Consider the following 60241-nt stretch of genomic DNA (forward strand, 5'->3'; position numbering starts at 1 on the left):
AATGCCGAGACCCCTCGGGCAGCCGCCCAAGATGAGCCCACTTTCCTTGTGGAGTGGGCCTTTACAGATTTAGGCTGTGGCAGGCCTGCCACAGAATGTGCAAGTTGGATTGTGCTACAGATCCAACGTGCAATCGTCTGTTTAGACGCAGGAGCACCCATCTTGTTGGGTGCATACAATATAAACAACGAGTCAGATTTTCTGACTCCAGCTGTCCTTGAAATATATATTTTTAATGCTCTGACAACGTCCAGTAACTTGGAGTCCTCCAAGTCGCTAGTAGCCGCAGGCACCACAATAGGCTGGTTCAAGTGAAAAGCCGAAACCACCTTAGGGAGAAAATGAGGACGTGTCCGCAGTTCTGCCCTGTCCGAATGGAAAATCAGATATGGGCTTTTGTATGATAAAGCCGCCAACTCTGAAACTCTCCTGGCTGAAGCCAGGGCCAATAGCATGGTTACCTTCCATGTAAGGTATTTTAAATCTACCGATTTTAGAGGCTCAAACCAATGAGATTTGAGAAAATTCAAAACTACGTTCAAATCCCACGGTGCCACTGGCGGCACTATTGGGGGTTGTATATGTAGTACACCTTTGACAAAAGTTTGTACTTCAGGCACTGATGCCAATTCCTTCTGGAAGAAGATTGATAAGGCCGAAATTTGAACTTTAATGGACCCCAATTTTAGGCCCATAGACAATCCTGCTTGCAGGAAATGTAAGAATCGACCCAATTGAAATTCTTCCGTTGGAGCCTTCTTGGCCTCACACCACGCAACATATTTTCGCCAAATGCGGTGATAATGTTGTACAGTCACTTCCTTTCTAGCCTTAATCAAGGTAGGAATAACTTCCTCTGGAATGCCCTTTTCTTTTAGAATCCGGCGTTCAACCGCCATGCCGTCAAACGCAGACGCGGTAAGTCTTGGAACATACAAGGTCCCTGCTGAAGCAGATCCCTTCTTAGAGGTAGAGGCCACGGATCCTCCGTGAGCATCTCTTGAAGTTCCGGATACCAAGTTCTTCTTGGCCAGTCCGGAGCCACCAGTATTGTTCTTACTCCTCTTTTCCGTATAATTCTCAGTACCTTTGGTATGAGAGGCAGAGGAGGGAACACATACACTGACTGGTACACCCACGGTGTTACCAGAGCGTCCACAGCTATTGCCTGAGGGTCTCTTGACCTGGCGCAATATCTGTCCAATTTTTTGTTGAGGCGAGACGCCATCATGTCCACCTTTGGTCTTTCCCAACGGTTCACAATCATGTGGAAGACTTCTGGATGAAGTCCCCACTCTCCCGGGTGAAGGTCGTGTCTGCTGAGGAAGTCTGCTTCCCAGTTGTCCACTCCCGGGATGAACACTGCTGACAGTGCTATGACATGATTCTCCGCCCAGCGCAGAATCCTTGCAGCTTCTGTCATTGCTCTTCTGCTTCTCGTGCCGCCTTGTCGGTTTACGTGGGCGACTGCCGTGATGTTGTCCGACTGGATCAACACCGGCTGACCCTGAAGCAGCGATTTTGCCAGGCTTAGAGCATTGTAGATCGCTCTTAGCTCCAGTATATTTATGTGAAGGGACGTCTCCAGGTTTGACCACACGCCCTGGAAGTTTCTTCCCTGTGTGACTGCTCCCCAGCCTCGTAGGCTGGCATCCGTAGTCACCAGGACCCAGTCCTGTATGCCGAATCTGCGGCCCTCTAACAGATGGGCACTCTGCAACCACCACAGGAGAGACAACCTTGTTCTTGGTGACAGTGTTATCCGCTGATGCATGTGCAGATGCGATCCGGACCATTTGTCCAGCAGATCCCACTGAAATGTCCGTGCATGGAATCTGCCGAATGGAATCGCTTCGTAAGAAGCCACCATCTTTCCCAGGACTCTTGTGCATTGATGTACTGACACAGTTCCTGGTTTTAGGAGGTTCCTGACAAGTTCGGATAACTCCCTTGCTTTCTCCTCCGGGAGAAACACCTTTTTCTGAACCGTGTCCAGAATCATTCCCAGGAACAGCAGACGAGTTGTCGGGGTCAATTGAGATTTTGGAAGATTCAGAATCCACCCGTGTTGCTGAAGCACTACCTGGGTTAGTGCTACACCGACTTCCAGCTGTTCTCTGGACTTTGCCCTTATCAGGAGATCGTCCAAGTAAGGGATAATTAATACGCCTTTTCTTCGTAGAAGAACCATCATTTCGGTCATTACCTTGGTAAAGACCCGAGGGGCCGTGGACAAACCAAACGGCAGCGTTTGAAACTGATAATGACAGTCTTGTATCACGAACCTGAGATACCCTTGGTGTGAGGGGTAAATTGGGACATGCAGATAAGCATCTTTTATGTCCAGGGACACCATGAAGTCCCCTTCTTCCAGATTTGCTATCACTGCTCTGAGTGACTCCATCTTGAACTTGAATTTCTGTATGTACAGGTTCAAGGATTTCAGGTTTAGAATAGGTCTTACCGAACCGTCCGGCTTCGGTACCACAAATAGTGTGGAATAATACCCCTTTCCCTGTTGTAGGAGGGGTACCTTGACTATCACCTGCTGAGAATACAGCTTGTGAATGGCTTCCAAAACCGACGTCCTTTCTGAGGGAGACGTTGGTAAAGCAGACTTTAGGAACCGGCGAGGGGGAGACCTTTCGAACTCCAACATGTAACCCTGAGATATTATCTGCAGGATCCATGGGTCCACTTGTGAGCGAGCCCACTGATTGCTGAAAATCTTGAGTCGACCCCCCACCGCTCCTGAGTCCGCTTGTAAAGCCCCAGCGTCATGCTGATGGCTTTGTAGAACCCGGGGCGGGCTTCTGGTCCTGGGCAGGGGCTGCTTGCTGCCCTCTCTTACCCTTTCCTCTGCCTCGCGGCAGATAAGACTGTCCTTTTGGTCGCTTGTTTTTATAGGAGCGAGAGGACTGCGGCTGAAAAGACGGTGTCTTTTTCTGTTGGGAGGGGGTCTGAGGTAAAAAAGTGGATTTGCCGGCAGTTGCCGTGGCCACCAGGTCCGAAAGACCGACCCCAAATAATTCCTCTCCTTTATATGGCAATACTTCCATATGCCTTTTGGAATCCGCATCACCTGACCACTGTCGCGTCCATAAACTTCTTCTGGCAGATATGGACATCGCGCTTACTCTTGATGCTAGAGTACAAATATCCCTCTGAGCATCTCGCATATAAAGAAAAGCATCCTTTAATTGCTCTAGAGTCAATAAAATACTGTCCCTATCCAGGGTATCAATATTTTCAGTCAGAGAATCCAACCACACTACCCCAGCACTGCACATCCAGGCTGAGGCTACTGCCGGTCGCAGTATAACACCAGTATGTGTGTATATACTCTTCAGTGTAGTTTCCAGCCTCCTATCTGCTGGATCCTTGAGGGCGGCCGTATCAGGAGACGGCAACGCCACTTGCTTTGATAAACGTGTGAGCGCCTTATCCACCCTAGGGGGTGTTTCCCAGCGCGCCCTAACCTCTGGTGGGAAAGGGTATAATGCCAATAACTTCTTGGAAATTAGCAGTTTTCTATCTGGGTTAACCCACGCTTCGTCACACACGTCATTCAATTCCTCTGATTCTGGAAAAGCTACAGGTAGTTTTTTCACCCCCCACATAATACCCCTTTTTGAGGTACCAGCAGTATCAGAGATCTGCAAAGCCTCCTTCATTGCCGTGATCATATAACGTGTGGCCCTATTGGAAAATACGTTTGTTTCTTCACCGTCGACACTAGATTCATCTGTGTCGGTACCCGTGTCGACTGACTGAGGTAAGGGACGTTTTACAGCCCCTGACGGTGTCTGAGACGCCTGAGCCGGTACTAACTGGTTTTCCGGCCGTCTCATTTCGTCAACTGACTTTTGTAATGTGCTAACATTATCACGTAATTCCATAACTAAAGCCATCCATTCCGGTGTCGACTCCCTAGGGGGTGACATCACCATTACCGGCAATTGCTCTGCCTCCACACCAACATCGTCCTCATACATGTCGACACACACGTACCGACACACAGCAGCCACACAGGGAATGCTCTAATCGAAGACAGGACCCTCTTAGCCCTTTGGGGAGACAGAGGGAGAGTTTGCCAGCACACACCAAAAGCGCTATAAATGTACATAAACAACCCTAGAAGGTGTTGTTTTTGATATAAGCGCTTTTAATATATCAATATCGCCAAATTATGCCCCCCTTCTCTTTGTTACCCTGTTTCTGTAGTGCAGTGCAGGGGAGAGTGCTGGGATCCTTCCTCACCAGCGGAGCTGAGCAGGAAAATGGCGCTGAGTGCTGAGGAGAATAAGCTCCGCCCCTTTTTCGGCGGGCTTTTCTCCCGGGTTTTAAGAAAACTGGCCTGGGTTAAATACATACATATAGCCTTAATGGCTATATGTGATGTATTTATTTTGCCACTAAAGGTATTTAATATTGCTGCCCAGGGCGCCCCCAGCAGCGCCCTGCACCCTCCGTGACTGAATCAGTGAGACGTGTAGCAACAATGGCGCACAGCTGCAGTGCTGTGCGCTACCTTCATGAAGACTGAGGAGTCTTCTGCCGCCTGCTTTCCGGACCTCCGTCTTCAGCGTCTGTAAGGGGGATCGGCGGCGCGGCTCCGGGACGAACCCCAGGAGGACCTGTGTTCCGACTCCCTCTGAAACTAAGTGTCCAGTAGCCTAAGACTCCAATCCATCCTGCACGCAGGTGAGTTGGAAATCTCTCCCCTAAGTCCCTCGATGCAGTGATCCTGTTGCCAGCAGGATTCACTGAGATTTAAACCTAAAAAAACTTTTTCTAAGCAGCTCTTTAGGAGAGCCACCTAGATTGCACCCTTCTCGGACGGGCACAAAAACCTAACTGAGGCTTGGAGGAGGGTCATAGGGGGAGGAGCCAGTACGCACCATGTGATCCTAAAAGCTTTATTTAGATGTGCCCTGTCTCCTGCGGAGCCCGCTATTCCCCATGGTCCTGACGGAGTCCCAGCATCCACTAGGACGTTAGAGAAATCTTAAGTCTAAGGGGGTCATTCCGACCCGTTCGCACACAGCGGTTCTTCGCTGCGGTGCGAACGGGTCGGAACTGCAGCTGCGCGGCGCCCGCGCGTCATTGCCCAGTGACGGCCTTCGCCAGGCAACGACGCCAGGACCGATGAAAGCGGTCGCAGGCGCGATCGCATGAAGATTGACAGCGGGAAGGAGGATCGGGGCGTCTACTCACCGTTTCTCGGGCGTGGTAAGGCAAATGCAGGCGTGTCCAGGCTTTTGGAGGGCGGATGTCTGAGGTCACAGCCGGGACCTTCATCGATGGATCCGTCGCACAGGGTAAGTAGCTACAGGGCTGGTCTTGTTTTGCAGGAAACTTTTTTAGCATAGCAGGGCTGCACAAGCGATCGCATCCCTGCTATGCTAAAATAAACTCCCCCATAGGCGGCGTCAGGCATCGCACGAGCAGCAAAAAGTTGATACGTGCGATCAACTCGAAATGCCACCTAAGTTAAGTCTAAGGAGGAGATGTATCAAAAGTCGGAGAGAGATAAAGAACAAACCAATCAGCTCCACACTGTCATTTTTCAGACACAGCGCAGCCCAGGACTTACTCTTCCAGTGCGATGAGAACGGGCTGATCAGGACCGGAGCTTACGTCAGACACCCTCCCTAAAAACACTTGGAAATGCCTGCGTTTTTACGGACACTCCCTAAAAATGGTCAGTTGCCACCCACAAACGGCCTCTTCCTGTCAATTTACTTGCGAACACCCGTGCGAATGGATCCTTCGGACCATACTGTCGCAGGGCGCCAAAGCCCGTTGCAGCCGTCCGACGCGCCGGCGCAGTGTGGTGCATACGCAGTTCGGATCTGATCGCCCGCACAGCAGATCAGATCTGAATGACCCCCTTTATTCCTCTCCACTTTATCTCTTTCTATCCTTTGATAAATACCCCCTAAGTCTAAATTATCATCAGGAAAATATAAGAATATTGTATTACACCGTATTTACACATAATACAAGCACTTCCCTGATTACAGAACGTTGATAAAGGTGCTTACACACTAAGCTTTTGCCCAGTGTGTATGCTGAGTGATGATGTGAACATTGCTGTCTGGAAAATCGCACAGTGCATACACCCTGAGCGATTTTCACCCGGCCCAGCGATTTTCACGGGGGGGGGGGGTGAACCACTTTCTACAGTAGGAGACTGTGGAAAGTGGATCACTCAGCCGGTAAAACAGGCCGACGGGCAGCGATGATGCGGGTGCGTGCATCAGCGCTCATCGCCCGACCATACACACTAGGAGATTTTGAGCTCAAAATCGCCTAGTGTGTATGCACCTTAAGTCTCAAGGCGCTGCGGACGGATTTTATATTACTATAAACACACTTCTTCTGATATCTGCTCATCTGTCACATTTCTTTGATAAAATGAGCCCCTTGCGAATTCCGGTTCACTAAGTGCACTCGTCTCTAAAGTCACGTTGGGCCAAGACTACCCATAAGACTATATCACACCTGTGCTACTCAGCTGTTTTAAGCAATATATTACTTTTTTCTGATTTATTTTAATGTTACAATATATATATATATATATATATATATATATATATATATAATAAGAATTTACTTACCGATAATTCTATTTCTCGGAGTCCGTAGTGGATGCTGGGGTTCCTGAAAGGACCATGGGGGAATAGCGGCTCCGCAGGAGACAGGGCACAAAAAGTAAAGCTTTTCCAGATCAGGTGGTGTGCACTGGCTCCTCCCCCTATGACCCTCCTCCAGACTCCAGTTAGGTACTGTGCCCGGACGAGCGTACACAATAAGGGAGGATTTTGAATCCCGGGTAAGACTCATACCAGCCACACCAATCACACCGTACAACTTGTGATCTAAACCCAGTTAACAGTATGATAACAGAGGAGCCTCTGAAAGATGGCTCCCTAAACAATAACCCGATTTAGTTAACAATAACTATGTACAAGTATTGCAGATAATCCGCACTTGGGATGGGCGCCCAGCATCCACTACGGACTCCGAGAAATAGAATTATCGGTAAGTAAATTCTTATTTTCTCTATCGTCCTAGTGGATGCTGGGGTTCCTGAAAGGACCATGGGGATTATACCAAAGCTCCCAAACGGGCGGGAGAGTGCGGATGACTCTGCAGCACCGAATGAGAGAACTCCAGGTCCTCTTTTGCCAGGGTATCAAATTTGTAGAATTTTACAAACGTGTTCTCCCCTGACCACGTAGCTGCTCGGCAGAGTTGTAATGCCGAGACCCCTCGGGCAGCCGCCCAAGATGAGCCCACCTTCCTTGTGGAATGGGCCTTAACAGATTTAGGCTGTGGCAGGCCTGCCACAGAATGTGCAAGTTGAATTGCGTTACAAATCCAACGAGCAATCGACTGCTTAGAAGCAGGCGCACCCAACTTGTTGGGTGCATACAGTATAAACAGCGAGTCAGATTTTCTGACTCCAGCCGTCCTTGAAATGTATATTTTTAAAGCTCTGACAACGTCCAACAACTTGGAGTCCTCCAAGTCGCTTGTAGCCGCAGGCACTACAATAGGCTGGTTCAGGTGAAACGCTGATACCACCTTAGGGAGAAAATGCGGACGCGTCCGCAGCTCTGCCCTATCCGAATGGAAAATTAAATAAGGGCTTTTATAAGATAAAGCCGCCAGTTCAGATACTCTCCTGGCGGAAGCCAGGGCCAGTAACATAGTCACTTTCCATGTGAGATATTTCAAATCCACATTTTTTAGTGGTTCAAACCAATGGGATTTGAGGAAATCTAAAACTACATTTAGATCCCACGGTGCCACCGGAGGCACCACAGGAGGCTGTATATGCAGTACTCCTTTGACAAAAGTCTGGACCTCAGGGACTGAGGCCAATTCTTTTTGGAAGAATATTGACAGGGCCGAAATTTGAACCTTAATAGATCCCAATTTGAGACCCATAGACAATCCTGATTGCAGGAAATGTAGGAAACGACCCAGTTGAAATTCCTCCGTCGGAGCACTCCGATCCTCGCACCACGCAACATATTTCCGCCAAATGCGGTGATAATGCTTCGCGGTGACTTCCTTTCTTGCCTTAATCAAGGTAGGAATGACTTCTTCTGGAATGCCTTTTCCTTTTAGGATCTGGCGTTCAACCGCCATGCCGTCAAACGCAGCCGCGGTAAGTCTTGAAAAAGGCAGGGACCCTGTTGAAGCAGGTCCCTTCTCAGAGGTAGAGGCCACGGATCGTCCGTGACCATCTCTTGAAGTTCCGGGTACCAAGACCTTCTTGGCCAATCCGGAGCCACTAGTATCATTCTTACTCCGCTTTGCCGTATGATTCTTAATACCTTTGGTATGAGAGGCAGAGGAGGAAACACATACACCGACTGGTACACCCAAGGTGTTACCAGCGCGTCCACAGCTATTGCCTGCGGATCTCTTGACCTGGCGCAATACCTGTCCAGTTTTTTGTTGAGGCGAGACGCCATCATGTCCACCATTGGTCTTTCCCAACGGTTTATTAGCATGTGGAAAACTTCTGGATGAAGTCCCCACTCTCCCGGGTGAAGATCGTGTCTGCTGAGGAAGTCTGCTTCCCAGTTGTCCACGCCCGGGATGAACACTGCTGACAGTGCTATCACGTGATTCTCCGCCCAGCGAAGGATCCTGGCAGCTTCTGCCATTGCACTCCTGCTTCTTGTGCCGCCCTGTCTGTTTACATGGGCGACTGCCGTGATGTTGTCCGACTGGATCAACACCGGTCTTCCTTGAAGCAGAGGTTCCGCCTGGCTTAGAGCATTGTAGATTGCTCTTAGTTCCAGAATGTTTATGTGAAGAGACTTTTCCAGGCTCGACCACACTCCCTGGAAGTTTCTTCCTTGTGTGACTGCTCCCCAGCCTCTCAGGCTGGCGTCCGTGGTCACCAGGATCCAATCCTGTATGCCGAATCTGCGGCCCTCCAATAGATGAGCCCTCTGCAACCACCACAGAAGAGATACCCTTGTCCTTGGAGACAGGGTTATCCGCAGGTGCATCTGAAGATGCGACCCTGACCATTTGTCCAACAGATCCCTTTGGAAAATTCTTGCATGGAATCTGCCGAATGGAATTGCTTCGTAAGAAGCCACCATTTTTCCCAGGACTCTTGTGCATTGATGTACAGACACCTTTCCTGGTTTTAGGAGGTTCCTGACCAGGTCGGATAACTCCTTGGCTTTTTCCTCGGGAAGAAAAACCTTTTTCTGAACCGTGTCCAGAATCATCCCTAGGAACAGCAGACGAGTTGTCGGCATTAATTGGGATTTTGGAATATTCAGAATCCATCCGTGCTGCTTTAGCACCTCTTGAGATAGTGCTAATCCCATCTCTAGCTGTTCTCTGGACCTTGCCCTTATTAGGAGATCGTCCAAGTATGGGATAATTAATACGCCTTTTCTTCGAAGAAGAATCATCATCTCGGCCATTACCTTTGTAAAGACCCGAGGTGCCGTGGACAAACCAAACGGCAGCGTCTGAAACTGATAGTGACAGTTTTGTACAAGGAACCTGAGGTACCCCTGGTGTGAGGGGTAAATTGGAACGTGGAGATACGCATCCTTGATGTCCAAGGATACCATAAAGTCCCCTTCTTCCAGGTTCGCTATCACTGCTCTGAGTGACTCCATCTTGAACTTGAACTTCTTTATGTACAGGTTCAAGGACTTCAGATTTAGAATAGGCCTTACCGAGCCATCCGGCTTCGGTACCACAAATAGAGTGGAATAATACCCCTTCCCTTGTTGTAGAAGAGGTACCTTGACTATCACCTGCTGAGAGTACAGCTTGTGAATGGCTTCCAAAACCGTCTCCCTTTCGGAGGGGGACGTTGGTAAAGCAGACTTCAGGAAACGGCGAGGTGGATCTGTCTCTAATTCCAACCTGTACCCCTGAGATATTATCTGCAGGATCCAGGGATCTACCTGCGAGTGAGCCCACTGCGCGCTGTAATTTTTGAGACGACCGCCCACCGTCCCCGAGTCCGCTTGAGAAGCCCCAGCGTCATGCTGAGGCTTTTGTAGAAGCCGGGGAGGGCTTCTGTTCCTGGGAAGGAGCTGCCTGTTGCTGTCTCTTCCCTCGACCTCTGCCTCGTGGCAGATATGAATAGCCCTTTGCTCTCTTATTTTTAAAGGAACGAAAGGGCTGCGGTTGAAAAGTCGGTGCCTTTTTCTGTTGGGGAGTGACTTGAGGTAGAAAGGTGGATTTCCCGGCTGTAGCCGTGGCCACCAAATCTGATAGACCGACTCCAAATAACTCCTCCCCTTTATACGGCAAAACTTCCATATGCCGTTTTGAATCCGCATCGCCTGTCCACTGTCGCGTCCATAAAGCTCTTCTGGCCGAAATGGACATAGCACTTACCCGTGATGCCAGTGTGCAGATATCCCTCTGTGCATCACGCATATAAAGAAATGCATCCTTTATTTGTTCTAACGACAGTAAAATATTGTCCCTGTCCAGGGTATCAATATTTTCAATCAGGGACTCTGACCAAACTACCCCAGCACTGCACATCCAGGCAGTCGCTATAGCTGGTCGTAGTATAACACCTGCATGTGTGTATATACTTTTTTGGATATTTTCCATCCTCCTATCTGATGGATCTTTAAGTGCGGCCGTCTCAGGAGAGGGTAACGCCACTTGTTTAGATAAGCGTGTTAGCGCCTTGTCCACCCTAGGAGGTGTTTCCCAGCGCTCCCTAACCTCTGGCGGGAAAGGGTATAATGCCAATAATTTCTTTGAAATTATCAGCTTTTTATCAGGGGCAACCCACGCTTCATCACACACGTCATTTAATTCTTCTGATTCAGGAAAAACTATAGGTAGTTTTTTCACACCCCACATAATACCCTGTTTAGTGGTACCTGTAGTATCAGCTAAATGTAACGCCTCCTTCATTGCCAAAATCATATAACGTGTGGCCCTACTGGAAAATACGGTTGATTCGTCACCGTCACCACTGGAATCAGTGCCTGTGTCTGGGTCTGTGTCGACCGACTGAGGCAAAGGGCGTTTCACAGCCCCTGACGGTGTTTGAGGCGCCTGGACAGGCACTAATTGATTGTCCGGCCGCCTCATGTCGTCAAACGACTGCTTAAGCGAGTTGACGCTATCCCGTAATTCCACAAATAAAGGCATCCATTCTGGTGTCGACCCCCTAGGAGGTGACATCCCCATATTTGGCAATTGCTCCGCCTCCACACCAATATCGTCCTCATACATGTCGACACACACGTACCGACACACAGCAGACACACAGGGAATGCTCTACACGAAGACAGGACCCACTAGCCCTTTGGGGAGACAGAGGGAGAGTCTGCCAGCACACACCAAAAAAGCGCTATATATGACAGGGATAGCCTTATAATAAGTGCTCCATTATAGCTGCTTTATATATATCAAAATATTGCCATTAAATTTGCCCCCCCTCTCTGTTTTACCCTGTTTCTGTAGTGCAGTGCAGGGGAGAGACCTGGGAGCCGTCCTGACCAGCGGAGCTGTGAGAGGAAATGGCGCCGTGTGCTGAGGAGATAGGCCCCGCCCCTTTTCCGGCGGGCTCGTCTCCCGCTATTTTGTGAATCCAGGCAGGGGTTAAATATCTCCATATAGCCTCTGGGGGCTATATGTGAGGTATTTTTAGCCTTTTAATAGGTTTTCATTTGCCTCCCAGGGCGCCCCCCCCCAGCGCCCTGCACCCTCAGTGACTGCGTGTGAAGTGTGCTGAGAGGAAAATGGCGCACAGCTGCAGTGCTGTGCGCTACCTTTAGAAGACTGCAGGAGTCTTCAGCCGCCGATTCTGGACCTCTTCTTACTTCAGCATCTGCAAGGGGGCCGGCGGCGCGGCTCCGGTGACCATCCAGGCTGTACCTGTGATCGTCCCTCTGGAGCTGATGTCCAGTAGCCAAGAAGCCAATCCATCCTGCACGCAGGTGAGTTCACTTCTTCTCCCCTCTGTCCCTCGTTGCAGTGATCCTGTTGCCAGCAGGAATCGCTGTAAAATAAAAAACCTAAGCTAAACTTTCTCTAAGCAGCTCTTTATGAGAGCCACCTAGAATTGCACCCTTCTCGGCCGGGCACAAAAATCTAACTGGAGTCTGGAGGAGGGTCATAGGGGGAGGAGCCAGTGCACACCACCTGATCTGGAAAAGCTTTACTTTTTGTGCCCTGTCTCCTGCGGAGCCGCTATTCCCCCATGGTCCTTTCAGGAACCCCAGCATCCACTAGGACGATAGAGAAATAATTATTTTTTTTCACAGTTAAGAACTATTTCAGTCGACCTAAAGAGAAAAGAATAATTGCTTAAATATGCCCAATGCAATGGGGAGTATATAATTGGGAATAAAAGTATGTACCAGAGCTCCTGTTTCCCCTGCACATACTTTAGCATCAATATGAATCTGCTTCCATCATTCTTTAGTATAACGTCTTCATTCCTCCTGCTCAATGCTTAAACATATCATCTGATGGCAGTGGCACACGTGCCATCATTGACGTCACCTCTTTCCACCTGCTCTTTAGATGATCAAGGATACTATTACATTATATACTGTTGCATAAACTCCTGTCACCACCAGCACAGTCTTACAGCACGGTTGCAATGAATACTTTTCTTGACGTCTCACGTCTCATGGCTGGTACTTGTGGTCCCACAGCATCTCGCAAGTTTACTTTAGCCAAGCTGCTTATACAGTGACACCCCCCCTTACAGGCTGCTTGAGGCATTTTCCAAGGATGGCCCCCCACTATCTATCAGGAGTCTCTTTCCCCTTCAGAGCACTGACCACCAGCAGTCACCATGGTACATGGCTAAAAATGCCAGAGGAGGCGTTACATAAGGATAAGAAGTTGCAAATGATCTCCTATATATTTGGCTACATCTGTGACTCTGTGCCTGGCCGTAACGCTGGGTGGAGTCACAGCGGTGGGCGGAGTCAGCAAGTCTCTGCTCCTGCTGCCTGTCCATCTCTCTCTCTCCCCTCCCCCTCCATCAGCAGCTCTGACTCCCCGGCCGCGGCGCCGGGCCAACAACAACGGCTGATGCCGCCCCCGGCATACACATTAGGAGGGACGGGTGGCGCAGGAGAAGGCTTTCATAGCCCTCCCTGCCCCGCGTACACACACCCGCCGCCTCCTCCGCACACATCCAGCTGTCCGCTCTCCTGCTGTGACAGGAGGCGAGTGCTGCAGTGACGTCATCTCCTGTCACAGAGAAGACCCGCCACACACACTCCAGTCTCCGGGGGCTGCCAGCATCTACAGGCAAGCTGGAAACACCCCCGAAGCGAGAGAGAACATACCCGTGAGGCCACGCCCCTTTCACAACAGGCCACGCCCCTTTTCGGCCGCTGGTGGGGGGGAGGGGGTGCTGAGAGATGTTTGTAACAGTAATACTGACCCGGTGACGCCTCTGGACACTACTGTTTACCAGCCTGCAGCAGCCGCCCACAGCCTCAACGGTGAGTCCCTCCGGCCATCCTACCCACTGATTCTATGTGTGGTCCCCACTTTACAAATGTCTCCTCTTCTGGTGCCCTCCCCCCTCCACTACTTTCCCCCTCTCTTCATCAGCTTCCTCACTGGGGACCCTCCCTGCCGACCCGCGTCTCTATATCCCCTCCCTACCGCCCGCGTCTCTCTATCCCCTCCCTACCGCCCGCGTCTTTCTATACCCTCCCTACCGCCCCGCGTCTCTATATCCCCTCCCTACCGCCCGCGTCTCTCTATCCCCTCCCTACCGCCCGCGTCTTTCTATACCCTCCCTACCGCCCCGCGTCTCTATATCCCCTCCCTACCGCCCGCGTCTCTCTATCCCCTCCCTACCGCCCCGCGTCTTTCTATCCCCTCCCAACCGCCCCGCGTCTTTCTATCTTCTCCCTACCGCCCCACGTCTTTCTATCCCCTCCCAGCTGCCCCGCCTCTCTGTATCCCCTCCCTACCGCCCGCGTCTTTCTATACCCTCCCTACCGCCCCGCGTTTCTCTATCCTCTCCCTACCGCCCCGCGTCTCTCTATCCTCTCCCTACCGCCCCACGTCTTTCTATCCCCTCCCAGCCGCCCCGCCTCTCTGTATCCCCTCCCTACCGCCCGCATCTTTCTATACCCTCCCTACCGCCTCGCGTTTCTCTATCCTCTCCCTACCGCCCTGCGTCTCTCTATCCTCTCCCTACCGCCCCACGTCTTTCTATCCCCTCCCAGCCGCCCCGCCTCTCTGTATCCCCTCCCTACCGCCCGCGTCTTTCTATCCCCTCCCTACCGCCCGCGTCTTTCTATCCCCTCCCTACCGCCCGCGTCTCTCTATCCTCTCCCTACCGCCCCACGTCTTTCTATCCCCTCCCTACCGCCCCGCGTCTCTCTATCCTCTCCCTACCGCCCCGCGTCTCTCTATCCTCTCCCTACCGCCCCACGTCTCTATATCCCCTCCCTACCGCCCGCGTCTCTATATCCCCTCCCTACCGCCCGCGTCTCTATATCCCCTCCCTACCGCCCCACGTCTCTATATCCCCTCCCTACTGCCCGCGTCTCTATATCCCCTCCCTACCGCCCCGCGTCTCTCTATCCCCTCCCTACCGCCCGCGTCTCTATATCCCCTCCCTACCGCCCCACGTCTCTATATCCCCTCCCTACCGCCCCGCGTCTCTCTATCCTCTCCCTACCGCCCCGCGTCTCTCTATCCTCTCCCTACCGCCCCGCGTCTTTCTATCCCCTCCCTACCGCCCCGCGTCTTTCTATCCCCTCCCTACCGCCCCGCGTCTCTCTATCCCCTCCCTACCGCCCCGCGTCTTTCTATCCCCTCCCTACCGCCCCGCGTCTCTCTATCCCCTCCCTACCGCCCCGCGTCTCTCTATCCCCTCCCTACCGCCCGCGTCTCTCTATCCCCTCCCTACCGCCCCGCATCTCTCTATCCCCTCCCTACCGCCCGCGTCTCTCTATCCCCTCCCTACCGCCCCGCATCTCTGTATCCCCTCCCTACCGCCCCACGTCTCTATATCCCCTCCCTACCGCCCCGCGTCTCTCTATCCCCTCCCTACCGCCCCACATCTCTCTATCCCATCCCTACCGCCCCGCGTCTCTCTATCCCCTCCCTACCGCCCCGCATCTCTGTATCCCCTCCCTACCGCCCCACGTCTCTATATCCCCTCCCTACCGCCCCGCGTCTCTCTATCCCCTCCCTACCGCCCCGCATCTCTGTATCCCCTCCCTACCGCCCCATGTCTCTCTATCCCCTCCATACCGCCCGCGTCTCTGTATCTCCTCCCTACCGCCCGCATCTGTCTGTATCCCCTCCTCCCTACGCCTCTGTATCCCCACCCTACCACCCCGCGTCTCTCTAACCCCTCCCTACCGCCCGCGTCTCTCTATCCCCTCCCTACCGCCCACGTCTCTCTATCCCCTCCCTACCGGCCACGTCTCTCTATCCCCTCCCTGCGTCTCTCTATCCCCTCCCTACCGCCCCGCGTCTCTTTATCCCCTCCCTACCGCCCTGCGTCTCTCTATCCCCTCCCTACCGCCCTGCGTCTCTCTATCCCCTCCCTACCGCCCGCATCTCTCTATCCCCTCCCTACCGCCCACGTCTCTCTATCCCCTCCCTACCGCCCTGCGACTCTCTATCCCCTCCCTACCGCCCAGCGTCTCTCTATCCACTCCCTACCGCCCCGCGTCTCTCTATCCCCTCCCTACCTCCCCGCGTCTCTCTATCCCCTCCCTACCGCCCCGCATCTCTGAATCCCCTCCCTACCGCCCCACGTCTCTATATCCCCTCCCTACCGCCCCGCGTCTCTCTATCCCCTCCCAGCCACCCCGCCTCTCTGTATCCCCTCCCTACCGCCCCGCGTCTCTCTATCCCCTCCCTACCGCCCCGCGTCTCTCTATCCCCTCCCTACCGCCCCACATCTCTCTATCCCCTCCCTACCGCCCCGCGTCTCTCTATCCCCTCCCTACCGCCCGCATCTCTGTATCCCCTCCCTACCGCCCCACGTCTCTATATCCCCTCCCTACCGCCCCGCGTCTCTCTATCCCCTCCCTACCGCCCCGCATCTCTGTATCCCCTCCCTACCGCCCCATGTCTCTCTATCCCCTCCATACCGCCCCGCGTCTCTTTATCTCCTCCCTACCGCCCGCATCTGTCTGTATCCCCTCCTCCCTACGCCTCTGTATCCCCACCCTAACACCCCGCGTCTCTCTAACCCCTCCCTACCGCCCGCGTCTCTCTATCCCCTCCCTACCGCCCACGTCTCTCTATCCCCTCCCTACCGGCCACGTCTCTCTATCCCCTCCCTGCGTCTCTCTATCCCCTCCCTACCGCCCCGCGTCTCTTTATCCCCTCCCTACCGCCCTGCGTCTCTCTATCCCCTCCCTACCGCCCTGCGTCTCTCTATCCCCTCCCTACCGCCCGCATCTCTCTATCCCCTCCCTACCGCCCACGTCTCTCTATCCCCTCCCTACCGCCCTGCGACTCTCTATCCCCTCCCTACCGCCCTGCGTCTCTCTATCCCCTCCCTACCGCCCTGCGTCTCTCTATCCCCTCCCTACCGCCCCGCGTCTCTCTATCCCCTCCCTACCGCCCGCGTCTCTCTATCCCCTCCCTACCGCCCGCATCTCTGAATCCCCTCCCTACCGCCCCAAGTCTCTATATCCCCTCCCTACCGCCCTGCGTCTCTCTATCCCCTCCCAGCCGCCCCGCCTCTCTGTATCCCCTCCCTACCGCCCGCGTCTCTCTATCCCCTCCCTACTGCCCCGCGTCTTTCTATCCCCTCCCTACCGCCCGCGTCTCTATATCCCCTCCCAGCCGCCCCGCCTCTCTGTATCTCCTCCCTACCGCCCCGCATCTCTCTATCCCCTCCCAGCCGCCCCGCCTCTCTGTATCTACCTGCTGCCCCGCGTCTCTGTATCCCCTCCCTAACACCCTGCATCTCTGTATCCCCTCCCTACCGCCCCACGTCTCTCTATCCCCTCCATACCGCCCGCGTCTCTGTATCTCCTCCCTACCGCCCACGTCTGTCTGTATCCCCTCCTCCCTACGCCTCTGTATCCCCACCCTACCACCCCGCGTCTCTCTAACCCCTCCCTACCGCCCGCGTCTCTCTATCCCCTCCCTACCGCCCACGTCTCTCTATCCCCTCCCTGCCACCCTGCGTCTCTCTATCCCCTCCCTACCGCCCCGCGTCTCTCTATCCCCTCCCTACCGCCCTGCGTCTCTCTATCCCCTCCCTACCGCCCTGCGTCTCTCTATCCCCTCCCTACCACCCCGCGTCTCTCTATCCCCTCCCTACCGCCCTGCGTCTCTCTATCCCCTCCCTACCGCCCTGCGTCTCTCTATCCCCTCCCTACCGCCCGCATCTCTTTATCCCCTCCCTACCGCCCCGCGTCTTTCTATCCCCTCCCTACCGCCCGCGTCTCTCTATCCCCTCCCTACCGCCCCGCGTCTCTCTATCCCCTCCCTACCGCCCGCCTCTCTGTATCCCCTCCCTACCGCCCCGCGTCTCTCTATCCCCTCCCAGCCGCCCCGCCTCTCTGTATCTACCTGCTGCCCCGCGTCTCTGTATCCCCTCCCTACCACCCGCGTCTCTCTATCTCCTCCCTGCCACCCTGCGTCTCTATCCCCTCCCTACCGCCCCGCGTCTCTCTATCCCCTCCCTACCGCCCTGCGTCTCTCTATCCCCTCCCTACGTCTCTCTATCCCCTCCCTACCGCTCTGCGTCTCTCTATCCCCTCCCTATCGCCCACGTCTCTCTATCCCCTCCCTGCCACCCTGCGTCTCTCTATCCCCTCCCTACCGGCTTGCGTCTCTCTATCCCCTCCCTACCGCCCTGCTTTTCTGTATCCCCTCCCTACCGCCCTGCGTCTCTCTATCCCCTCCCTACCGCCCTGCCTCTCTCTATCCCCTCCCTATCGCCCACGTCTCTCTATCCCCTCCCTGCCACCCTGCGTCTTTCTATCCCCTCCCTACCGCCCGCGTCTCTCTATCCCCTCCCTACCGCCCCGCGTCTCTATATCCCCTCCCTACCGCCCGCCTCTCTGTATCCCATCCCTACCGCCCCGCGTCTCTCTATCCCCTCCCAGCCGCCCGCCTCTCTGTATCTACCTGCTGCCCCGCGTCTCTGTATCCCCTCCCTAACACCCTGCATCTCTGTATCCCCTCCCTACCGCCCCACGTCTCTCTATCTCCTCCCTACCGCCCACGTCTGTCTGTATCCCCTCCTCCCTACGCCTCTGTATCCCCACCCTACCACCCCGCGTCTCTCTAACCCCTCCCTACCGCCCGCGTCTCTCTATCCCCTCCCTACCGCCCACGTCTCTCTATCTCCTCCCTGCCACCCTGCGTCTCTATCCCCTTCCTACCGCCCCGCGTCTCTCTATCCCCTCCCTACCGCCCTGCGTCTCTCTATCCCCTCCCTACCGCCACGCGTCTCTCTATCCCCTCCCAGCCGCCCCGCCTCTCTGTATCTACCTGCTGCCCCGCGTCTCTGTATCCCCTCCCTACCGCCCGCGTCTCTCTATCTCCTCCCTGCCACCCTGCGTCTCTATCCCCTCCCTACCGCCCCGCGTCTCTCTATCCCCTCCCTACCGCCCTGCGTCTCTCTATCCCCTCCCTACGTCTCTCTATCCCCTCCCTACCGCCCTGCGTCTCTCTATCCCCTCCCTATCGCCCACGTCTCTCTATCCCCTCCCTGCCACCCTGCGTCTCTCTATCCCCTCCCTACCGGCTTGCGTCTCTCTATCCCCTCCCTACCGCCCTGCTTTTCTGTATCCCCTCCCTACCGCCCTGCGTCTCTCTATCCCCTCCCTACCGCCCTGCCTCTCTCTATCCCCTCCCTATCGCCCACGTCTCTCTATCCCCTCCCTGCCACCCTACGTCTTTCTATCCCCTCCCTACCGCCCGCGTCTCTCTATCCCCTCCCTACCGCCCCGCGTCTCTATATCCCCTCCCTACCGCCCGCCTCTCTGTATCCCATCCCTACCGCCCCGCGTCTCTCTATCCCCTCCCAGCCGCCCGCCTCTCTGTATCTACCTGCTGCCCCGCGTCTCTGTATCCCCTCCCTAACACCCTGCATCTCTGTATCCCCTCCCTACCGCCCCACGTCTCTCTATCTCCTCCCTACCGCCCACGTCTGTCTGTATCCCCTCCTCCCTACGCCTCTGTATCCCCACCCTACCACCCCGCGTCTCTCTAACCCCTCCCTACCGCCCGCGTCTCTCTATCCCCTCCCTACCGCCCACGTCTCTCTATCTCCTCCCTGCCACCCTGCGTCTATCCCCTCCCTACCGCCCCGCGTCTCTCTATCCCCTCCCTACCGCCCTGCGTCTCTCTATCCCCTCCCTACCGCCCTGCGTCTCTCTATCCCCTCCCTATCGCCCACGTCTCTCTATCTCCTCCCTGCCACCCTGCGTCTCTCTATCCCCTCCTTACCGCCCTGCGTCTCTCTATCCCCTCCCTACCGCCCTGCGTCTCTCTATCCCCTCCCTATCGCCCACGTCTCTCTATCCCCTCCCTACCGTCCTGCGTCTCTCTATCCCCTCCCTACCGCCCTGCGTCTCTCTATCCCCTCCCTATCGCCCACGTCTCTCTATCCCCTCCCTGCCACCCTGCGTCTCTCTGTCCCCTCCCTACCGGCTTGCGTCTCTGTATCCCCTCCCTACCGCCCTGCGTCTCTCCCTCCCTACCGCCCTGTATCCTCTACCTGCTGCCCCGGGTCTCTCTGTATCCCCTCCCCAACACCCTGCATCTCTGTATCCCCTCCCTATCGCCCACGTCTCTCTATCCCATCCCTACCGCCCTGCATCTCTGTGTGCCCTCCCAACCGCCCTGTGTCTCTGTATCCCCTCCCTACCACCCTGCGTCTCTCTATCCCCTCCCTACCGCCCTGCATCTCTGTGTGCCCTCCCTACCGCCCTGTGTCTCTGTATCCCCTCCCTACCGCCCTACGTCTCTGTATCCCCTCCCTACCGCTCTGCGTCTCTGTATCCCCTCCCTACCGCCCTGCGTCTCTGTATCCCCTCCCTACCGCTCTGTATCCCCTCCCTACCGCCCTGCGTCTCTGTATCCCCTCCCTACCGCTCTGCGTCTCTGTATCCCCTCCCTACCGCCCTGTGTCTCTGTATCCCCTTCCTACCGCTCTGCGTCTCTGTATCACCTCCCTACCGCTCTGCATCTCTGTATCCCATCCCTACCGCCCTGCGTCTCTGTATCCTCTCCCTACCCCCCTGTATCCCATACACGGTCCATACCACTGGCTCCTTGATACCTCCCTGACAAACCCTCACCAGGAGTACAGGAGCCATAACCCCCTGCGGTGCCCCCCATAGTTACCGGTATATCGGTGATGCTCTGCTCTGCCGCCTCCTCCCTATCCCTCACACAGCAAGCGCAGGGCACAAGCCCAGCACCGAGCACATGACCGCGCTGTCCATGCCCATTGGCCCTGGTACCAGCTCCAGCCATCGCCCCCTCCTCCTACTGCACCTGAGGGGGGCGCGCACATAGCGCATGCAGAGGGGACTGGTGCACCTGCGGCCGCGTGGAGATCTTGCGTGCACAACATGTTTCTACACCTGAAGGATGGTACGGTGTAGAGAGAGGACACAGCTGCCCCTGCTCCGCATTGTACCAGCACTCCCCTCTGTGTCTAATAACATCATATACCTCTTCATGCGGGTATGTCTATATCACATACATCCTTATCCCTGTCCTATATATTGTTACAAATAAAATGACATAGGTATAGGTCCCGCACCCCCTCCCCCCACACCTGCATCCACCTCCCCCTCCACTCGCAGCATCTACATACTCCCTGCCTCATCCGCGGTCCCCCCCGCACCCGCTACATTCTGTACATCGTGCCCTGCAGGCACTGTTCACGCCGTCGCAAGGGGCTGCGCTTCCTTCACCATTGGAAGCACTTTCGTCGTGCAATATTTAACCACTAACAAACCTAGGAATGCAGGTAATACTCATACAAATATTGAACCGCAGCAAGGCGTGCAGGGGTTAAGGGGGCGTAGCCCCTTTCGACGGTGTGAAGAGCGCCCGTAAGGCGCGATGAAGCGCCTAGTATATATATATATATATATATATATATATATATATATACACACACACACCTATTGCATTTGCTTCCAATAGTAATAAAGCCCCCCATGTGTACATAAACCCCTCTGGCAGCAGCTGTCAGGCATGACGGCACCAGCACAGTGGCTAGCCCGGCCCTGAGCCATACATGGCAGCTTCTACTGCTTTACGTCACTCAGCAGGGATTTGGCGGGAAGCACACACAGGTTGAGGGCGCCGGCGTCAGGTCACGTGTTACATCTGTCACGTGACGCTGGGGAAGGGGCGGCGCTCGCAGGTCATGTGAGGCTGGTGGTTGCCAGGCGACACGTTACCGGCCGCTGTCCGGTGTGATGGAGCAGTACAGCCTGCTGGGCCGCATCGGGGAGGGCGCTCACGGCATCGTGTTCAAGGCGAAACACATCGAGGTGACTCTGATAGGAGAGTGTGTCACACAGCGGGGGTATCAGAATAGAGTGTGTCACACAGCGGGGGTATCAGAGGAGAGTGTGTCACACAGCGGGGGTATCAGAGGAGAGTGTGTCACACAGCGGGGGTATCAGAGGAGAGTGTGTCACACAGCGGGGGTATCAGAGGAGAGTGTGTCACACAGCGGGGGTATCAGCGTAGAGCTTGTCACACAGCGGGGGTATCAGAGGAGAGTGTGTCACACAGCGAGGGTATCAGAGGAGAGTGTATCACACAGCGGGGGTATCAGAGGAGAGTGTGTCACACAGCGGGGGTATCAGAGGAGAGTGTGTCACACAGCGAGGGTATCAGAGGAGAGTGTGTGTCACACAGCGGGGGTATCAGAGGAGAGCGTGTCACACGGCGGGGGTATCAGCGTAGAGCGTGTCACACGGCGGGGGTATCAGCGTAGAGCGTGTCACACGGCGGGGGTATCAGCGTAGAGCGTGTCACACGGCGGGGGTATGAGCGTAGAGCGTGTCAAAGCGGGGGTATGAGCGTAGAGCGTGTCACACAGCAGGGGTATCAGCGTAGAGTGTGTCACACAGCGGGGGTATCAGCGTAGAGTGTGTCACACAGCGGGGGTATCAGAGGAGAGCGTCTCGCACAGTGGGGGTATCAGAGGAGAGTGTGTCGCACAGTGGGGGTATCAGAGGAGAGTGTGTCGCACAGTGGGGGTATGAGCGGAGAGTGTGTCGCACAGTGGGGGTATCAGAGGAGAGCGTGTCACACAGTGGGGGTATCAGAGGAGAGCGTCTCGCACAGTGGGGGTATCAGAGGAGAGTGTGTCGCACAGTGGGGGTATCAGAGGAGAGTGTGTCGCACAGTGGGGGTATGAGCGGAGAGTGTGTCGCACAGTGGGGGTATCAGAGGAGAGTGTGTCGCACAGTGGGGGTATGAGCGGAGAGTGTGTCGCACAGCGGGGGTATGAGCGGAGAGTGTGTCGCACGGCGGGGGTATCAGCGGAGAGCGTGTCACACGGCGGGGGTATCAGCGTAGAGCGTGTCACACGGCGGGGGTATCAGCGGAGTGTGTGTCACACAGCGGGGTATGAGCGTAGAGCGTGTCACAAAGCGGGGGTATGAGCGGAGAGCGTGTTACACAGCGGGGGAATCAGAGGAGTGTGTGTCACGCAGCGGGGGTATGAGCGGAGAGTGTGTCACACAGCGGGGGTATCAGAGGAGAACGTGTCACACAGTGGTGGTATGAGCGGAGAGTGTGTCACGCAGCGGGGGTATGAGCGGAGAGTGTGTCATGCAACGGGGGTATGAGCGGAGAGTGTGTCACACAGCGGGGTTATCAGAGGAGAACGTGTCACACAGTGGGGGTATCAGAGGAGAGCGTGTCACACAGTGGGGGTATCAGAGGAGAGTGTATTACGCAGTGGGGATATGAGCGGAGAGAGTGTGTTGTGCACAGTGGGGGTATCAGTGAAGAGTGTGTCACGCAGTGGGGGTATCAGTGAAGAGTGTGTCACGCAGTGGGGGTATCAGTGAAGAGCGTGTCACGCAGTGGGGGTAGCGGTGAAGAGTGTGTCACACAGTAGGGGTAACGATGAAGAGTGTGTCATAGTGTGTTTATACATATCAAGTTGCAGAAGAATTTTCTTAATGTGTTTTTTTTTTTTTCTAACATGGAGTAGTAACCATGATTTGTCACTATGAGGCGCTGCGGCCCCGACTGTCTACATGTTGAAGTGCTGTCCGCAGTATAGGAGGGAGGGTGCAATTAATGGATTGTTATGTCCATGTGTATATTATATTGCGGCCTTCTATTTAAGAATACGGAATAAATAGACTTTAAACAAAAATTGTAGTACAGTATATAAAGAAAAATGATGTTTACATATACAATTTTTTTTAATCCTCTTTCAGTACCCCATAAAATGCTGCTTCTGTTGACAATAAACAATGTAGCTGTAACTTCTAGTTGTAATAAATATGAATTATACTTGGACCCATCAGGATAGTGTGCGTCTGTTATTGAACCAAGAGGCATGTATGTGACCAACACAATGATCCCAGCTGGGATGCAGTTATAATGGCGGCTGTCGGGATCAAGGCGTTCAGGAGACTGACACCAGAATACCGACATCTTACATGTGATATCACAGCACATGATGTCAGAAAATCACCAATACTCATCCAATGAAAACAAAGCATGCTGGGTAATTATAGATCAGCATCATTGGTGTGTGTGTGCGCTCATCTTCAACAAGGCCCAGAAATGTTCCCATAAAGGACGTTGGGCCTGTTTTCCACCACTAAAACGAAGCAGCAGGATTGCAGTGGTGTGGCCAGACCTAGGGCCGGCTCCAGGCCTACTAGCACGCTGAGCGAGAAAATTTCAAAGCGCCCCCCACCCCCCCATGCGCGTGCTCCTGGAAAAGTGGGCGTGGCCTCGCAACTTCATATTATCAAACTATAAATAAATATATTTTCACACCCCCTCTACGCACACAATTAGCAGATTTACACATAACAGCCACAGTAGTGTTCCTTACACATAATGTCTCCAGTATAGTGCCAGATACACACAATGACCCCAGTATAGTGCCAGATACACACAATGTCTACAGTAGTGCAGTGCCAGCTACACCTGACATGCCCCCCAGCAGTGCCAGCTACACCTGACATGCCCCCCAGCAGTGCCAGCTACACCTGACATGCCCCCCAGCAGTGCCAGATACACCTGACATGCCCCCCAGCAGTGCCAGATACACCTGACATGCCCCCCAGCAGTGCCAGATACACCTGACATGCCCCCCAGCAGTGCCAGATACACCTGACATGCCCCCCAGCAGTGCCAGCTACACCTGACATGCCCCCCAGCAGTGCCAGCTACACCTGACATGCCCCCCAGCAGTGCCAGCTACACCTGACATGCCCCCCAGCAGTGCCAGCTACACCTGACATGCCCCCCAGCAGTGCCAGCTACATATATGTCCCCACAGTGCCAAGTACATAAATGTCCCCACAGTATCTGTGCCGGCGGGGACTGCTTCTGTGGGTGGACTAGGCTGAACTACTCAGTGCGCGCTGTGCACGCCGGCGCAGCACAGCGCGCACAGATCAGTTTAGCATAGTACCGCCTACAGCACTCCCCCTAACACACAGGCAGCCACTGTAATCGCCGGAGGCGACCCGGGACGGACTTAGGGTGGCAGCTGCTACAGGACAGGGCCAGCTCCAGGCTCCAATATGGCGGCGCCAGCCATAAAGGGTGGCTCCCTGCGTGGCCGCTCAAGTCGAACATGCCTGGAGCCGGCCCTGGCCAGACCACTAGCTCTAACATAACTAATTTGTGACTAAACGGGCTACTACTGTGGGCCCTTACCTGCAGCGTTGCATGCTGTACACCATTATCTTAAGTATTATAGCTTGGATCATTTTGACTATTGCAGAGACCAAACTGAATCCGATTGGACGGCTGCTCTGTGCCACGCTGCAGTTTTCCAAACCCACTTACCTCACCCATCGCTGTCACTTTTCCTCATGGCATGTCCTCACTGTTCAGATTCCACTTGCCAATCCAAACATGGATTCCGGGTGACAGCGTTTCCTGAGATGTTGTCTCATGTGATCGTTCTGCTCCTATCCCAGAATTCACTATTCCACATGACCTCTACAGCCAATCCACTCCCTGGACACCCTATTTAAGTTCCCCAAGTGCATTAGCACATTGCCAGTACAACTTGTCTCACCGCTAGTTCCTGGGAATCTGCTGACATTATCTGCCTGTCATTCTCTGACAGTATTCAGCTATCCTGTACTAACCTCGCAGCACTGTGGTAGTGCCCACCTGTGTGCTCCTGTCTGCAATATGCCAAGACCTGCTGGAAGCCTTGTTGCATTCCCTATCTATAACAGCCTGTCCAACATTTCCTGGAACTTCCTGCACCTACCAACCCGAGGACTTACCGGTTCCCTGTGAGCAGTCTACACCAGCATATTCCTGCAAACAGCTACTATCGTCTGCTAATTCAGTGCAAGTTTCAAACAGCATTTCAGTGTGCTTCAACTTCAGCCAAACTCAGCATCTGTGCTGTATACATTCATCCAGCTTCCATTCCATATCATACCTGCAGAGGGCGCATGTAATGGTGTGTATCCTGTTCTCCACCGTGTTATCACAGTTCTTAATGCACCACACACCTTCCAGTGTTCTAGGTTTTGTAAGTGTTCAGCCACAGTCAGGCAGTCCACCAGTGCCTCTACATAGGTTTAATCTGTCCTGCCTCACTGCACCTGTGAGTACTAGCCAGAGACTGATACGATAGACTATATATTCTCCGTTAAACTCTGCTTAATATGTGAGCACTGTATAAATGACGATTAATACATAGACTTAGACTTAACATCTTGTAATAAAGGATTCTAGAATTCGATATTGTGCCGCAAATAGGAGAAGAGTTGATTGATTAATTTATTTGTGTCATGTCCCTGTTCCGTTACACGTGGCTCTGTGATCCTTCATGTTCCTGTCACCTTCCGTTACACGTGGCTCTGTGACCCTTCATGTTCCTGTCACCTTCCGTTACACGTGGCTCTGTGACCCTTCATGTTCCTGTCACCTTCCGTTACACGTGGCTCTGTGACCCTTCATGTTCCTGTCACCTTCCGTTACACGTGGCTCTGTGACCCTTCATGTTCCTGTCACCTTCCGTTACACGTGGCTCTGTGACCCTTCATGTTCCTGTCACCTTCCGTTACACGTGGCTCTGTGACCCTTCATGTTCCTGTCATCTTCCGTTACACGTGGCTCTGTGACCCTTCATGTTCCTGTCATCTTCCGTTACACGTGGCTCTGTGACCCTTCATGTTCCTGTCATCTTCCGTTACACGTGGCTCTGTGACCCTTCATGTTCCTGTCATCTTCCGTTACACGTGGCTCTGTGACCCTTCATGTTCCTGTCACCTTCCGTTACACGTGGCTCTGTGACCCTTCATGTTCCTGTCACCTTCCGTTACACGTGGCTCTGTGACCCTTCATGTTCCTGTCACCTTCCGTTACACGTGGCTCTGTGACCCTTCATGTTCCTGTCACCTCCCGTTACACGTGGCTCTGTGACCCTTCATGTCCCTGTCACCTTCCGTTACACGTGGCTCTGTGACCCTTCATGTTCCTGTCACCTCCCGTTACACGTGGCTCTGTGACCCTTCATGTTCCTGTCACCTTCCGTTACACGTGGCTCTGTGACCCTTCATGTTCCTGTCACCTCCCGTTACACGTGGCTCTGTGACCCTTCATGTTCTTGTCACCTTCCGTTACACGTGGCTCTGTGACCCTTTATGTTCCTGTCACGTTACGTTACCTGTTGCCTTATGACCGTTCCTGTGTTTCTGCTTATCAGCCACTTACAGTACATTTCTTCTACTGTATGTACAGAAAAAATGAAGATCTCTGTGTGCACCATTGTGCTTATTTACTGAAAGAGAGGGGAAGGGGCCACAGTTAAATTGCAGGGATATTCAGGAAAATGAAACAAGCACATTTACAGAGGAGAAGGTCCTAACAGAACTCTCAAAGCTGAAAGTGGACAAATCTATGGGGCCAGATGGGATACATCCAAGTATACTAAAAGAACTGAAAGAGGTGCTGGTAGCACCATTAACTGAATTATTCAACCAGTCATTAGCTACAGGAGTAATTCCAGAGGACTGGAAAAGAGCGAACATAGTCCCACTGCACAAAAGTGGAAACAAGGAAGAGGCTAACAACTACAGACCAGTGAGTCTTCCATCAGAAGTAGGGAAATTAATGGAGGGAGGGGGGGGGGGGGGGATCCTATCAAACAAATCTTACTGACTTTTTTTGGCTATGTGATGGATAAAGGAAGGAGCTGTGGATATAGCTTATGTAGCTTTTAATAAGGCTTTTGACACTTCCACATCGCAGACTGCTAAATAAACTTGAAAGCTTGGGACTGGATACTAGGATTATTGAATGGATAAGATCTTGGTTGCAGGATAGAAAACAGTGTTGTGGTAAATGGAGTGCATTTACAGGAGGGAAATGTTACCAGTGGAGTACCCCAGGGATCTGTATTTGGATTATTGCTTTTTAATATCTTTATTGGTGACATTGCAAATGGCATTAAAGGGAAAGTATGCCTTTTTGCAGATGACACAAAGGTATGCAACAGGGTAGACACACCAGGAGGGGCAAAACAAATGATTGAGGATCTAGGTCAAGAGTGTGGCAATTACAGTTTAATGCCAGAAAATGCAAAAGCATGCACTTGGGTCTCAAAAATACAAAGGCTAAATATAGTATAATGGCACTATACTGGGAACTACTGAGGAGGAAAGGGATCTAGGAGTCACTATTTCAGGTGACTTAAAGCAATGAGGAAGGCTAGTCAGATGCTTGGCTGCATTGGGAGAGGAATCAGCAGCAGAAAGAAAGAAGTAATAATGCCACTGTATAGGTCATTGGTCCGGCCTCATCTAGAATACTGTGTTCAGTTCAATTCTGGAGGCCATATTTTTAGAAGGATATTAATACAAAGGATATTAATACATTTGAGACTGTACAACGAAGGGGAACTAACATGGTGCATGGCCTACACCACATAACATACCCAGAAAGTCTTCAAAATCTCAATATGTACAGTGTAGAGCAGAGAAGGGAAAGGGGGGACATTATTGAAACTTTCAAATATATCAAGGGTTTTAACAAAGTCCAGGAGGGAAAGATTCTTCACATGAAGAGAAGTATTAGGACACAAGGACATACACTGAGACTGGAGGGGGGGGAGGTTCAGGGGAAATTTGTGGAAAAATTACTTCACAGAAAGGGTAGTGGACAAGTGGAATAGCCTCCCATCAGAGGTGGTAGAGGCTAAGATAGTAGAGCAATTTAAACATTCATTGGGATAGACCTAAGGATATCCTTACAAAGAAATAAGCATCAAATAAAGTTAGAGATATAAATATGGTAAAAAAAATAAATAAAATGGTCAGGCTAGATGGGCCAAGTGGTTCTTATCTGCCGTCACATTCTATGTTTCTATCTATTCTACATCTGCCTTTTCCAGACTGGGGAAGCTGTTGCCCTGAAGAAAGTGGCACTACGGAAACTGGAAGAGGGGATTCCCAACCAGGCTCTGAGAGAGATAAAAGCTCTGCGTGAGATAGAGGACAATCCACATGTGAGTCCTGTACCGTTTGTAATATAACCCCTCTGTATTGGCGTTATTCCTACATTTGCCTCCAAGTGTTTATTTTATTTTGCTGACTCCCTGGTTTGCCATCATTCCTTTCCTCGCCTGCCTACTACTGCCATCATTCCTTTCCTCGCCTGCCTGCCTACTACTGCCATCATTCCTTTCCTCGCCTGCCTACTACTGCCATCATTCCTTTCCTCGCCTGCCTGCCTACTACTGCCATCATTCCTTTCCTCTCCTGCCTACTACTGCCATCATTCCTTTCCTCGCCTGCCTGCCTACTACTGCCATCATTCCTTTCCTCGCCTGCCTGCCTGCCTACTACTGCCATAATTCCTTTCCTCGCCTGCCTGCCTGCCTACTACTGCCATCATTCCTTTCCTCTCCTGCCTGCCTACTACTGCCATCATTCCTTTCCTCGCCTGCCTGCCTACTACTGCCATCATTCCTTTCCTCTCCTGCTTGCCTACTACTGCCATCATTCCTTTCCTCTCCTGCCTGCCTACTACTGCCATCATTCCTTTCCTCGCCTGCCTGCCTACTACTGCCATCATTCCTTTCCTCTCCTGCCTGCCTGCCTACTACTGCCATCATTCCTTTCCTGCCTGCCTACTACTGCCATCATTCCTTTCCTTTCCTCTCCTGCCTGCCTACTACTGCCATCATTCCTTTCCTCTCCTGCTTGCCTACTACTGCCATCATTCCTTTCCTCTCCTGCCTGCCTACTACTGCCATCATTCCTTTCCTCGCCTGCCTGCCTACTACTGCCATCATTCCTTTCCTCGCCTGCCTGCCTGCCTACTACTGCCATCATTCCTTTCCTGCCTGCCTACTACTGCCATCATTCCTTTCCTCGCCTGCCTGCCTGCCTACTACTGCCATCATTCCTTTCCTGCCTGCCTACTACTGCCATCATTCCTTTCCTCGCCTGCCTGCCTACTACTGCCATCATTCCTTTCCTCGCCTGCCTGCCTACTACTGCCATCATTCCTTTCCTTTCCTCTCCTGCCTGCCACTACTGCCATCATTCCTTTCCTTGCCTGCCTGCCTGCCTACTACTGCCATCATTCCTTTCCTCTCCTGCCTGCCTACTACTGCCATCATTCCTTTCCTCGCCTGCCTGCCTACTACTGCCATCATTCCTTTCCTCGCCTGCCTGCCTACTACTGCCATCATTCCTTTCCTCTCCTGCCTGCCTACTACTGCTATCATTCCTTTCCTCTCCTGCCTGCCTACTACTGCCATCATTCCTTTCCTCGCCTGCCTGCCAGCCTACTACTGCCATCATTCCTTTCCTCTCCTGCCTGCCTACTACTGCCATCATTCTTTTCCTCGCCTGCCTGCCTACTACTGCCATCATTCCTTCCCTCTCCTGCCTGCCTACTACTGCCACCATTCCTTTCCTCTCCTGCCTGCCTACTACTGCCATCATTCCTTTCCTCGCCAGCCTACTACTGCCATCATTCCTTTCCTCTCCTGCCTGCCTACTACTGCCATCATTCCTTTCCTATCCTTGCCTGCCTACTAATGCTGTCATTCCTTTCCTTGGCTGCCTGCCTACTACTGCCATCATTCCTTTTCTTGGCTGCCTACTACTGCCATCATTCCTTTCCTCTCTTGCCTACTACTGCCATCATTCCTTTCCTCGCCTGCCTGCCTACTACTGCCATCATTCCTTTCCTCTCTTGCCTACTACTGCCATCATTCCTTTCCTCCCCTGCCTGCCTACTACTCCCGTCATTCCTTTCCTCGCATGCCTGCCTACTACTGCCATTATTCCTTTCCTCTCCTGCCTGCCTACTACTGCCATTATTCCTTTCTTTGGCTGCCTGCCTACTACTGCCATCATTCCTTTCCTCTCTTGCTTACTACTGCCATCATTCCTTTCCTCTCTTGCCTACTACTGCCATCATTCCTATCCTTGCCTGCCTACTACTGCTGTCATTCCTTTCCTTGGCTGCCTGCCTACTACTGCCATCATTCCTTTCCTCGCCTGCCTGCCTACTTCTGCCATCATTCCTTGCCTCGCCTGCCTGCCTACTTCTGCCATCATTCATTTCCTCGCCTGCCTGCCTGCCTACTACTGCTATCATTCCTTTCCTATCCTTGCCTGCCTACTACTGCCATCATTCCTTTCCTCTCCTGCCTGCCTACTACTGCTATCTTTCCTATCCTTGCCTGCCTACTACTGCTGTCATTCCTTTCCTTGGCTGCCTGCCTACTACTGCCATCATTCCTTTCCTCTCTTGCCTACTACTGCCATCATTCCTTTCCTCGCCTGCCTGCCTACTACTGCCATCATTCCTTTCCTTGGCTGCCTACTACTGCCATCATTCCTTTCCTTGGCTGCCTACTACTGCCATTATTCCTTTCCTCCCCTGCCTGCCTACTACTGCCGTCATTCCTTTCCTCGCATGCCTGCCTACTACTGCCATCATTCCTTTCCTCTCCTGCCTGCCTACTACTGCCATTATTCCTTTCCTTGGCTGCCTGCCTACTACTGCCATCATTCCTTTCCTCTCTTGCTTACTACTGCCATCATTCTTTCTCTGACGTCCTAGTGGATGCTGGGACTCCGTCAGGACCATGGGGATTAGCGGCTCCGCAGGAGACAGGGCACAAAAATAAAAGCTTTAGGACTAGGTGGTGTGCACTGGCTCCTCCCCCTATGACCCTCCTCCAAGCCTCAGTTAGGTTTTTGTGCCCGTCCGAGCAGGGTGCAATCTAGGTGGCTCTCCTAAAGAGCTGCTTAGAAAAAGTTATTAGGTTTTTTATTTTCAGTGAGTCCTGCTGGCAACAGGCTCACTGCAACGAGGGACTTAGGGGAGAAGAAGTGAACTCACCTGCGTGCAGGATGGATTGGCTTCTTAGGCTACTGGACACCATTAGCTCCAGAGGGATCGAACACAGGCCCAGCCATGGAGTCCGGTCCCGGAGCCGCGCCGCCGACCCCCTTGCAGATGCCGAAAAGTGAAGAGGTCCAGAAACCGGCGGCAGAAGACTTTTCAGTCTTCATGAGGTAGCGCACAGCACTGCAGCTGTGCGCCATTGTTGTCAGCACACTTCACACCAGCGGTCACTGAGGGTGCAGGGCGCTGGGGGGGGGCGCCCTGGGCAGCAATGATAATACCTTGTTCTGGCTAAAAATACATCACATATAGCCCCTGGGGCTATATGGATGTATTTAACCCCTGCCAGGTCTCACAAACACCGGGAGAAGAGCCCGCCGAAATAGGGGGCGGGGCCTATCTCCTCAGCACACAGCGCCATTTTCCTGCACAGCTCCGCTGCGAGGAAGGCTCCCAGGACTCTCCCCTGCACTGCACTACAGAAACAGGGTAAAAAAACAGAGAGGGGGGGCACTTTTTTGGCGATATTGTTATATTAAGCTGCTATAAAGGAAACAACACTTCTGTAGGGTTGTTCCTATATATTTATAGCGCTTGGGTGTGTGCTGGCAAACTCACCCTCTGTCTCCCCAAAGGGCTAGTGGGGTCCTGTCTTCGATAAGAGCATTCCCTGTGTGTCTGCTGTGTGTCGGTACGTGTGTGTCGACATGTATGAGGACGATGTTGGTGTGGAGGCGGAGCAATTGCCGGTAATGGTGATGTCACCCCCTAGGGAGTCGACACCGGAATGGATGGCTTTGTTTATGGAATTACGTGATAATGTCAGTACGTTACAAAAATCAGTTGACGACATGAGACGGCCGGCAAACCAGTTAGTACCTGTCCAGGCGTCTCAGACACCGTCAGGGGCTGTAAAACGCCCTTTACCTCAGTCGGTCGACACAGACCCAGACACGGACACCGAATCTAGTGTCGACGGTGAAGAAACAAACGTATTTTCCAGTAGGGCCACACGTTATATGATCACGGCAATGAAGGAGGCTTTGCATATCTCTGATACTGCAAGTACCACAAAAAGGGGTATTATGTGGGGTCTGAAAAAACTACCTGTAGTTTTTCCTGAATCAGAGGAATTGAATGAAGTGTGTGATGAAGCGTGGGTTAACCCCGATAGAAAACTGCTAATTTCAAAGAAGTTATTGGCATTATATCCTTTCCCGCCAGAGGTTAGGGCGCGCTGGGAAACACCCCCTAGGGTGGATAAGGCACTCACACGCTTATCAAAACAAGTGCGTTACCGTCTCCTGAAACGGCCGCCCTCAAGGATCCAGCTGATAGGAGGCTGGAAACTACCCTGAAAAGTATATACACTCATACTGGTGTTATACTGCGACCAGCCATCGCCTCTGCATGGATGTGCAGTGCTGGGGTGGTTTGGTCGGATTCCCTGACTGAAAATATTGATACCCTGGATAGGGACAGTATTTTATTGACTATAGAGCAATTAAAGGATGCTTTTCTTTATATGCGAGATGCTCAGAGGGATATTTGCACTCTGGCATCGAGAGTAAGTGCGATGTCCATATCTGCCAGAAGAAGTTTATGGACGCGACAGTGGTCAGGTGATGCGGATTCCAAACGGCATATGGAAGTATTGCCGTATAAAGGGGAGGAATTATTTGGGGTCGGTCTATCGGATTTGGTGGCCACGGCAACAGCCGGGAAATCCACCTTTTTACCTCAGGTCCCCTCCCAACAGAAAAAGACACCGTCTTTTCAGCCGCAGTCCTTTCGTTCCTATAAGAACAAGCGGGCAAAAGGACAGTCATATCTGCCCCGAGGCAAAGGAAAGGGTAAGAGAGTGCACCAAGCAGCTCCCTCCCAGGAGCAGAAGCCCTCCCTGGCTTCTGCAAAGCCCTCAGCATGACGTTGGGGCTTTACAAGCGGACTCAGGGGCGGTGGGGGGTCGACTCAAGAATTTCAGCGCACAGTGGGCTCACTCACAGGTGGACCCCTGGATCCTGCAGGTAGTATCTCGGGGTTACAGGTTGGAATTCGAGAAGTCTCCCCCTCGCCGGTTCCTAAAGTCTGCTCTGCCAACGTCTCCCTCAGACAGGGCGACGGTATTGGAAGCCATTCACAAGCTGTATTCTCAGCAGGTGATAGTCAAGGTACCCCTCCTACAACAGGGAAAGGGGTATTATTCCACACTATTTGTGGTACCGAAGCCGGACGGCTCGGTAAGACCTATTCTAAATCTGAAATCTTTGAACCTGTACATACTGTACAAAAATTCAAGTTCAAGATGGAGTCACTCAGAGCAGTGATAGCGAATCTGGAAGAAGGGGACTTTATGGTGTCCCTGGACATCAAGGATGCTTACCTGCATGTCCCAATTTGCCCTTCACATCAAGGGTACCTCAGGTTCGTGGTGCAAAACTGTCATTATCAGTTTCAGACGCTGCCGTTTGGATTGTCCACGGCACCTCGGGTCTTTACCAAGGTAATGGCCGAAATGATGTTTCTTCTGCGAAGAAAAGGCGTATTAATTATCCCTTACTTGGACGATCTCCTGATAAGGGCAAGGTCCAGAGAACAGCTGGGGGACGTAGTAGCACTAACCCAAGTAGTGCTGCAACAGCACGGATGGATTCTGAATTTTCCAAAATCTCAATTGACCCCGACGACACGTCTGCTGTTCCTGGAAATGATTCTGGACACGGTTCAGAAAAAGGTGTTTCTTCCGGAGGAGAAAGCCAGGGAGTTATCCGAACTTGTCAGGAACCTCCTAAAACCAGGAAAAGTGTCTGTGCATCAATGCACAAGAGTCCTGGGAAAAATGGTGGCTTCTTACGAAGCGATTCCATTCGGCAGATTCCACGCACAAACTTTTCAGTGGGATCTGCTGGACAAATGGTCCGGATCGCATCTGCAGATGCATCAGCGGATAACTTTGTCTCCACGGACAAGGGTGTCTCTTCTGTGGTGGTTGCAGAGTGCTCATCTGTTAGAGGGCCGCAGATTCGGCATACAGGACTGGGTCCTGGTGACCACGGATGCCAGTCTGAGAGGCTGGGGAGCGGTCACACAGGGAAGAAACTTCCAGGGAGTGTGGTCAAGCCTGGAGATGTCTCTTCACATAAATATACTGGAGCTAAGAGCGATTTACAATGCTCTAAGCCTGGCAAAACCCCTGCTTCAGGGTCAGCCGGTGTTGATCCAGTCGGACAACATCACGGCAGTCGCCCACGTAAACAGACAGGGCGGCACAAGAAGCAGGAGGGCAATGGCAGAAGCTGCAAGGATTCTTCGCTGGGCGGAAGATCATGTGATAGCACTGTCAGCAGTGTTCATTCCGGGAGTGGACAACTGGGAAGCGGACTTCCTCAGCAGACACGATCTACACCCGGGAGAGTGGGGACTTCATCCAGAAGTCTTCCACATGATTGTGAACCGTTGGGAAAAACCAAAGGTGGATATGATGGCGTCCCGCCTCAACAAAAAACTGGACAGGTATTGCGCCAGGTCAAGAGACCCTCAGGCAATAGCTGTGGACGCTCTGGTAACACCGTGGGTGTTCCAGTCAGTGTATGTGTTTCCTCCTCTGCCTCTCATACCAAAAGTACTGAGAATTATACGGCAAAGGGGAGTAAGAACGAAACTCGTGGCTCCGGATTGGCCAAGAAGAACTTGGTACCCGGAACTTCAGGAGATGCTCACGGAAGATCCGTGGCCTCTACCTCTAAGACGGGACCTGCTTCAGCAGGGACCGTGTCTATTCCAAGACTTACCGCGGCTGCGTTTGACGGCATGGCGGTTGAACGCCGAATTCTAAGGGAAAAAGGCATTCCGGAAGAGGTCATCCCTACCCTGGTAAAAGCCAGGAAGGAGGTGACTGCACAACATTATCACCGCATTTGGAGAAAATATGTTGCGTGGTGTGAGGCCAGGAAGGCCCCGACGGAGGAATTTCAACTGGGTCGATTCCTACATTTCCTGCAAACAGGATTGTCTATGGGCCTCAAATTGGGGTCCATTAAGGTTCAAATTTCGGCCCTGTCGATTTTCTTCCAGAAAGAATTGGCTTCAGTTCCTGAAGTCCAGACTTTTGTAAAAGGAGTACTACATATACAGCCCCCGGTTGTGCCCCCAGTGGCTCCGTGGGATCTTAATGTAGTTTTGGATTTTCTCAAATCCCATTGGTTTGAGCCACTCAAATCGGTGGATTTGAAATATCTTACATGGAAAGTAACCATGCTACTGGCCCTGGCTTCAGCCAGGAGAGTGTCAGAATTGGCGGCTTTATCGTATAAAAGCCCATATCTGATTTTCCATTCGGACAGGGCAGAACTGCGGACGCGTCCTCAGTTTCTGCCTAAGGTGGTTTCAGCGTTTCACCTGAACCAGCCTATTGTGGTGCCTGCGGCTACTAGCGATTTGGAGGATTCCAAGTTGCTGGACGTTGTCAGGGCATTGAAAAAATATATTTCAAGGACGGCTGGAGTCAGAAAATCTGACTCGCTGTTTATACTGTATGCACCCAACAAGCTGGGTGCTCCTGCTTCTAAGCAGACGATTGCTCGTTGGATTTGTAGCACAATTCAACTTGCACATTCTGTGGCAGGCCTGCCACAGCCTAAATCTATCAAGGCCCATTCCACAAGGAAGGTGGGCTCATCTTGGGCGGCTGCCCGAGGGGTCTCGGCATTACAACTCTGCCGAGCAGCTACGTGGTCGGGGGAGAACACGTTTGTAAAATTCTACAAATTTGATACCCTGGCTAAAGAGGACCTGGAGTTCTCTCATTCGGTGCTGCAGAGTCATCCGCACTCTCCCGCCCGTTTGGGAGCTTTGGTATAATCCCCATGGTCCTGACGGAGTCCCAGCATCCACTAGGACGTCAGAGAAAATAAGATTTTTACTTACCGATAAATCTATTTCTCGTAGTCCGTAGTGGATGCTGGGCGCCCATCCCAAGTGCGGATTGTCTGCAATACTTGTACATAGTTATTGTTACAAAAAAATCGGGTTGTTATTGTTGTGAGCCGTCTGTTCAGAGGCTCCTACGTTTGTCATACTGTTAACTGGGTTCAGATCACAAGTTGTACGGTGTGATTGGTGTGGCTGGTATGAGTCTTACCCGGGATTCAAAATCCTTCCTTATTGTGTACGCTCGTCCGGGCACAGTATCCTAACTGAGGCATGGAGGAGGGTCATAGGGGGAGGAGCCAGTGCACACCACCTAGTCCTAAAGCTTTTATTTTTGTGCCCTGTCTCCTGCGGAGCCGCTAATCCCCATGGTCCTGACGGAGTCCCAGCATCCACTACGGACTACGAGAAATAGATTTATCGGTAAGTAAAATCTTATTTCTCTAACGTCCTAGTGGATGCTGGGGACTCCGTCAGGACCATGGGGAATAGCGGGCTCCGCAGGAGACAGGGCACATCTAAAAAAGCTTTTAGGTCACATGGTGTGTACTGGCTCCTCCCCCTATGACCCTCCTCCAAGCCTCAGTTAGGTTTTTGTGCCCGTCCGAGAAGGGTGCAATCTAGGTGGCTCTCTTAAAGAGCTGTTTAGAAAAGTTTTTTTTTAGGTTTCATTCAGTGATTCCTGCTGGCAACAGGATCACTGCAACGAGGGACTTAGGGGAGAGATCTCCAACTCACCTGCGTGCAGGATGGATTGGGATCTTAGGCTACTGGACACTGAGCTCCAGAGGGAGTCGGAACACAGGTCAGCCTGGGGTTCGTCCCGGAGCCGCGCCGCCGATCCCCCTTACAGACGCTGAAGAAGACGGCAGAACGGAGGTCCGGAAACAGGCGGCAGAAGACTTCACAGTCTTCATGAAGGTAGCGCACAGCACTGCAGCTGTGCGCCATTGTTGTCACACGGCTCACTGACCTAGTCACGGAGGGTGCAGGGCGCTGCTGGGGGCGCCCTGGGCAGCAATATAAGTACCTTATTGGCAAAATAAATACATCACATATAGCCATTAAGGCTATATGTATGTATTTTAACCCAGGCCAGTTCTTAAAAACCGGGAGAAAAAGCCCGCCGAAAAGGGGGCGGAGCTTATTCTCTTCAGCACACAGCGCCATTTTCCCTCACAGAAAGGCTGAGGGGAAGGCTCCCATGCTCTCCCCTGCACTGCACTACAGAAACAGGGTTAAAACAGAGAGGGGGGGCACTGATTTGGCGATATAAATATATATTAAATGCTATAAGGGAGGAACACTTTTATAAAGGTTGTCCCTGTATAATTATAGCATTTTGGTGTGTGCTGGCAAACTCTCCCTCTGTCTCCCCAAAGGGCTAGTGGGTCCTGTCCTCTATCAGAGCATTCCCTGTGTGTGTGCTGTATGTCGGTACGTGTGTGTCGACATGTATGAGGAAAATGTTGGTGAGGAGGCGGAGCAAATTGCCTGTAATGGTGATGTCACTCTCTAGGGAGTCGACACCGGAATGGATGGCTTACTTGTGGAAGTACGTGATCATGTCAACACGCTGCGAGCCGGTTGACGACATGAGACGACCGGCAAACAAATTAGTACCTGTCCAGGCGTCTCAGACACCGTCAGGGGCTTGTAAAAACGCCCATTTACCTCACGAACACTGACTCCAGTGTCGACGGTGAAGAAACAAACGTATTTTCCTTTAGGGCCACACGTTACATGTTAAGGGCATGAAGGAGGTGTTACATATTTCTGATACTACACAAATAAGGGTATTTTGTAGGGTGTGAATAAACTACTTGTAGTTTTGCCTGAATCAGATAAATTAAATGAAGTGTGTGATGATACGTGGGGTTCCTCCGATAGAAAGTTATGGGCGGTATACCCTTTCCCGCCAGAAGTAAGGGCGAGTTGGGAAACACACCTTAGGGTGGATAAGGCGCTCACACGCTTATAAAAACAAGTGGCGTTACCGTCTCCAGATACGGCCGCCCTCAAGGAGCCAGCTGATAGGAAGCTGAAAAATAGCCTAAGAAGTATATACACACATACTGGTGTTATACTACGACCAGCAATCGCCTCAGACTGGATGTGCAGCGCTGAGGGGGCTTGGTCGGATTTCCTGACTGAAAATTTTGATACCCTTGACAGGGACAAGATTTTATTGTCTATAGAGCATTTTAAGGATGCATTTCTATATATGCGTGATGCGCAGAGGGATATTTGCATTCTGGCATCAAGAGTAAATGTGATGTCCATATCTGCCAGACGAAGACACGACAGTGGTCAGGTGAGGCAGATTCCAGACGGCACATGGAAGTATTGCCGTATAAAGGGGCGGTCCATCGGACCTGGTGGCCATGGCAACAGCTGAAAAATCCACCTTTTGTTCCCCGAGTCACATCTCAGCAGAAAAGGACACAGTCTTTTCAGTCTCAGTCCTTTCGTCCCCATACGGGCAGTCGGGCAAAGGCCAGTCATATCTGCCCAGGGGTAGAGGAACGGGAAGAAGACTGCAGCAAGCAGCCCATTCCCAGGAACAGAAGCCCTTCACAGCTTCTGCCAAGTCCGCAGCATGACGCTGGGGCAGTACAAGCGGACTCAGGTGCGGTAGGGGGTCATCTCAAGAGTTTCAGCACGCAGTGGGCTCACTCGCAAGGGGACTCCTGGATCCTACATGTAGTATCCCAGGTGTACATTGGAAATTCGAGACGTCTCCTCCTCACAAGTTCCGGAAGTCTGTTTTACCAACGTCTACCTCCGACAGGGAGGCAGTATTGGAAACAATTCACAGGCTGTATTCCCAGCAGGTGATAATCAAAGTACCCCTCCTACAACAAGGGAGGGGGTATTATTCCACACTATATTGTGGTACTGAAGCCAAACGGCTCGGTGAGATCTGAAATATTTGAACACTTACATACAAGCGTTCAAATCAAGATGGAGTCACTCAGAGCAGTGATAGCGAACCAGGAAGAAGGGGACGAGATGGTGTCACTGGATATCAGGGACATTTACCTACATGTCCAAATTTGCCCTTCTCACCAAGGGTACTTCAGGTTCGTGGTACAGAACTGTCACTATCAGTTCAGACGCTGCCATTTGGATTGTCCACGGCGCCCCGGGTCTTTACCAAGGTAATGGCCGAAATTATGATTCTTCTTAAAAGAAACTTGGACGCTTTCCTGATAAGGGCAAGGTCCAGAGAACAGTTGGAGGTCGGAGTAGCACTATCTTTAATAGTTCTACGACAGCACGAGTGGATTCTAAATATTCCAAAATCGTAGCTTTTCCGAGGACACGTCTACTGTTCCTAGGGATGATTCTGGACACAGTCCAGAAAAAGGTGTTTCTCCCAGAGGAGAAAGCCAGGGAGTTATCCGAGCTAATCGGGATCCTCCTAAAACCAGGAAAAGTGTCAGTGCATCATTGCACAAGAGTCCTGGTAAAAATGGTGGCTTATTACGAAGCAATTCCATTCGGCAGATTTCACGCAAGAACTCTTCAGTGGGATCTGCTGGACAAATGGTCCGGATCGCATCTTCAGATGCATCAGCGGATAACCCTATATCCAAGGACAAGGGTGTCTCTCCTGTGGTGATTACAGAGTGCTCATCTTCTAGAGGGCCACAGATTCAGCATTCAGGATTGGATGCTGGTGACCACGGAGGCCAGCCTGAGAGGCTGGGGAGCAGTCACACAGGGAAAAAATTTCCAGGAAAGTGTGATCAAGTCTGGAGAATTCTCTCCACATAGATGGAGCTAAGAGCAAAATTATAAGGCTCTAAACTTAGCAAGACCTCTGCTTCAAGGTCAGCCGGTATTGATCCAGTGGGATAACATCACGGCAGTCGCCCACGTAAACAGAAAGGGCGACACAAGAAGCTGGAGGGCAGTGAAAAAACTGCAAGGATTTTTCGCTAGGCGGAAAATCATGTGATAGCACTGTCAGCAGTGTTCTCTCCGGGAGTGGACGACTGGGAAGCAGACTTCCTCAGCAGGCATGACCTCCACCTGGGAGAGTGGGAACTTCATAGGGAAGTTTTTCCGCATGATTGTGAGCCATTGGCAAAGACCAAAGGTGGAAATGATGGCGTCCCGCCCGAACAAAAAACGGGACAGGTATTGCGCCAGGTCATGAGACCTTCAGGCGATAGCTGTGGATGTCCTGGTAACACCGTGGGTGTAACAGTCGGTGTATGTGTTCCCTCCTCTGCTTCTCATAACCAAGGTATTGAGAATTATAAGACATAGAGGAGTATGAACTATACTCGTGACTCCGGATTGGCCAAGAGGGACTTGGTACCCGGAACTTCAAGAGATGCTCACAGAGGACTAAGGGCCTGGGGAGCTAAGAAGGGACTTGCTTCAGCAGGTACCATGTCTATTCCAAGACTTACCGCGGCTGCGTTTGACGGCATGGCGGTTGAATGCCGGATCCTGAAGGAAAAAGGCATTCCATAAGAGGTCATACCTACCCTGGTCAAAGCCAGGAAGGAGGTGACCGCACAACGTCATCACCACATGTGGTGAAAATATGTTGCGTGGGTGAGGCCAGGAAGGCCCCACGAAGAAAATTCAACTAGGTCGAATTCTACACTTCCTGAAAACAGGAGTGTTTTGAGCCTAAAATTGGGGTTCTTTAAGGTTTTAAGTTTCGGCCCTGTAGAATTTCTTCCGAAAAGAATTGACTTCAGTTCCTGAAGTCCAGATTGTCAAGGGAGTATTGCATATACACCCCTTTTTGTGCCTCTAGTGGCACCGTGGGATCTCAACATAGTGTTGGGATTCCTTAAAATCATATTGGTTTGAACCGCTCAAATCTGTGGATTTGAAATATATCACATGGAAAGTGAACATGCTGTTGACAAATATCTCACATGGACAGTGACCATGCTGTTGGTCCTGGCCTCGGCCAGGCGATTGTCAGAATGGGCGGCTTTGTCTTACAAAAGCCCATATTTAAATTTCCATTCGGACAGGGCAGAACTGGGACTCGTCTCCAGTTTTCTTCCTAAGGGGGTGTCAGGTTTTTCACCTGAAACAACCTATTATGGTGCCTGCGGCTTCTAGGGACTTGGAGGACTCCAGGTTAATAGACGTTGTCAGGACCCTAAAAATATATATATATATATATATATATATATATATATATATATATATATATATATATATATATATATATATATATATATATATATATATATAGTTTAGGACGGCTGGAGTCAGAAAGTCTGACTTGCTGTTTATATTGTATGCACCCAACAAGATGGGTGCTCCTGCGTCTAAACAGACGATTGCACGTTGGATCTGTAGCACAATCCAACTTGCACATTCTGTGGCAGGCGTGCCACAGCCTAAATCTGTAAAGGCCCACTCCACTAGGAAAGTGGGCGCATCTTGGGCGGCTGCCCGAGGGGTCTCGGCATTACAACTTTGCCGAGCAGCTACGTGGTCAGGGGAGAACACGTTTGTAAAATTTTACAAATTTGATACTCTGGCTAAGGAGGACCTGGAGTTCTCTCATTCGGTGCTGCAGAGTCATCCGCACTCTCCCGCCCGTTTGGGAGCTTTGGTATAATCCCCATGGTCCTGACGGAGTCCCCAGCATCCACTAGGACGTTAGAGAAAATAAGAATTTACTTACCGATAATTCTATTTCTCGTAGTCCGTAGTGGATGCTGGGCGCCCATCCCAAGTGCGGATTGTCTGCAATGCTTGTACATAGTTATTGTTACAAAAATCGGGTTATTCTTGTTGTGAGCCATCTTTTCAGAGGCTACTTCGTTTTGTTATCATACTGTTAACTGGGTTCAGATCACAAGTGGTACGGTGTGATTGGTGTGGCTGGTATGAGTCTTACCCGGGATTCAAGATCCTTCCTTATTGTGTACGCTCGTCCGGGCACAGTACCTAACTGAGGCTTGGAGGAGGGTCATAGGGGGAGGAGCCAGTACACACCATGTGACCTAAAAGCTTTTTTAGATGTGCCCTGTCTCCTGCGGAGCCCGCTATTCCCCATGGTCCTGACGGAGTCCCCAGCATCCACTACGGACTACGAGAAATAGAATTATCGGTAAGTAAATTCTTATTTTTTCCTCTCTTGCCTACTACTGCCATCATTCCTTTCCTCGCCTGCCTACTACAGCCATCATTCCTTTTCTCCCCTGCCTGCCTACTACTGCCATCATTCCATTCCTCTCCTGCCTGCCTATTACTGCCATCATTCCTTTCCTCGTATGCCTGCCTACTACTGCCATCATTCATTTCCTTGGCTGCCTACTACTACCATCATTCCTTTCCTCTCTTGCCTACTACTGCCATCACTCCTTTCCTCTCTTGCCTACTACTGCCATCATTCCTTTCCTCTCTTGCCTACTACTGCCATCATTCCTTTCCTTGGCTGCCTACTACTGCCATCATTCCTTTCCTCTCTTGCCTACTACTGCCATCATTCCTTTTCTTGGCTGCCTACTACTGCCATCATTCCTTTCCTCACCTGCCTGCCTACTACTGCCATCATTCCTTTCCTCCCCTGCCTGCCTACTACTGCCGTGATTCCTTTCCTCGTATGCCTGCCTACTACTGCCATCATTCCTTTCCTTGGCTGCCTGCCACTACTGCCATCATTCCTTTCCTTGGTTGCCTGCCTACTACTGCCATCATTCCTTTCCTCTCTTGCCTACTACTGCCATCATTCCTTTCCTCTCTTGCCTACTACTGCCATCATTCCTTTCCTCTCTTGCCTACTACTGCCATCATTCCTTTCCTTGCCTGCCTACTACTGCCATCATTCCTTTCCTCTCTTGCCTACTACTGCCATCATTCCTTTCCTCTCTTGCCTACTACTGCCATCATTCCTTTCCTCTCTTGCCTACTACTGCCATCATTCCTTTCCTCGCCTGCCTGCCTATTACTGCCATCATTCCATTCCTCCCCTGCCTGCCTACTACTGCTATCATTCCATTCCTCTCCTGCCTGCCTACTACTGCCATCATTCCTTTCCTCTCCTGTCTGCCTACTACTGCTGTCATTCCTTTCCTTGGCTGCCTGCCTACTGCCATCATTCCTTTCCTCTCTTGCCTACTACTGCCATCATTCCTTTCCTCGCCTGCCTGCCTACTACTGCCATCATTCCTTTCCTCCCCTGCCTGCCTACTACTGCCATCATTCCTTTTCTCTGACGTCCTAGTGGATGCTGGGGACTCCGTCAGGACCATGGGGATATAGCGGCTCCGCAGGAGACAGGGCACAATAATAAAAGCTTTAGGATCAGGTGGTGTGCACTGGCTCCTCCCCCTATGACCCTCCTCCAAGCCTCAGTTAGATTTTTGTGCCCGACGAGAAGGGTGCAATCTAGGTGGCTCTCCTGAGCTGCTTAGAATAAAAGTTTAAGTTAGGTTTTTTATTTTCAGTGAGTCCTGCTGGCAACAGGCTCACTGCTACGAGGGACTTAGGGGAGAGAAGAAAACTCACCTGCGTGCAGGATGGATTTGCTTCTTAGGCTACTGGACACCATTAGCTCCAGAGGGAGTCGGAACACAGGTCTCACCCTGGGGTTCGTCCCGGAGCCGTGCCGCCGACCCCCCTTACAGATGCTGAAGTTGAAGAGGTCCAAAAACAGGCGGCAGAAGACTTTCAGTCTTCATAAGGTAGCGCACAGCACTGCAGCTGTGCGCCATTGTTGTCAGCACACTTCACCAACAGTCACCAACTGTCACTGAGGGTGCAGGGCGCTGGGGGGGGCGCCCTGGGCAGCAATGTATTATATCTTTTATGGCTAAAATACATCACATATAGCCCTTGAGGCTATATGGATGTATTTAACCCCTGCCAGATCTCACAAACTCCGGGAGAAGAGCCCGCCGAAAAGGGGGCGGGGCCTATTCTCCTCAGCACACGGCGCCATTTTCCTGCTCAGCTCTGCTGTGAGGAAGGCTCCCAGACTCTCCCCTGCACTGCACTACAGAAACAGGGTTAAAACAGAGAGGGGGGGGGCACTTATTTGGCGATATGATTACATATATAAAAATGCTATAAGGGAAAACACTTGTATAAGGGGTTGTCCCTGTATAATTATAGCGTTTTTGGTGTGTGCTGGCAAACTCTCCCTCTGTCTCCCCAAAGGGCTAGTGGGGTCCTGTCCTCTGTCAGAGCATTCCCTGTGTGTGTGCTGTGTGTCGGTACGTGTGTGTCGACATGTAGGAGGACGATGTTGGTGAGGAGGCGGAGCAAATTGCCTGTATTGGTGATGTCACTCTCTAGGGAGTCGACACTGGAATGGATGGCTTATTTAGGAATTATGTGATAATGTCAACACGCTGCAAGGTCGGTTGACGACATGAGACGGCCGGCAAACAAATTAGTACCTGTCCAGGCGTCTCAGACACCGTCAGGGGCTTGTAAAAACGCCCATTTACCTCAGTCGGTCGACACAGACACGGACACTGACTCCAGTGTCGACGGTGAAGAAACAAACGTATTTTCCTTTAGGGCCACACGTTTCATGTTAAGGGCAATGAAGGAGGTGTTACATATTTCTGATACTACAAGTACCACAAATAAGGGTATTATGTAGGGTGTGAATAAACTACTTGTAGTTTTTCCTGAATCAGATAAATTAAATGAAGTGTGTGATGATACGTGGGTTTCCTCTGATAGAAAATTATTGGCGGTATACCTTTTCCCGCCAGAAGTTAGGGCGAGTTGGGAAACACACCTTAGGGTGAATTAGGCGCTCACACGCTTATAAAAACAAGTGGCGTTACCGTCTCCAGATACGGCAGCCCTCAAGGAGCCAGCTGATAGGAAGCTGAAAAATATCCTAAAAGTATATACACATATACTGGTGTTATACTACGACCAGCAATCGCCTCAGCCTGGATGTGCAGCGCTGAGGGGGCTTGGTCGGATTTCCTGACTGAAAATATTGATACCCTTGACAGGGACAAGATTTTATTGACTATAGAGCATTTTAAGGATGCATTTCTATATATGCGAGATGCGCAGAGGGATATTTGCATTCTGGCATCAAGAGTAAATGTGATGTCCATATCTGCCAGACGACAGTGGTCAGGTGATGCAGATTCCAGACGGCACATGGAAGTATTGCCGTATAAAGGGGCGGTCCATCGGACCTGGTGGCCATGGCAACAGCTGAAAAATCCACCTTTTGTTACCCCAAGTCACATCTCAGCAGAAAAGGACACAGTCTTTTCAGTCTCAGTCCTTTCGTCCCCATATGGGCAGGCGGGCAAAAGGGCCAGTCATATCTGCCCAGGGGTAGAGGAAAGGGAAGAAGACTGCAGCAGGCAGCCCATTCCCAGGAACAGAAGCCATCCACAGCTTCTGCCAAGTCCGCAGCATGACGCTGGGGCCGTACAAGCGGACTCAGGTGCGGTAGGGGGTCATCTCAAGAGTTTCAGCACGCAGTGGGCTCACTCACAAGTGGACTCCTGGATCCTACACGTAGTATCCCAGGTATACATTGGAAATTCGAGACGTCTCCCCCTCACAAGTTCCTGAAGTCTGCTTTACCAACGTCTCCCTCCGACAGGGAGGCAGTATTGGGAACAATTCACAGGCTGTATTCCCAGCAGGTGATAATCAAAGTACCCCTTCTACAACAAGGGAAGGGGTATTATTCCACACTATATTGTGGTACTGAAGCCAGACGGCTAGGTGAGATCTGAAATATTTGAACACTTACATACAAGCGTTCAAATCAAGATGGAGTCACTCAGAGCAGTGATAGCGAACCAGGAAGAAGGGGACGATATGGTGTCACTGGATATCAGGGACGCTTACCTACATGTCCAAATTTGCCCTTCTCACCAAGGGTACCTCAGGTTCGTGGTACAGAACTGTCACTATCAGTTCAGACGCTGCCGTTTGGATTGTCCACGGCACCCCGGGTCTTTACCAAGGTAATGGCCGAAATGATGATTCTTCTTAAAAGAAATATGGACGCTTTCCTGATAAGGGCAAGGTCCAGAGAACAGTTGGAGGTCGGAGTAGCACTATCTTAAGTAGTTCTACGACAGCACGAGTGGATTCTAAATATTCCAAAATCGCAGTTTTTTCCGACGACACGTCTACTGTTCCTAGGGATGATTCTGGACACAGTCCAGAAAAGGATGTTTTCTCCCGGAGAAGAAAGCCAGGGAGTTATCCGAGCTAGTCAGGAACCTCCTAAAACCAGGAAAAGTATCAGTGCATCATTGCACAAGGATCCTGTAAAAAATGGTGGTTTCTTACAAAGCGATCCCATTCGGTAGATTTCACGCAAGAACCTTTACGTGGGATCTGCTGGAAAAATGGTCCGGATCGCATCTTCAGATGCATCAGCGGATAACCCTGTCTCCAAGGACAAGGGTGTTTCTTCTGCGGTGGCTGCAGAGTGCTCATCTATGAAAGGGCCGCAGATTCGGCATTCAGGACTGGGTCCTGGTGACCACGGATGCCAGCCTGAGTGGCTGGGGAGCAGTCACACAAGGAAAAAATTTCCAGAGAGTGTGATCGAGTCTGGAGACTTCTCTCCACATAAATATACTGGAGCTAAGGGCAATTTACAATGCTCTAAGCTTAGCAAGACCTCTGCTTCAAGGTCAGCCGGTATTGATCCAGTGGGACAACATCACGGCAGTCGCCCACGTAAACAGACAGGGCGGCACAAGAAGCAGGAGGGAAATGGCAGAAACTGCAAGGATTCTTCGCTGGGCGAAAAATCATGTGATAACACTCTCAGCAGTGTTCATTCCGGGAGTGGAAAACTGGGAAGCAGACTTCCTCAGCAGGCATGACCTCCACCCGGGAGAGTGGGGACTTCATCGGGAAGTCTTCCACATGATTGTAAACCGTTGTGAAAAACCAAAGGTGGACATGATGGCGTCCCGCCTGAACAAAAAACTAGATATTGCGCCAGGTCAAGGGACCCTCAGGCAATAGCGGTGGACGCTCTGGTAACACTGTGGATGTACCAGTCAGAGTATGTGTTCCCTCCTATGCCTCTCATACAAAAAGTACTGAGAATCATAAGAGGGAGATGAGTAAGAATGATACTCGTGGTTCCGGATTGGCCAAGAAGGACTTGGTACCCGAAACTTCAAGAGATGTTCACGGAAGACCCGTGGCCTCTACCTTTAAGAAAGGACCTGCTCCAGCAGGGGCCTTGTCTGTTCCAAGACTTACCGCGGCCGCGTTTGACGGCATGGCGGTTGAACGCCGGATCCTGAAAGGGCATTCCAGATGAAGTCATCCCTACCCTGGTCGAAGACAGGAAGGATGTAACCGCAAAACATTTTCACCGCATTTGGCGAAGATATGTTGCGTGGTGTGAGGCCAAGAAGGCCCCTACAGAGGAATTCCAACTGGGTCGTTTCCTACATTTCCTGAAAACAGGACTGTCTATGGGCCTAAAATTAGGGTCCATTAAGGTTCAAATTTCGGCCCTGTCGAATTTCTTCCAGAAAGAACTGGCTTTAGTGCCTGACGTTCAGATGTTTGTAAAAGGGGTACTGCATATACAGCCTCCTTTTGTGCCCCAGTGGCACCTTGGGATCTCAATGTTGTTTTGAGTTTCCTAAAGTCACATTGGTTTGAACCACTCACCACTGTGGACTTAAAATATCTCACATGGAAGGTGACGATGCTATTAGCCCTGGCTTCAGCCAGGCGTGTGTCAGAATTGGCGGCTTTAACATATATAAAGCCCTTACTTAATTTTTCATTCTGACAGGGCAGAATTGAGGACTCGTCCTCAATTTCTCCTTAAGGTGTTTTCTGTTTTTCACATGAACCAACCTATTGTGGTACCTGCGGGTACTAGGGACTTGGAGGACTCCAAGTTACTTGACGTTGTCAGGGCCCTGAAAAATATGTTTCCAGGAAGGCTGGAGTCAGAAAATCTGACTCGCTGTTTAGCCTGTATGCACCCAACAAGATGGGTGCTCCTGCTTCTAAGCAGACGATTGCTCGCTGGATTTGTAATACAATTCAGTTTACACATTCTGTGGCAGGCCTGCCAAAGCCAAAATCGGTAAAAGCCCATTCCAAAAGGAAGGGGGCTCATCTTGGGCGACTGCCCGAGGGGTCTCGGCTTTACAACTTTGCCGAGCAGTTACTTGGTCAGGGGAAAACACGTTTGCTAAATTCTACAAATTTGATACCCTGGCTGAGGAGGACATGGAGTTCTCTCATTCGGTGCTGCAGGGTCATCCGCACTCTACCGCCCGTTTGGGAGCTTTGGTATAATCCCCATGGTCCTGACGGAGTCCCCAGCATCCACTAGGACGTCAGAGAAAATAAGATTTTACTTACCGATAAATCTATTTCTCGTAGTCCGTAGTGGATGCTGGGTGCCCATCCCAAGTGCGGATTGTCTGCAATACTTGTACATAGTTATTGTTACAAAAAAATCGGGTTGTTTATTGTTGTGAGCCATCTTTTCAGAGGCTCCTTCGTTGTTATCATACTGTTAACTGGGTTCAGATCACAGGTTGTACGGTGTGATTGGTGTGGCTGGTATGAGTCTTACCCGGGATTCAATATCCTTCCTTATTATGCACGCTCGTCCGGGCACAGTATCCTAACTGAGGCTTGGAGGAGGGTCATAGGGGGAGGAGCCAGTGCACACCACCTGATCCTAAAGCTTTTATTATTGTGCCCTGTCTCCTGCGGAGCCGCTATATCCCCATGGTCCTGACGGAGTCCCCAGCATCCACTACGGACTACGAGAAATAGATTTATCGGTAAGTAAAATCTTATTTTTTCGCATGCCTGCCTACTACTGCCATCATTCCTTTTTTCGCATGCCTGCCTACTACTGCCATCATTCCTTTTTTCGCATGCCTGCCTACTACTGCCATCATTCCTTTCCTTGGCTGCCTGCCTACTACTGCCATCATTCCTTTCCTCTCCTGCCTGCCTACTACTGCCGTGATTCCTTTCCTCGTATGCCTGCCTACTACTGTCATCATTCCTTTCCTTGGCTGCATGCCACTACTGCCATCATTCCTTTCCTTGGCTGCCTGCCTACTACTGCCATCATTCCTTTCCTCTCTTGCCTACTACTGCCATCATTCCTTTCCTCTCTTGCCTACTACTGCCATCATTCCTTTCCTTGCCTGCCTACTACTGCCATCATTCCTTTCCTCGCCTGCCTACTACTGCCATCATTCCTTTCCTCGCCTGCCTACTACTGCCATCATTCCTTTCCTCGCCTGCCTACTACTGCCATCATTCCTTTCCTCTCTTGCCTACTACTGCCATCATTCCTTTCCTTGCCTGCCTACTACTGCCATCATTCCTTTCCTCGCCTGCCTACTACTGCCATCATTCCTTTCCTCGCCTGCCTACTACTGCCATCATTCCTTTTTTCTCTTGCCTACTACTGCCATCATTCCTTTCCTCGCCTGCCTGCCTATTACTGCCATCATTCCATTCCTCTCCTGCCTGCCTACTACTGCCATCATTCCTTTCCTCTCTTGCCTACTACTGCCATCATTCCTTTCCTTGGCTGCCTACTACTGCCATCAGTCCTTTCCTCTCTTGCCTACTACTGCCATCATTCCTTTCCTCACCTGCCTGCCTGCCTATTACTGCCATCATTCCATTCCTCTCCTGCCTGCCTACTACTGCCATCATTCCTTTCCTCTCTTGCCTACTACTGCCATCATTCCTTTCCTCGCCTGCCTGCCTGCCTATTACTGCCATCATTCCATTCCTCTCCTGCCTGCCTACTACTGCCATCATTCCTTTCCTCTCTTGCCTACTACTGCCATCATTCCTTTCCTCTCTTGCCTACTACTGCCATCATTCCTTTCCTCCCCTGCCTGCCTACTACTGCCATCATTCCTTTCCTCCCCTGCCTGCCTACTACTGCTATCATTCCTTTCTTCTCCTGTCTGCCTACTACTGCTGTCATTCCTTTCCTTGGCTGCCTGCCTACTGCCATCATTCCTTTCCTCTCTTCCTACTACTGCCATCATTCCTTTCCTCACCTGCCTGCCTACTACTGCTATCATTCCATTCCTCTCCTGCCTGCCTACTACTGCCATCATTCCTTTCCTCTCCTGTCTGCCTACTACTGCTGTCATTCCTTTCCTTGGCTGCCTGCCTACTGCCATCATTCCTTTCCTCTCTTGCCTACTACTGCCATCATTCCTTTCCTCTCTTGCCTACTACTGCCATCATTCCTTTCCTCCCCTGCCTGCCTACTACTGCCATCATTCCTTTCCTCCCCTGCCTGCCTACTACTGCTATCATTCCATTCCTCTCCTGCCTGCCTACTACTGCCATCATCCCTTTCCTCTCCTGCCTGCCTACTACTGCCATCATTCCTTTCTTCTCCTGTCTGCCTACTACTGCTGTCATTCCTTTCCTTGGCTGCCTGCCTACTGCCATCATTCCTTTCCTCTCTTGCCTACTACTGCCATCATTCCTTTCCTCACCTGCCTGCCTACTACTGCTATCATTCCATTCCTCTCCTGCCTGCCTACTACTGCCATCATTCCTTTCCTCTCCTGTCTGCCTACTACTGCTGTCATTCCTTTCCTTGGCTGCCTGCCTACTGCCATCATTCCTTTCCTCTCTTGCCTACTACTGCCATCATTCCATTCCTCTCCTGCCTGCCTACTACTGCCATCATTCCTTTCCTCACCTGCCTGCCTACTACTGTCATCATTCCTTTCCTCCCCTGCCTGCCTACTACTGCCATCATTCCTTTCCTCGCATGCCTGCCTACTACTGCCATCATTCCTTTCCTTGGCTGCCTGCCTACTACTGCCATCATTCCTTTCCTCTCTTGCCTACTACTGCCATCATTCCTTTCCTCTCTTTCCTACTACTGCCATCATTCCTTTCCTCACCTGCCTGCCTACTACTGCCATCATTCCTTTCCTCCCCTGCCTGCCTACTACTGCCGTGATTCCTTTCCTCGTATGCCTGCCTACTACTGCCATCATTCCTTTCCTTGGCTGCCTGCCACTACTGCCATCATTCCTTTCCTTGGCTGCCTGCCTACTACTGCCATCATTCCTTTCCTCTCTTGCCTACTACTGCCATCATTCCTTTCCTTGCCTGCCTACTACTGCCATCATTCCTTTCCTCTCTTGCCTACTACTGCCATCATTCCTTTCCTCTCTTTCCTACTACTGCCATCATTCCTTTCCTCACCTGCCTGCCTACTACTGCCATCATTCCTTTCCTCCCCTGCCTGCCTACTACTGCCGTGATTCCTTTCCTCGTATGCCTGCCTACTACTCTCATCATTCCTTTCCTTGGCTGCATGCCACTACTGCCATCATTCCTTTCCTTGGCTGCCTGCCTACTACTGCCATCATTCCTTTCCTCTCTTGCCTACTACTGCCATCATTCCTTTCCTCTCTTGCCTACTACTGCCATCATTCCTTTCCTTGCCTGCCTACTACTGCCATCATTCCTTTCCTCGCCTGCCTACTACTGCCATCATTCCTTTCCTCTCTTGCCTACTACTGCCATCATTCCTTTCCTCGCCTGCCTGCCTGCCTATTACTGCCATCATTCCATTCCTCTCCTGCCTGCCTACTACTGCCATCATTCCTTTCCTTGGCTGCCTACTACTGCCATCATTCCTTTCCTCCCCTGCCTGCCTACTACTGCCATCATTCCTTTCCTCCCCTGCCTGCCTACTACTGCTATCATTCCATTCCTCTCCTGCCTGCCTACTACTGCCATCATTCCTTTCCTCTCCTGTCTGCCTACTACTGCTGTCATTCCTTTCCTTGGCTGCCTGCCTACTGCCATCATTCCTTTCCTCTCTTGCCTACTACTGCCATCATTCCATTCCTCTCCTGCCTGCCTACTACTGCCATCATTCCTTTCCTCACCTGCCTGCCTACTACTGTCATCATTCCTTTCCTCCCCTGCCTGCCTACTACTGCCATCATTCCTTTACTCGCATGCCTGCCTACTACTGCCATCATTCCTTTCCTTGGCTGCCTGCCTACTACTGCCATCATTCATTTCCTCTCTTGCCTACTACTGCCATCATTCCTTTCCTCTCTTTCCTACTACTGCCATCATTCCTTTCCTCACCTGCCTGCCTACTACTGCCATCATTCCTTTCCTCCCCTGCCTGCCTACTACTGCCGTGATTCCTTTCCTCGTATGCCTGCCTACTACTGCCATCATTCCTTTCCTTGGCTGCCTGCCACTACTGCCATCATTCCTTTCCTTGGCTGCCTGCCTACTACTGCCATCATTCCTTTCCTCTCTTGCCTACTACTGCCATCATTCCTTTCCTCTCTTGCCTACTACGGCCATCATTCCATTCCTCTCTTGCCTACTACTGCCATCATTCCTTTCCTCTCTTGCCTACTACTGCCATCATTCCTTTCCTCTCTTTCCTACTACTGCCATCATTCCTTTCCTCACCTGCCTGCCTACTACTGCCATCATTCCTTTCCTCCCCTGCCTGCCTACTACTGCCGTGATTCCTTTCCTCGTATGCCTGCCTACTACTGCCATCATTCCTTTCCTTGGCTGCCTGCCACTACTGCCATCATTCCTTTCCTTGGCTGCCTGCCTACTACTGCCATCATTCCTTTCCTCTCTTGCCTACTACTGCCATCATTCCTTTCCTCTCTTGCCTACTACTGCCATCATTCCTTTCCTCTCTTGCCTACTACTGCCATCATTCCTTTCCTCACCTGCCTGCCTACTACTGCTATCATTCCATTCCTCTCCTGCCTGCCTACTACTGCCATCATTCCTTTCCTCTCCTGTCTGCCTACTACTGCTGTCATTCCTTTCCTTGGCTGCCTGCCTACTGCCATCATTCCTTTCCTCTCTTGCCTACTACTGCCATCATTCCATTCCTCTCCTGCCTGCCTACTACTGCCATCATTCCTTTCCTCACCTGCCTGCCTACTACTGTCATCATTCCTTTCCTCCCCTGCCTGCCTACTACTGCCATCATTCCTTTCCTCGCATGCCTGCCTACTACTGCCATCATTCCTTTCCTTGGCTGCCTGCCTACTACTGCCATCATTCCTTTCCTCTCTTGCCTACTACTGCCATCATTCCTTTCCTCTCTTTCCTACTACTGCCATCATTCCTTTCCTCTCTTGCCTACTACTGCCATCATTCCTTTCCTCTCTTGCCTACTACTGCCATCATTCCTTTCCTCCCCTGCCTGCCTACTACTACTATCATTCCATTCCTCTCCTGCCTGCCTACTACTGCCATCATTCCTTTCCTCTCCTGTCTGCCTACTACTGCTGGCATTCCTTTCCTTGGCTGCCTGCCTACTGCCATCATTCCTTTCCTCTCTTGCCTACTACTGCCATCATTCCTTTCCTTGGCTACCTGCCTACTACTGCCATCATTCCTTTCCTTGGCTGCCTGCCTACTACTGCCATCATTCCTTTCCTCTCTTGCCTACTACTGCCATCATTCCTTTCCTCTCTTGCCTACTACTGCCATCATTCCTTTCCTCTTGCCTACTACTGCCATCATTCCTTTCCTCTCTTGCCTACTACTGCCATCATTCCTTTCCTCTCTTGCCTACTACTGCCATCATTCCTTTCCTCTCTTGCCTACTACTGCCATCATTCCTTTCCTCTCTTTCCTACTACTGCCATCATTCCTTTCCTCACCTGCCTGCCTACTACTGCCATCATTCCTTTCCTCCCCTGCCTGCCTACTACTGCCGTGATTCCTTTCCTCGTATGCCTGCCTACTACTGCCATCATTCCTTTCCTTGGCTGCCTGCCACTACTGCCATCATTCCTTTCCTTGGCTGCCTGCCTACTACTGCCATCATTCCTTTCCTCTCTTGCCTACTACTGCCATCATTCCTTTCCTCTCTTGCCTACTACTGCCATCATTCCTTTCCTCTCTTGCCTACTACTGCCATCATTCCTTTCCTCCCCTGCCTGCCTACTACTGCTATCATTCCATTCCTCTCCTGCCTGCCTACTACTGCCATCATTCCTTTCCTCTCCTGTCTGCCTACTACTGCTGGCATTCCTTTCCTTGGCTGCCTGCCTACTGCCATCATTCCTTTCCTCTCTTGCCTACTACTGCCATCATTCCTTTCCTTGGCTGCCTGCCTACTACTGCCATCATTCCTTTCCTTGGCTGCCTGCCTACTACTGCCATCATTCCTTTCCTCTCTTACCTACTACTGCCATCATACCTCTCCTGCCTGCCTACTACTGCCATCATTCCTTTCCTCCCCCTTGCCCTAGTCCTGGGATCATTCCTCTCATCCCCCACTCCCCCTCTTTATCTCCTGGATTACTTCCTTTATGACATAGTCATTGCCTTCTCTCCTGTGTTTTTTAGGTAGTTAAATTAAGGGAGGTGTTCCCACATGGGACAGGATTCGTGCTGGTCTTTGAGTACATGCTCTCGGATCTCTCTGAAGTCATCAGGAACTCTGACCAGCCACTGACCGAGGCCCAGGTTAAGGGTTACATGATGATGCTGCTAAAAGGGGTCAAGTTCTGCCATGAGAACTCCATCATGCATCGGGTTAGTAGTTCTAAAATGCCCACTTACAGCCATCTGTACAATGGTGCCAGGGTCCTGCCCACTCACCAGCCTGCTTCTTCTTCACAGGACCTTAAGCCAGCAAATCTACTCATCAGCTCCACTGGCCTCCTCAAGTTAGCAGACTTCGGCCTAGCCCGGGTCTTTTCCAACGACAGAGGACGTATGTACAGCCATCAGGTGGCCACCAGGTAAGTACAGATGTATCTGCTCTGCTTAATGGTTAGCCAGAATGAAGGCAGTAATTAGAACGATCAGGGACACCGTCTCACTGGATCCCTTTGCAGAAGCTGCAGACTTGACAAATGGATGCTTAACCAAAACAACCAATCAGCAATTATCTGTCATTGATGCAAATTTCACACTGTAGTTTTTCCCATTTAAATATCCCTATTAAGTTTTCATATAGCAGCCGCCAACTTGAGATTGAGAACTGTGGAGGGTGTTATAATGTGAATGTCGTTCTTGCGTTTAAAGAGACACTTTTGCAAATAAACAAAAACGGGTTAGGGTGCAACACGGTGCTAGGCGTAGTAAACATATAGTTTATGCATTTGGATATATGGTCCTGCTATCAGTAGTCACTGTGTTTCCGTCAGTTATGTGGAGTTGGAATCGGTACGTTCTAATGCTCCGTGTTTCTGTAAGAGCAGCGCGGTGTCACTCTATGATATCTTACTCCATTGTCTCAAGTAGTCCGGCTCCTGCTACCGAGGCCCTGCACAATCCAGCAATTATCGGTCCTGCAACCCAGGTGTGGTATAGAAGATTTATGGCAATTAAACAGTCATTTGGTCGACCCCCGATATGGTAAACGGGGTCAAAAGGTCAACATGGAAAAGGTAGACAGTAGAAAAGGTCAACAGGGTCAAAAGAACGGCATGGAAATGGTTGACACAAAAAAGTTCGACAAGTTTTTAAAAATTTTTGGTTGTCATTTTGTATGTTTCATTATCTGTGACCACAGTTCGTGTAAATGTGTACCCTCGCGGGCACGCTTTGCTTGCCGCGTTTTGCTCGCCGCGCTTCGGTCAAGGTGCTTCGCTCCACTACCACTGCACTCGCCCCAGGTTGCTATCCTCAATCGTAGTCCACGTGGATGGTAAATTAAGCAACCGCTGAAAAATGTGTGAAAGCCCGCAATAAACTTGTGTCGACCATATGTTTGTTAAACTTTTGAAACTTTGACTCTTCTGTCCCTGTCGACCTTAAACACTGTCTTTTACCTGTCAACTTTTTGAACCTGTTGACCACTTGGTGTCAACCTATTCACTGTCTATGCACTGGAACCCATGGCTCTTATCATTAGAGGACTTCAGCAGAGCCCTTTGGAAGCAAAAGTCCTATGGAGCAATACTAGGTTGCTGATTTTCCAGGAGAAAACAAGTGTAAAAAGTAGCAAGCCTGCTCTTCAACATAGGCAACAAAAAGAGGGGCTTTGGTGGATCGCCAACCCTACTTGTTTGGAGGGATTCGGTTGGGATCCTGGTGGTTGAAATACCGATGCCGGAATCCCGACAATACTCAGAATGCCGGTGCCGGGATCCCGACTGCCAGAATCACAAGTGATGCTTACATGGGACACCTGAGAGGTAGGCTGCGGTGGGAGGGTTAGGCTGCGGGATTAGGGTTAGGCTGCGGTAGGAGGGTTAGGGTTAGGCTGCCGGGAGGGTTAGGCTGCGATAGGAGGGTTAGGCTGCAGTGGGAGGGTTAGGGTTAGGCTGCGGTGTTAGGGTTAGGTTTAGGCTGCGGTAGGAGGGGTAGGGTTAGGCTGCGGTAGGAGGGTTAGGGTTAGGCAACCCCCGGGGTGGGTTAAGCTGGGGGAGAGGGTTAGGGTTAGGCAACCCCGGGGCGGGTTAGGCTGCTGGAGGGGAAGGGTTAGTTTAGGCTGCAGGAAAGGTGGGTTAGGGTGGTCAGGGATCAGGGTTACTGGAGCTCAGTTATTTAGTGCATGCTGGTATTTTAAACATCGGGATGCCGCTGTCTGTATTTTGACAGTTGGCATCCCAACCTTCAGAATCCCGATACCGACCCGCTTTGGGGGCTGGATTGCTTAAGGAATGGTTGTCCGAAAGTGGCATCATATCAGCCTTCATTCCTTGAGCCGTTCATCCAGGATAGGTGTGGAGATCTTTAAGTCTCTGTGTGAGCATTAGTGTCCAGTATTCCCAATGTGACTTGTTGTTGTGTCACCCTGCAGGTGGTACCGAGCACCCGAACTGCTGTACGGCGCCCGCAAGTACGACGAGGGAGTGGATTTGTGGTGAGTTCTTCCTGTCTTGTCCTGCGATTAATGATCTGATCACGGTGGGCCTGATTCTGAGTTACACGCAATGCCAACATTCACGCAAGTGGTTGTTGTGATTCAACTGCGCGTCTGTCTGAGAAACTTGCGCAGCGCAGGTGTCCCACGGTGTGTACGCACAGAGGTGCAGTTGCGCCAGGTCTCAACAATGTATGGAGATGGTCCATCTTATGGGAGTTTCGCGGGCGTGACGCTGAACTTGTTGCGAACTCGGGCACTTAATCGCACACATCGGAGGCCGAACTCTTAACGGGCAAATCTGCACCCGGCATAGGGCAGTGCAACTCTCAAGCGGGATTGTTTTATCTAAAGACGCCAAAGTGGGCACCGCCGTCCTTGTACACCAGGGGAAGGGTTAATACTAACTTTATTAGCAAATCAAAGCAAACGTGGCCGCCGCAGCGTGGGACTCATCCCCAGAGACTCTTGTAACTCTCTTCTTCCCGATAGGGCGGTCGGCTGCATATTTGGAGAACTTTTGAATAGTTCCCCTCTATTCCCCGGAGAAAACGACATTGAGCAGCTGTGCTGCGTCCTGCGGACGTTGGGGACGCCCAATGTAAAGTCTTGGCCAGTGAGTGGTTTCTTTTATCGGTCTTTGCGTTTTCTTTATTCGGCGTGACCGTTTTTTGTTCATAGAGCACGCCGCCAACATGAATTCCCTCTTCACCCTTCAGGAAATTACAGAGCTCCCAGATTATAACAAGATCTCCTTCAAAGACCATCGCCCCCTTCCTCCTGAACGCATCGTCCCTGACACCTCCCCCGAGGCCCTGCAGCTCCTCATGCGGTTCCTGGTGTACCCGTCCGGCCAGAGGATCCGAGCAGCTGACGTGAGTAAGGCAGCTGTTCCCCAGTGCTTTCTGTGCTGTAGCTGGGCGGCGCTTACTTCCTGCAGTGTTACGTAAGCGATTGCTACAGCGCCATTGGGAAACGGCAAGAGACGTCTTATAATATGGTGCAAATGGCAGATCTAGGTTGTAAGCCTCGCCCAGCCGTGACAGTCAGAGATCAGATTTGATCAGTCTAACACATCCGCATTAATGACAACAAATATCTGATTTAGATTTTTTTATGCTGTCTCGTAGACATCTATTAGGTAAGAGTGTAGATTGTTAGATAGCAGTCGTTGTAACGCTAACAGAAAGCGATTCAACTCTTTGTGACCGATGCAACTTTTTTCTGGCACTAGAAGGTCTTCAGGTAAGGACACCTGCGGGGTATGTATGTATGTATGTGTGTGTGTGTATGTGTGTATATATATATATATATATATATATATATATATATATATATAGCCGATTCCTCCCATTCATGCTCTGTCTTAATCTCCTTCTCTTCCCACACAGGCTCTTCTTCACCCGTACTTCTTTCTGGAGCCACTTCCCGCTCACCACTCAGAGCTGCCCATTCCCCAGAGGGGCGGAAGGAGGAACCGGCAGCTGCAGAGAGAGTTCCATACAGAGCAGCCCTTATGCGAGAGCCTGCTGGACCCGGCCCTCCTGGGCGGCTACCTTCAGGGATTGTGACCACAGGGGTTACGCTTTATTACATTACACTTGGACGTCTTGCTTTTGGTTACTGTCTCACTCTTAAGATCGTCAACAACTGAAGACCTGGCTGTGATCTCGGCTCTTTGTCACGGCAGGGGCCCCGGGCTCTGTGTCATTATGAGCCCCGGGCTGTGTGTGTTCCCGATTCTATCACAGTCAGGGGCTCCTTGCTCTCCCCATTAAAACCCCAGTGCTGTGCGTTAGTTAGTTGGTATCCCTGCCTCTGTATGATAGCCGGGGGGCTTCGGGGCCCATGGCTCTTACCGTTGCTATCTATGGTTTCATCTCAGCCACTGCTCTATCATTCCTGACCTCTGGGTCTATGCAGCGAGTAGCGTGGGGCTTTGTGATACCGTTAGCCAGGATCTCCAAGCTCTGTGGTCCTCAGGAGCCACTAACTGTGTACAGCAGTAGAACAGGGTTATGTGAAACAGTTGGAACTTTCACCTCTGTGCCACGACCAGGGGCCCCGGGGCCCTCTGTCAAAGATATGAGCCCAGTGCTATGTATCGCATTCTGTATCCCAGAAACATATGGGTCTTCAACCTGCGGCCCTCCAGCTGCTGTGGAACTACACATCCCAGCATGCCCTGCTACAGTTTAAGCACACCTTAATAGCAAAACTGTGGCAGGTCATACTGGGATATGTAGTCCCACAGCAGCTGGAGGGTGACCATCCTCCTGGTTGTGAGGTCGCGGGATTCAGGACTTCCCTTCTCCTCCTGTACATGTGTGTATATTTCTATCATGGAATTGTACATCTGTATATAATTGTTAATAGAGATTGTTTATCTGAGCCCACAATACTGTTCATAAAATACATCCATCTTTCATGCGAGATTCTTCTGTTCTTCAGTTGGTGGACGATAAGAGTTCTGTATCCCCCTTTCCTCTTCCCATGGTGCTGAGAGTCAGTGAGTGGGACGGGGCAGGAACGGGTGCAGCACAGCGGGGTTATCTGGGTGCCAGAGATAACGACTGCTAGTCAGTCACCCAGCTCAGGGGTGTGTGGGGAGCTCAATGTCTCAGCACTTTGTGTGACAGCGGAGACTTGACAGAGAGCGGACATGTATAGCACTGTTTAACCCTTCCCCTGCCAGAGAGTTATTGGGGACTTTATCTCTGCGTGGGGCTTCACCCAGTACAGCTCCGCATCATTTCTACTATTTACTATGGTTTAAAGACTCCTATTGGTGGAGTCAGCCTCAGAGAGTCGTCGTTTGACGTTACAGGTCGGTAATTGCACAAGTGCTCCTGATATGGGAACTCGCGTGGATTTCTGGGCCACGATAGGAGGTATCAGTGAGGAAGGGGGGGGGGGGGGGAA

General features: G+C 51.5%; 1 protein-coding gene across 3 annotated transcripts; it reads left to right on the top strand.

The window, feature by feature from the left end:
* Window positions 1-21354: 21354 nt before the first annotated feature.
* CDK20 (cyclin dependent kinase 20) lies at window positions 21355-59747 on the top strand. Of its 3 annotated transcripts, XR_010182935.1 has the most exons (9): window positions 21355-21512; window positions 28592-28705; window positions 54850-55038; window positions 55126-55247; window positions 57257-57319; window positions 57812-57935; window positions 58039-58194; window positions 58450-58564; window positions 58711-58797. XR_010182935.1 is itself a non-coding variant. In XM_063936095.1 (8 exons), exons 1-8 carry the CDS (start codon window positions 21438-21440, stop codon window positions 58888-58890), a joined length of 1023 nt encoding a protein of 340 aa, XP_063792165.1. In that variant the 5' UTR covers window positions 21355-21437; the 3' UTR covers window positions 58891-59747. The 3 variants fall into 3 exon arrangements, 2 of the variants coding, with proteins under 2 accessions (XP_063792165.1, XP_063792166.1); XM_063936095.1 differs by lacking the exon at window positions 58450-58564 and having other exon boundaries at window positions 58711-59747; XM_063936096.1 differs by lacking the exons at window positions 21355-21512; window positions 58450-58564 and adding an exon at window positions 24981-25654 and having other exon boundaries at window positions 58711-59747.
* The last annotated feature ends 494 nt before the right edge of the window (window positions 59748-60241 follow it).

The sequence above is a fragment of the Pseudophryne corroboree genome, chromosome 8 (genome assembly GCF_028390025.1).
Source record: "Pseudophryne corroboree isolate aPseCor3 chromosome 8, aPseCor3.hap2, whole genome shotgun sequence".
Taxonomy (NCBI): domain Eukaryota; kingdom Metazoa; phylum Chordata; class Amphibia; order Anura; family Myobatrachidae; genus Pseudophryne; species Pseudophryne corroboree.

Bases quoted from the DNA above. Each gene is read 5' to 3' on its own strand.
- CDK20 (XM_063936095.1), top strand. From the start codon at position 21,438: ATGGAGCAGTACAGCCTGCTGGGCCGCATCGGGGAGGGCGCTCACGGC. The intron at 21,513-28,591 runs GTGACTCTGATA...TGCCTTTTCCAG, and splicing joins TCAAGGCGAAACACATCGAG to ACTGGGGAAGCTGTTGCCCT. The intron at 58,195-58,710 runs GTGAGTAAGGCA...CTTCCCACACAG, and splicing joins AGAGGATCCGAGCAGCTGAC to GCTCTTCTTCACCCGTACTT.